Below are 72,089 nucleotides of genomic sequence, written 5' to 3'. Positions count from 1 at the left end.
TGATGGGACACTTTGGGATTCAAAAGACCCTAGAAATTCTGCAAGAGCATTTCTTTTGGCCTCATATGAGGCATGATGTACATAAGTTTTGTGGTCATTGCATTGTGTGTAAACAAGCTAAATCTAAGGTTAAACCTCATGGATTGTATATTCTTTTGCGTGTTCCTGAATATCCTTGGACTGACATATCCATGGACTTTGTTTTGGGGCTGTCCAAAACCAAGAATGGAAAGGATTCTGTGTTTGTTGTTGTTTACAGGTTTTCTAAGATGGCACACTTCATCCCTTGCAAGAAAGTGGATGACAGTTGTCGTGTGGCTAATTTGTTTTTCAAAGAAATAGTGCAGCTTCATGGATTACCGAGGAGCATTGTCAGTGATAGGGATGCAAAATTCCTTAGTCACTTTTGGAGGACCTTGTGGGGTAAGATTGGTACTAAATTGTTATTTTCTACTACTTGTCACCCACAAACTGATGGTCAAACTGAGGTAGTCAATAGGACTTTAGGCACACTGCTTAGGACTGTTTTAAAGAAAAATCTTAAATCTTGGGAAGCATGTTTGCCTCATGTTGAGTTTTCTTATAATTGGGTTGTCCATAGCACAACTAATTGTTCACCATTTGAGATAGTGTATGGATTTAATCCTTTGACTCCTCTTGATTTGTTGCCTATGCCTAACATTGCTATGTTTAAGCATAAGGACGCACAGGCTAAAGCTGAGTATGTGAAGAAGCTGCATGAGCAAGTGAAGGCTCAAATTGAAAAGAAAAATGCGAGCTATGCAAGGCAAGCCAACAAAAGCAGAAAGAAAGTTGTGCTTGAACCAGGTGATTGGGTTTGGGTACACCTGAGGAAGGAGAGGTTCCTAGAACACAGGAAGTCCAAGCTTCAACCTAGAGGAGACAGACCATTCCAAGTGTTGGAGAAGATCAACGACAATGCCTACAAGATTGACTTGCCTAGTGAGTATAATGTAGTGCCACTTTCAATGTGTCTGATCTATCTCTTTTTGATGCAGATGGAGGAGCCTTGGATTTGAGGACAAATCCTTTTCAAGAAGGAGGGAGTGATGAGGACACAACTAAGGGCAAGGACCATGAAGCACTTGAAGGGCCCATGACCAGAGGCGGACTTAAATAGGCCCAACACAGTGATGAGGACACAACTAAGGGCAAGGACCATGAAGCACTTGAAGGGCCCATGACCAGAGGCAGACTTAAACAGGCCCAACACGTCATAGAGACAAGGCTAGTCATTTGTATAGCTGCCATTGATGATGATTGAAGGCCCAAGTGGAGAAAGATGAAGGCCCAGAGACAGAGGCACTACCAAGACTATTAATTGTTGTTGAAGGCCCAAACTAATTTGAAGGCCCAAGTTAAATATGTTTTTTAGTTATAATTTTTATTTATTGTAATTTTGGCCCAAACTGTTTAGAAGGCCCATGTCTATTTTTATCTTTTTGTTCAGATACACTATAAGTATTGGTTTTTGTTTTCAATAAAGGGACTTTTGGCATTTTCATAAAATTTGGTGAGAGCTTCTCTCTGGGTTCCTTGTAGAACCAATCTCAGACTTATCAAGGTAATCTTTGTGGCGTCTACCCTGACTTATCTTCCTTCACCGGAAGTGGCATCATCCAAATCTCCGTAGCCTGTATCAAGTGAACCGCTCCTAGTCACGTTCACATCAGAGGGGGAGACCCTACCCACCTACTCTAGACTTTGTAGGTTGAGGTCTAATCCTTAAGAGATAGAGGCTAGACTGTGTATTCCCCACAAGGGTTTTGTTCTGAACGCTGAAGGCCAACCATGGAAGCACTTCAGAAAGGACTTGACCTCATTGGCCCAAACGTGGAGTGTCTTATCTTACTCCAACCTAGCTCCCACATCCCACACATCAGACTTAAACATGGATAGAGCTAGGTTGGTTTACGGCTTGGTAACTCACATGGATATGAACATTGGCGCCCTTATCTTGGGCCAAATTTCTTCTATTGCTCAATCTAACTCCTCTAGGCTCGGATTTCCAGCCTTGATTACTGCTCTCTATAGAGCTAGAGGAGTTACTTCTGATAGTTTGACCTACGAGAGCCTGAGCTCGGCCATTAATTTGGCCTACATTAAAAAGAACTGTTGGAATTTGGGTGATCTTACAGTTAATTTCAGAGGGGCAAGGAAGGCAAGGGCAAGATTAGCTGATGTTCCTTCTTCTTTTACTCCACCACCTCCATCCACATCTACTACCCCAGCACCAGCACCTCCATGCCCATCTACCCAGGGCTTATAGTGCATAGAGTCCATGCTTCAGAGTTTATATCAAGGGCAGATATTGATAATGCAGACCCAGCAGGATGTGGCTCTACAAAGACCTATTATGACAGTGGAGTAGTTTATGGAAAAGGTGGCTTAGCCAGGAGCCCAGCCTTTTCTTATGAGGGAAGGTGGAGGTCCCACAGCTCAGGTACCTCAACAGGTAGAGGATGCATCCTCTGAGGTCGTAGTCCCCAAGCCATTTGTTTATGAGGCTGATGAGGTAAGTGGAACACAGACGAGACAAGAGGCTGCTACTCCTGAAAGGACACCACAGGTTACAGTAGATCCACCCTCACCAGTGGTGGATCTACCTTATCCTCAACAGGCAGCAGACCCTCCTACCCCAGTGCTAGAGATGCCAGATGACCCTGTCACACCAGTCCTGGCACTAGCACTCCTCTAGTCACTCTTGTGTTACAATTTACAGATGAGGAGGACACTCAGGATCAGGGCACCCACAGCAGAACCAGTCTCAGGAGTTTTAAATTCCTGTTCATGTTTTTGATGAATATTATAATTATTATAATTATGCCTTCAGTACACTTTTTTTTGTGATATTGGTTTATATTTATGTTTACATACTTTTGTTATGGATAAGTAGGATGCATGTCCTGAAGCATACTGAACAGATTGACTTGATTCTCTGAGTATGCAGTGCGAACATAATTATTTTTTTTGAAATTGGTGCTGTGAGTTGATTGCATTAATGGATGAAGCATGTGTTAAATCTGAGTTTTGAATGAGCATGTATGTTAGATGAGAAAGAACAAGAAAGTAGGCTCACAATTAGAAATGTTAGTCAGTGGACAGATTGATTGTGAAAGAAAAGCTTGAACCATAACCCGGTGAGAGTGTGAACTTAATTGTTGAGAGAATGATGAGCATAGAGCTATGATTTTTGTATCAATCTCTAAATTTTAGAATGAAATGCATGAATTTGGATATGATGAAGGCCATTGTTGTATATACAAGCCACTTGACCAAAAGCTTACCTGTTTATCAATGATGATATCATTTGCACCCATCTTTGAGTTGAATTGTGATTGTCAAATTGAACCTTGAGCTTTGAATTGTCATCTCCATTTACCTTGCTTAGGTTTTAGGAGAGCACTTTGGGTTAAGACAATTTTGCCCCAAATTTGGGGGAGTTTGTTGGGTGGTTAATTCTAAATGTAAGAAACAACAACACACACATCAAATTAACAAAATGTTTTATGTGTTCAAAAAAAAAAAAGGAGTTCAAATAAGTGTGTGTGCTGTTAGAACAAAGTCAAGTGAAGGGCTAGTGAGTGAGCTAAGTGGATTAACAAGATAAATTGGGTAAGTCTAGGATTTGTGCTCTCTTAGAATTCAAGCTTTTGCATCCTAGAAAAACCAATATTTTTTGTAGCCCAGCCTCATTACAAGCCAATAAAAGTCCTTCTGATCCAATTTGTGCATTTCCAACTTTATGGCAAGAGATGAAGTACAAAGATTGAACCTCTTGTTAGTTGTTATTGCTAAATAGCTTAAACACATGTGCTTGAGTGAAACAGTGGCCATGAGACTTTGGTTAAGCATTTTTCCTTGAAATCTGTCTCCTGCCTAGCTTCATTTAGTTGTGTTTCTTACTAACATGTTTTTTCCTCTGAAAAACTGCATGCCTTGTGAAAAGCAATTGATAAAGGCATTATGTTTCATTTGTTATCATGTGATTAATATTTTGTGATCCACACACCTTTGTACATAATCACTGCATGTTTTTATCACTTGGGGACTAGTGAGTTGTTCTTTAATTTCTTGAGGACAAGCAAAACTATAAATTTGGGGGAGTTTGTTAGTCGGTTAATACAACTAACTTTTGTGTAAGAAACTGTTGTAAATTGTATACAACTCCTCCCATTTATAGTTCTTTTTGTAGTATTGTAATTACTTTTTGTTAATATAGATAATCAATACTCAATATCCCAATTTTGTGTATTTAATGATCATTCCATTTCAATTTCAGGTAAAATGGGCAAGATTAGTGAAGTGCAGAATTCATTGACTCGCTAAGCCGTTTCACGCCCTGAGCGGGCAATCCGCTAAGCGTGACATCCGCTGGCTGAGCGCATAGAAGACTCTGGAAGAAGGATGAGCTGTACAAAAACGCTGAGCGAGTGTCAACTCGCTAAGTGCAATGCCGGCATCCTCCAGGCTGAGCGAGAAGACTGGTGCTAAGCCAAAAACCACTTATGCACGCTAAGCGAGCCTTCTCGTGAATTAGCTTGCCTATTTAAAGCCACTTAGGCCGCCAACATGATTGCCTATTTAAAGCTAAAATCTTGAATTTGGAGAGGAGGTGAGCTTTTTAGTGAATTAGCTTTTAGTTTTGGCTGTGGATAGACTGAGAGATAGCTGAGCTTGGCAAGGAAGCCATCTTGTGGAGCTTTGGATGAGACTTTGAGTGATTGTGAGGTTTCTAGAGGTGGAGGAGACATCCCCACTACTTGTACTTCTTCAGTCTTTCATTTTCTCTTTTCATTGTTGTAAAAGAAGCTTCCGTGCTATGGAGAGCTAAATCCTCAGTTGGTTCTTCCTATGGGTACTTGATGTAAATACTTTCATATTTATCTAATGATGTATTATGTGTTCACTGTGCTATCAGTACTTCATTCTAGTGTGCCTTTGCCTTGATCACGCAACTACATGCTTAGTTAGGGCCACTCAACATTGGGAAATGGTTTGATCCTTAGAACTTGATAGGACGGGGCTAGCTTATCGTATTTTCACGAGACATCGGGGTACGATAACTTAGTTTTTGGTATGTTATGTCTTAATGTGGTTCTGGTTAAGTTTAGTCCAACAAGAGACATTTGAAGACGATGCTTGATTAGGATTAGGCTAAACATGCGCAAGACATCGGGGTTTAGTAGTCCAGGAAAGAACATAGAACATAGGAACATTGTTAGGTAGAGAGCATACGTAGTAACATCAGTCACCCAGTAAGAAGGCCAACAAGTTGTCTATCTGTCTTCACACACCGCTACTCACCTTTACTTTCTTTTGAATAGGTTAGTTTACATACTTGTCCATACCACTCACCAAAATTTTATCACAAGACACTTATTTGCTGAACCACAACTTTACCAAGTAAAACAAGTTCCCTGAGAGTTCGATACTCAGTATTCACTTACCGTTTTATACTACTTGAGCGATCTGGTGCACTTGCCAGCCGTCGAACAGTCGGACTTGTAGGAAATTTTGGCTTTAGTTGCTTTGGTCTTTCTTTTCTTGATGTGAGTAGGAGAGCAAGCATAAAGATTTGGTTAGTAACCTAAACGAGCGATCACTTCCTATCACCTCATGTCTTGACCAAGTTACTATTGTTTCCCTTCCTTTTTACTCTTTACAATAACTTTGTACATGGTTCAGATATTGTTTGTTCCAAAGAACTTGTTTTTCTTTTCTATTTTCCTTTTAGCTCTTCTCCGTTTTTGATTGATTTTTCCCTTTTTTTCCTTTTTCCTTTTCCTTTCTTTCCTTTTTTGTTTTCCTTTCTTCTCTTTTTTTTTCTTTGATGAACATTTAACTTCCTTCAAAAAATCCATGACTAACCAAGAGATGATAGAAATCTGCCTTGGAAGATACCCCTGCTCTCTCATCCTATGGTAAGGTAGGAAACTTTCATCCTAGGTCAGGGTTCTGGTAAAAATCAAATGTCTGGCTTAAAAGGCTCTCAAATGGCAAAAAATAATGTATATTGGGGTAGTTGTTTGGCCAATGGCTTAGAAAGAAGTAATGCACAGATTGCTTCCATGAATCATATGTTATGACAATTAGAAATTCATGCAAAATCAATCATAGAACATATCCGTGCGGACACTCAATATAAAATTTGTGGTCACGTAATCACTAAAGCTTAGGGTCGGTTACCACATTCAGATCAAATCAGTGTTTCAACAATTGTTCTTTTATCAAGTCCATGCGAAACATCCCAGTCCATTTGGTATTCGGGAAGTCTTTCATTATTTTTATCCTCAATATACACATTTTTCCTTTCTTTTTTTCTTTTTCAAAAACCCTTTTGTTGTGTTCTGATCTTCAAACTCTTCGAAGAGTACTGGTGATTGTTCCCTTTTAAAAGCATGTTAGTTTTAGAAAAAAGTTTGAAACCTAGACAAAGTTGTAATCCGAGACTACACTATCAAAAAATAAAGGGCGCGCGAAAATAGATACAAAACCACGCGTAAGTTTTTTTTTAGTTTAGTTTTTGTTTCAAACAATCATCACAACGAAATAACATAACAAAGTACTAAAAGCGATAAATAAGATAAAGACAAGTTCACAAATTTAGAAGGTCCTGGTCGAGAGGCTCAGTCTCCTCAAAGGAAGAAATCCATCACATTTGCCATATCTCCATCCTCCTTAGCCTCGTCTTCATCTCCTTGGGCCTTTGTGGGACCTGTACCTCCCTGAAAATTAGGCCTGTCCCCAGACCATGCGATAGTGGCTCTAAACTACTCGAGAGTAGGCCACGGGTAAGGGTTGGGGTCCTAGCGCTGCTAGTGTAGTGTATACTGGTAGGTGTATACTGGTAGAAGCTATCGTTCAACTGCACCTGGTCCCTATGGCTTGCTGCCTACTGGTCAGCCAAATGCTGCATGTATGCGTGCATATGGAGCTCCATCCTCTTCATGTGAGTTGAGATGGATTCTAGAGACGGTGGATGATGTAGAGGTGGTGGTGGTGCATCTGCAACCGGCTGCTGCTGCTGGTCTTGCCCCGACTGTGGTGCCTAACTTGGCATGCAATACTTCTCAATGAAAGACCTGTTAATGGAGGCCGGATGAGCTTTGTGGGCGTGACCGATACCCCGCAGAAATGGCAAAGGCCTGTGATCAATGCTAGGAATCCTAGTGCCATGTTGGACTTCTCTAGGTCCACTGGGTGTCTCGGAGGTGTAATACCTACAAACTGGTAGATGGCATCCGAGATAAGCTGTGCTACATGAATACTGATCTGGGTCAAGATAGCGTAGACCAACTAGCATTTAGGCAGCAGGAGATCAAAATTATGGTCATTGGGAAGGATTTTGCTGAGCAGAAGCGTCATCCAGATCTGGGTCAAAGTGGTCATGCTAGTGCGGATGATCCACACCCGTCTCCCTATCATGCTCCATGCAAAATCCTGTCCCGGGGAGCACAGTAGCTGGCCTATGGCCTCTTCATCAAAACCTGAGACCTGGCTTCTTTTTTTCGGCATATCCACAACGTTGTCCCTATTCCAAGACCAACGGATGCCCCAGGAATTGGTTGGTAGCATCTTCATCATAGGGAATCCATTGGCCCCGCACCCAGGAGCGCTTATCCATAACTCCTTCTTCAGTGGGCCAGGCATTTGCGTAGAACTCCATGACTATCTCAGGGTCATACTTAGCCATGGGCTATGTCAGCTGGGTCTAATGCCTCCGAGCAACCTCCGCCTAGAATTCTCCGTACTCTCCTTCTGCTAGCTGGACCCGTCTTTCATTGAGGAAAGACCAAGCCTTAATTGCTTCAAAACGGCGTTGATGCTCCTCCTGATATGAACCTTCATTGCACAAAGGCTGACTTAGGATTGTCTAGGATTAAACCTTGATGGAAAATGCGGAAATTGATTAAGGAAAGGATTGAAAATTCACAAGATTTAAGGGTTGGGCGATGGCTAATTTCGTGGGCCTTAATAAGGTGTTTCTTGGCATAAAATGGAAGAATGAGATGATAAAACGTAGGTTAAGTGGTGGTTGGACAGAAATATAGAAATGGCAATAACTCAAGCTATAGGGCTCCAAATGAGGTGATTCCAAAATGAGGTGAAAGATCTCGTTTTGAAATTCAATTTAGGCTCAAGAATTACTTAATTTGAGCGCGTAAAATGGGAGTTATGGCCACGAGATAATTCTGGGCAGAAGTGGATTTTCTGGAATTGTGGTTTGAAAGAACAAGGTTGAAGATGAAAGGAAGGAAAGAATTACTCTTTCCAGCGAGGGCAACACACAAAGGTTGTGAAAGTCCTTTGATATAGCCAAGGTGTTCTTGAATCACTCAAGAACTTAGAAGAATCACTCTCACTAAGATAAAAGAGATAAACTCTAATTTTTTTAATAAAACTCAACTTGAGTTTATTGATAAAATGGTTCAACTTATATAGAAGCTTTACATCAGATTTTAGTAATGATCCACTAACCTAGAATTAAAAGAACTTAATGGCTGAGTGTAACTAAAATTGTGGCAACCAAAAGTCACCCCCAACAGCCATCAAGCCAGCCACCATTTGGTCTCCCAAAACGCTGATGCTTAGGTTGCCAATTGGGCCCTTATTACAACTTGAACTAAACCAAACTAAAGCCCTTTTAGTTGATTAACCCAAAACATATTTTTGGTCAGCCAACTTTACAAGGATTGGGCCATTATTTAGACAAACTAAACACTCTAAAATTGAGACAAAGTGGTGCCATTTAGTCCTCCTCCATTTGGGCCATGATACAACTCACAACCTTGGACTTTTCTCCTTAAAACTTGGGCTTGTATTCAAATAGTATGGACAACACTTGTTGAAGAGCTTCCTTGGCTTTCCTTGCTCTAGCCCTTGTCATAGGTCCTCCAAGTCCTTCAAGTGGATCCTTGCCCTTGCTCTTGGTCATGTCCTCATCACCTCCCTTCAGAAATAGTGTCTGTCAAACTCAATTTCCACTTGCGGGGCTGCACCGGATCCCTCCCCTACGGTGGCCTTCCTGGCCCTTTTAGTAGAAAGCTTATTCAGAGTCATCCCCTACAAAGACACATCCAACTAAAATTTAGCATAAAAATTATTTTACATGAAATCCATAGCCATATTATTTTAGTTATTCCAAGTATGGCAACCAAGAAGTCAATCAATTTTGCGTGGTTTTTACTAATTGTATGTGTTACCATACAACTAATAAAAATCACAACTCGGTGAGTATTATTTTGAAAGAAAGAATTTTACATTCTACAGCAATTCATGTGCAATGTACCCACTCTAGTGCAGCAAGTTTAACCAAACAATTAGGCCAATTCAATCCACACAACTTTAAACATTCATGTGACTCATGTATGCATCTAAAGCAATGTCTAAAATTTCAAGCTTAGTTTATACTCTTGACATTTAATCTATCAACCTAAGTTGATCATACACCTAAAATGATGGTTTTACATGTGTAAAGATCATTACCCATTCAAACTTCAAAATAACACATAGAACAACCATTGTGACATTTCATCAAGCAGTTGGTGTACGCATGTTAAAACATGTATAAATGAGAGATAAGGAGAAACATGACATGCAAATTCGTAAAAGAAGAAAAGATAGGCCTAGAGCCATCCAATACAGCCATTAATCAAAGTATTTAGACATGGGTTTACACATAACTCATCTCACAAACATTGTAAAGAAGCAACAATCAAAGAACCACATATCACAAGGAAAGGGTAAGATTAGATGGAGATGGCACTTACTTGAATGGGATGAAAGGAATGCAAAAATAAATGACACAAAGGGGCAATAAAACCTTGAAGATGCTGCTGCCAATGGAACTCCCGTGAGCTCTTGTGAAGCTTTTGGTGATTTTTGGGGGAAATGGGGTGAAATCAGATTTCACCCCTCCCCAACCTCTGCTCGCCCGAGTTAAATTTAATTTTTTTTGCAAAATTTTTTTTGCTGAGTTTTTTTTTATTATTATATATATGTTTCCCTTCTAAACCATATAATTATGTGTAAACTTTAGGCAGATTCATGAGATAATTCAAGAAAAAGAACAATATTAACTCGCGACAGAAATCATAAAAACATAAAATTAAATAGCAAAGTTTTAGAGATACTAGGTTACCTCCTAGGAGCGCTTCTTTAACGTCTTTAGTCGGACAAGGGGTTGTGGTTGCGCCTTCGTCATCTCATCCTCCCTACCTTTTTTCCTTGATTGTGAGCAAATCTGATCATGGACCTAGCACTTGTTGGCATTTGCTCTAATGCTTTGACAAAGAAAGTGTTAACATGCAAATGTGGAAAAAATATACTATGAAATGCTCGTATCACCTTTCCATTTGCTCTTAGGCTTACAAGTTGATGTGGTGCTGACCATCACCCAAAGCGACCCTTCATTCATTTCCCCAGTTGCAAAATACTTTGATGATAAGATGCAGATGCATGCATGATTATGATTCCAAAGATAACGGGGTTGACCCAGTAGATGTGTGCACAGAAGTTTTATAACCATGCAGTGCAAAGGGAAGCATCTCGTGCCAATCCTTGTATGATATGATATTTTCTGAACGATCTTCTTGATGTTCTTATTGGCAGCCTCAACTGCCCCGTTCATCTTGGGCCTATAAGGCATGGAATTATGGTGTTGGATTTTGAAGTCCTCACACATTTCCTTCATCATCTTGTTGTTTAAATTGGTGGCATTATCGGTGATGATCTTTCTGAGTAACCCATATCTACAAATTATATCCTTCTTAATGAACCTAATCACCACATTTCTAGTCACGCTAGCATATGAAGCTACTTCCACCCATTTGGTGAAGTAATCAATGGCGACTCAAATGAAGCGATGCCTGTTTGAAGCCTTGGGTTTGATGGTCCTGATCACGTTTATGCCCTACATTAAGAATGGCCATGGTGCTACCAATACGTTCAATGGTACAGGTGAAGCATTAACATTATCAGTGAAGGTCTGACATTTATGGCATTTCCTCACACGAATGCAACAGTCATTCTCCATAGTGAGCCAATAATACCCCGCCCTCAGAATCTTTCAGGCCATGGCATGTCCATTGGCATGTGTACCAAAGGATCCCTCATGTCATTGTCAAAGACCTTGGGTGGGTATTCCTTGTCTTTAATGTATCGTTTGATATCGAAATAACAAGGTTCACCATCCTTCTCCTCTTCTATCAAACAACAATATGCAGGCTCACAACAACATCTGAATTTGATGTATGGAAAATCTTTGTTAGGGCTAACTTTGAACATGGATGGTAAAGTGGCAAGGGCATCGGCCATCTGGTTTTCCTCTCTAGGATTGTGATGAAATGATATGTTATCAAAGAGTTCCATCAATTTCCTGATGTAAGCTTGGTAAGGCACCAATTTGTGGTCTCTAGTCTCCCATTCACCTTTCAACTGATGAATTACCAATGTCGAGTCCCCGTATACCTTGAGTAACTTGACCCTAAAGTCGGCCACTGCTCAGATCCCTAGGGCACATGCCTTATACTCCGCATGTTGTTTGTGCAGTCGAAACACAACATAGCCATGAAAGGTATATATTGCTTATCCGGGGAAACCAATATTGCCCCAATCCCATGGCCTAGTGCATTAGACGCCCTGTCAAACCACACAACCCATTTATCCTTGTCCTCTTCTTCAACCTCCTCCTCATACAAGGCCATAATATCCTCGTCAGGGAATTTTTTATGCATAGGCTGATAATCATTTATGGGTTGTTGGGCTAGATAGTCTGCCAAGGCACTTCCTTTTATTGCCTTCTAAGTGACATAGACAATATCGAATTCTGGCAATAGAACTTGCCACCGAGCTATCCTCCTAGTGAGAGCGGGCTTTATAAGATGTACTTGACGGGATTCCTTTTGGACACCAACCAAGAAGTGTAACTCAGCATATACTACCTCAAACGGTGAGCTGCCCACGCCAAGGCACAACATGTCCTCTCTAGCAACGAGTAGCTCATCTAGCATGCGGTGAACTTCTTGCTCAAGTAATAGATGGCCCATTCCCTTTTTTTGGATTCATCGTGTTGTCCTACCGCACACCCCATCGACTCATCTAAAACTGTCATGTATAGGATAAGATGTCTTTCAGGCACCTCTGGCATGAGTACAGGAGGATTCATCAAACACTATTTAATCCTTTCAAATGCCACTTGCAATCATCGTTCCATTGGACAGACTGATTTTTACGCAATAGTCTGAAAAGAGGCTCGCAAGTGGCGGTTAACTGTGATATGAATCTCGATATGTAGTTCAACCTTCCAAAGAAACCTCAAACCTGCTTCTCGATATGTGGCTCGGGCATCTCGAGGATTGCTTTTACCTTGTCTGGATCCACCTCTATTCCTTTTTGGCTAACGCAAAGCCAAGCAATTTTCCAGATTTTACCCCGAACGAACACTTTGTGGGATTTAGCCTTAACCCGTATTTATGCAGTCGCCTGAACAACTTCCGCAAATTGACTAGGTGTTCCTCCTCCATCCTTGATTTGGCGATTGTGTCATCGACGTAGACCTCGATCACTTTACGCATCATGTCGTGGAATAGTGCCACCATGGCCCGCTGGTATGCTGCCCCAGCGTTCTTCAACCCAAATGACATCACCTTGTAGCAGAAGGTTCCCTATAAAGTGATGAAGGTTGTCTTTTCCATATCCTCCGGTGCCATCTTTATCTAATTGTAACCCGAAAACCCATCCATGAAAGAGAATAGGGCAAAACTGGTCGTGTTATCTACAAGAACATTGATGTGCGGTAAAGGAAAGTTATCCTTTGGACTGGCTTGGTTTAGATCCTGATGGTCCACGCACATTCACAACTTCCCATCCTTTTTCGGAACTGACACGATATCGGCGACCCATTCTAGGTACCGAGCAACGGCCAAGAAACCAACGTCAAATTTCTTCTTCACCTCTTCCTTTATCTTTAAAGGCATCTCGGGTTTTATTATTCTCAATTTTTGCTTTATCGGGGAGCACTTGGGATTCAGAGTTGCATGATTTTCGAACTCAAACCAGGCATATCTTGGTAAGACCAAGCAAAGATGTCTTGAGTTGTCTAGAAGCATAGGCCACTACTTTTCCATTTTGCATCAACACTCCTCCTAAACCCATCTTTGATGCATCACAATACACCTCAAAGGGTTCTCTCAAGTTAGGCAAAACTAGCACTGGAGCGGTCGTCAATTTTTCCTTAAGGGTTTGGAAACTATGCTCACATTGGGTATCCCACACAAAGGTAAAGCTAACTTGGAGAAACCTTCTATGAATCTCTGGTAATATCCTGTTAAGCCCAGAAAACTCCTAATCTCAAAAACAGATTTAGGACTCTCCCACTCAAGAATGACTTCTATCTTAGAGGGATCTACAGCTATACCCCTTTGAGATATCACATGCCCTAGGAAACTAACTTTCGCTAACCAAAACTCACACTTGGATAGCTTAGCATAAAGTTGTCGGTCCCTAAGGGTATGTAGCACAATCCTCAAGTGTTCTTCATGTCCCTCTCTAGTCTTTGAGTATACCAAAATATCATCTATGAATACTACCACAAAACTATCAAGGTAAGGGTGAAAGACTCTATTCATGTAGTCGATAAACACAACTAGAGCATTAGTCACACCAAAGGGCATGACTAGATACTCATAGTGACCATAACAGGTCCTAAAAGTAATCTTTGGTATATCCTCAGACTTCACTCGGATCTGATGGTAACCTGACCTAAGGTCTATTTTGCTAAACACACAAGCTCCTACCAGCTAGTCCATAAGGTCGTCTATTCTAGGCAAAGGGTACTTATTCTTAATCGTCACCTTATTCAACTGGCGGTAGTCTACACACAACCTCATGGTCCCATCTTTCTTCATCACTAACAACACTGGTGCTCCCCATGGAGATACACTGGGTCTTATAAGCTGCTTCTCCAACAACTCCTCTAACTGTTTCTTACGCTCGACTAACTCTTTAGGAGACATCCTATAAAGGGCTATAGATATGGGCCCAGCACTAGGTATCAGGTCTATGGAAAACTCTATCTCTCTCCTGGGTGGTAAATTGGATATATCCTCAGGGAACAATTCAGGAAACTCTCTGACAACAGGGAGGTCACACATGGAAACCTTTGTCTCTACTTCCAGGTTAGACAAGATCATGTACACTTAAGCATCTTCTTTTAAAGATGTCACAACTTGGTTGGCAGAGATAAGCATCATACCACAATTTTATCAAAACATTTTAACAATACATGGTTGGAAGATAACCAGTCTATACCCAGAATAACATCAATTTGGCTCAAAGGCAAACAAATTAGATCAATCAAGAATGTTCTACCAGAAATTTCCACAGGACAATTCAAACACACATTAGAAGTTAACACAGAACCACTAGTTGGGGTCTCTACCACCAAATCCTTATTTAAAGAAGACACAAAAAGCTTAAGTTTCCCTACACACGAACATGATATAAAAGAATGGGTTGCACCTGAATCAAATATCACAAGTAAGGGAATCCCATTTATGAAACATTTACCTTGGATTAGATATTTGGATTTCGAAGCTTCGACACCGTTAAGGATAAAGACTTTTCCCGTGGCCTTCGGATGTCCAGTTTGGTCATTCAGACCCCCACCATTCTGCTCCTTCTTAGGATATTGACAATCTCTGAATATGCCCCTTTTGTCTACAATCAAAACAGGTCATGCCTTTATCACAATTAGAGGAGATGTGTCCTGGCTTACGACATTTGTAACAAGTGATATGAGGGGTCGAGCATAGTTTTCCCTGATGTTGAGGTCCATTCATTTTGTTCTTCAATGGACCCGCACTCCTATAATAGCTTGCCCTATCTCGAGAGTCTTCATCCCAAATCCGGAACATGTTAACCAAGAGTGGATACTGACGAAAACCCTGGCAATTCACAGCTTGCTACACTTTAGGTCGCAAGCCGTTCAGAAACTTCACACATTTGGAACTTTCATGATGAGAATCCTGAAACTGACCAAATACAGGCTAAAGGCCCAAGTGGAGAAGGACAAAGGCCCAAGTGGAGAAGGACAAAGCCCCGAAGTGGAGAAGGATGAAGGCCCAGAGGCAGAGATACTATCATGACTATTAATTGTTGCTGAAGGTCTAGATTAATTTGAAGGCCCATAATAAATATGTTCTATTTTTTATTTATAATTTTTTTGGCCTAAACTGTTTTGAAGGCCCATCTCTATTTTTATCTTTTTATTCAGATACACTATAAGTATTGGTTTTTGTTTTCAATAAAGGAACTTTTGGCATTTTCATAAAATTTGGTGAGAGCTTCTCTCTGGGTTCCTTGTTGAACCAATCTCAGACTTATCAAGGTAATCCTTGTGGCGTCTACCCTGACTTATCTTCCTTCACCGGAAGTGGCGTCATCCAAATCTCCATAGCCTGTATCAAGCGATCCGCTCCTAGGCAGGATCACATCATTTCACCATCTCTCCCTTGATAATAGGGAAAGTACCTCACCAGCTCCTCAAACTTGGTTACATATTCAGCCACAGTCATGTTTCCCTACTTGAGCTCCAAGAACTCCATCTCCTTCTTGTTCCTAACATCCTCACAAAAGTATTTCTCCAAAAATACCCTCTTGAAGACATCCCAGGTGATGAAAATCCTAAAACTGCCCAAATACAGAGACCATTGACTAGGAGTAGGACCAAACAATCAGTGGATACCCTCCAACAAATGGTAGTAGGCTTACTTAGCAAGGCCCAAGTGGAGAAGGATGAAGGCCCAAGTGGGGAAGGATGAAGGCCCAAGGGGAGAAGGACGAAGGCCCAAGGGGAGAAGGACGAAGGCCCAAGGGGAGAAGGATGAAGGCCCCAAGTGGAGAAGGATGAAGGCCCAAGTAGAGAAGGATGAAGGCCTAGAGCCAGAGGCACTACCAAGACTATTAATTGTTACTGAAGGCCCAGACTAATTTGAAGGCCCAAGCCAAATATGTTCTTTTTTATTTATAATTTTTTGTAGTTGTAATTTTGGCCCAAACTATTTAGGAGGTCCGTGTCTATTTCTATTTTTTTGTTCAGATACACTATATGTATTGTTTTCATTTTCAATAGAGAAACTTTTGGCATTTGATAAAATTTTGTGAGAGCTTCTCTCTGGGTTCCTTGTTGAACCAATCTCAGACATACCAAGGTAATCCTAGTGGCATCTATCCTGACTTATCTTCCTTCACTGGAAGTGGTGTCATCCAAACTCTATGGCCTGTATCAAGCGATCCGCTCCTAGTCAGGATCACATCACCAGGTCACATCTTGACCTTCAGCCTCTAGGCATTGGCAAGTATTCTCCCACCAATACTCAGCTTCCTCCACCAGAGTATATGTACCAAAAGAAACTTTTTTCCCCTCCGGACATGCCATCACTTGGAAAATTTTCTCAATTTCCCTTATCCAATTCTGAGCACCATCAGGGTTGTATCCTCCATTGAAAGCAGGAGGATTGTTTCATTGGAAGAGGTCCAACCCTTACTACTCAGCAGCTCCAGTAGCTTCTCCCCTATTTGGATTCCCTATAGCCTGAGCTAAGGCTTGGAGAGCATCAACTATCACACGATCATTCTGTCCATCCATCACTCCCTATACACACTAGGAAGTGAGACATGGAAAGAATACACACAAGAAAAAGAATAGAACAAAATCACACCCATCTCAAGTCCCTACTTGGTTAATTTTAAGATTTGATGCCTCGATAAAGTATTCCTATAAACTAGTCCTCTCTCAAGACATTAACACTCACTTTCCATCATTTGTATTTCCTAATCGCTTGCCATATCATCCCATTCTACTTCACAAATTATACAGATAGCCAGTCTAATAACTCATGACACAACATTGAAACTCATGGTATAGAAGACATCACGGGAACAAACATGTTATAACTACAACAATCAAATCTCTATAACTCATGGAAACACAACAAGGTGAGTAAATTCCAAATGCAAACAACAAACATCAAGCATTCAACAAGGCAACCACAAAATACACAGAAAAACATAGCAGACTCACAACTCACTGGCTGAAAAGGTTCGACTGGCTCTGATACCAATAATGTAATGACCCGCCTCGTCGCTATGATATCACCACTCTAAACCGCGAGAATTTCAATTTTTAAATTAAAACTCCATTAATTTGCTTATGAAAAAAATAAAGTAAATTTTTTCATGATATACATTCCCAAACAACGACGCACCATTACGTAAATGAATTCATATATATATATATATATATATATATATATATATAGTAACTCAGTACACATCATTCACTTATGTAACCAGGTATGGAGGAGTTGATTAGCAAAACACAACTCTCTTCCAAAACAATCCCAACATCATCACATCAGCTCGACGACTCCACAAAAGAATCTCATTTCTCGTACTCTACTGCTGTCATTCTACTCCCACAAACAAAGGTTCGCAATCATCACAGATACCAACCACACGGTACAAAAATTGTGAGGGGTGAGTTTATTATAAAAGAAGTTAATACAAAAATCAAATAATCATAATTATTAAGAAAACATTATCAAATACCATAAAAATACACAAACATCCATTAGTCCAACATACACTCAACAAGTAGTCATCATCCGTCCATAAGTCCAATCAATCATGCTCAGTATGATGTATGCACCTGACCTCAACTCTCAAATGCAATGTGGTACCATCCCCAAGGAAATAGCCTAAGCATGTCCACACGACACTCTCACTTAGGAAAACTAGGCAGTAAGTGTCAAGCTCACCCTGTTGTAACACCTTGATATATTACAAGAAATAAATCAATGGTTAATTGTATTTATTGTGTTATTTCACTATATGTTTGACTTGAATGAGTTGAGGTATGACTTTAATTAGTCATGTGTGAATTTCTTCATGTGGATGTTGAGTTATGTGAAGTTTTGTTGAGCTAAGAATTATGAGATTTCAAATTTTACCTAAACCTATTCCTATAAAATCTCGATCCTGGATTTGTTAACCATTGGATCATCTTCAATTTTTTTCAAAAGGCTTCTAAGACAATTCTCCATATTCTGACCGTTGGGATTTTCAATATAACATCCTTAGTATGAGATATGATTCTTTTAACTTAAGCAGTAAAATTTGAGTTGGATCAGCTCGCCCAGGCGAGCCAAACTCGCCTGCTCGTCTGGGCGAGTGTTGCAGGCTACAAATACGTTCGGCAGCATAAAATAGCCATCTTCTTCCTTCTTCTCTTCCCCTAAACCCTCCCCCAACAACCCAAGCTCCTCCTCCACCACCACTGACCACCGGTGATCGCCACGAGCCGCCTTTGCTTGCCATCGGATCACCGCACGGAGAAAAACAGTTTAATCGGAGTGGAATCTTCAAAACTCAACTCGAGGATTCGGTAGAGAATGAAGCCTCCAATTCTTCCTTCGCAGTTTCTTCTCCTTGTTCGTTTAAGCCTACCTTTGTATCTCTTTTGACTCGGGTACCATTATTGGATGTTTTTACACTTCTTTTGAAAACCCCCTGAAAAAGAGACGTTGTAAAAGTTTCCTTTTATAAAATAGACTTTGTTTTTGTATCATTTGTTGAACGCTGATCACAGTGGCGTGATCAGAATTTCAAAAATGATCTCTCTTTGATATGAATCTCAAAACACCCTTTTATCCCCTTTTTAAATTGAATGGTTATTTGACCCCAAAAGTTAATATTATCCTTGTCTTTGAAATCTATACTAAATTATCTTTGATTTGGTATATAGAGCTCTTCGTTTGGATGAACGGACGTGAACCTAAGAGATCTTAGAACAACGCCGCAAGGAACTAAGAAAGACATATAGATAGGTGAGGGGAGTTTATTGTTTGTTTATAGCTTTTGATACCATAGTTGGGGTCAGGGAACCCAATTATGGGGATGTATGTTTGTCCCTGTGCATGCTGGTTTTCAAGAAAAACTGTGTTTTTAACTAATGGAATGTGATATATTTATTATTGATGTGCATGCTGGTTTAAAAAAAAAACCGTGTTTTTAACTAATGGGATGTGATAGGTTTGTCACTGATGATAGAAATTGTCAATGATGTTATTGTTGTATTGATTGGAATTTTTAGGAAAAGTCTTAAATATAGAGGAGACTTTGCCCAAAATTTTATATTTGTTATTCTATTTACTTCTTTAATAAATTTTAAATGGGCATAAGAGTTTGTTTTGAATACTATAGTTTTCCTCTTTAATTTAGAATTTTCCTTAAAAAAAATATGAGTCTCATGGTATTATAGATTGTTGTTGTATGAGGTTTATGTTGCCTGAAGACCTGAGGAATGTGAATCCCATGCATGAATTTATATGTCTGTATGTGGAATATGATTGCTTGTGATGTTGGTGATGATGTTGAGATGAGATTATATATGTTGTGTATGTACATGGGGGGTGTGGTGACCATGTTGGATATTCCTAGAGGGGGAAATAAGAGTTTTAAGCATTCCTGGAGAAAGAAAGGGGTGGCTTAGAATCTTTAATTATCCATGGTCAGTGCATTGATGATGCTCATGTTTCATACTTCATATTGCATGGAAATAGTATAAACTTTGTCAGTAAGTACTCATAGGTTTTCATGAGGAAAAATACTTGTACTTGGGGGTATGTCACTCGGTTTGGAAGTCCCTTGAGACTCAGGCTGATCATTGTGGGGGGAGGGGGAGTTGTCTGTGCATGATAGGGTGAACTTGACACTTACTGCCTAGTTTTCCTAAGTGAGAGTGTTGTGTGGACACGCTTAGGCTATTTCCTTGAGGATGGTACCATATTGCATTTGAGAGTTGAGGTCAGGTGCATGTAACATACTGAGCATGATTGATTGGACTTATGGACAGATGATGACTACTTGTTGAGTGTATGTTGGACTAATGGATGTTTGTGTATTTTTATGGTATTTGATAATGTTTTCTTAATAATTATAATTATTTGATTTTTGTATTAACTTCTTTTATAATAAACTCACCCCTCGCAATTTTTGTACCGTGTGGTTCGTACCTGTGATGATCACGAACCTTTGTTCGTGGGAGCAGAATGACAGCAGTAGAGTACAAGAAGTAAGATTCTTTTGTGGAGCCGTCGAGCCGACGTGATGACGTTGGGATCATTTTGGGAGAGAGTTGTGTTTTGTTAATCAACTCCTCCGTAGCTGGTTACATAATTATTATTTTTTTAATTGAGGATGTAAATCAGAGAATTAGGTATATGTATGAACAAATTTACTTTCCATTATGTGAATGATGTGTACTGAGTTACTATGTCTATATATATATATGGTGCGTTGTTTGGGAATATATATATATATATATATATATATATATATATATATATATATATATATATATATATATATATATATGATGTGTACTGAGTTACTATGTATTCATTTAAATAATGGTGCGTTGTTTGGGAATGTATATTGTGAAAAAAAATTACTTTAATTTTTCATAAGCAAAGTAACGGAGTTTTCATTTAAAAATTGAAATTCTTACGGTTTAGAGTGGTGATATTGTAGCGATGAGGCGGGTCGTTACACCTGTCGTGCACAGGCAACCCCCTCCCCCCTACGGTGATCAGCTTGAGTCTCAAGGGAGTTCCAAACTAAGTGACATACCCCCAAGTACAAGTATTCCTCCTCATGAGAAACTACAAGTACTTACTGACAAAGTTTATATTATTTTCATGTTATATGAAGTATGAAACATAGGCACCATCAATGCACTGACCGTGGATAATTATAGATTCTAAGTCATCCCCTTCCAAAGATGCTTAAAACTCTTTAACAACTATATTTTCCCCACCAGGGATATCCAACAAGGTCACTGCACCCCCCATGTACATACACAACATACAATGTATGAAACATGGGCACCATCAATGCACTGACCGTGAATAATTAAATATTCTAAGCATTCCCACTCCGGAGATGCTTAAAACTCTTTAACCACTCTTTTTCCCCCACCAGGGATATCCAACAAGGTCATTGCACCCCCCATATACATACACAACATACAACGTATGAAACATGGGCACCATCAATGCATTGACCGTGGATAATTAAAGATTCTAACTCATTCCCCTCTAGAGATACTTAAAACTCTTTAACCACTCTTTTTCCCCCACCAAGGATATCCAACAAGGTCACTGCACCCCCCCTAATGTACATACACAACATACATCATCACAATGACATTTTCAACATCATCAGCATCTCACCTCAATATCATTATCTACATCAACATTGCCTCATCTTATTTCAATGACATTATTAACAGCAACAACATCATATCATATTAACATAATCATCAATAACAGCATCAACTCATATCAACACAATCATCAATGACAACATCATCTCACATCAATTAATATCCCCAATAATAGTATCATTAGTAAGTCGCATTCTGCATATACATACATGTATAGTTCATGCCTGAGATTCACACTCCCCAGGTCTTCAGACCATACAAGTCTAATAGAAACAATAATGTTATTCGTCAATAATAGATATATCGCATCCCATTAGTCAAAAACATTGTTTTCATGAAAACCAGCATGCAACAGGGACAGGCATACATCCCCATAGTTAGGTTCCCTGACCCCCAACTATGGTATTAAAAATTGTAAATGATAATAAATTCCCCTCACCTATCGTGACCTCTATGTCAGTTCCTCTTTGTGTCGCTTAGAGGTCTCTTTCTCGTTCACGCTCGTCAGTCCAAACACAAGATTCTATATACCAAATTGAAGGAAAATTTAGTATAGATTTCAGAAACAAGGTTAATAACAATATTCGAAGTCAAATACCCTTGTCACAATACATAAAGGGCTAAGGGGTGTTTTCAATTCTACTAAAAGGAGACATCATTTTAAAATTCCGCTCACGCCAATGTGACCGGGGTTCAATGAAGGTCACAAAAATAACATCAATGTTATAAAAAGATAACTTTTACAATGTCTCATTTTCAAGGGTTTTTCACAAGAACTGTAAAAACACCCTGTTACAGTACCCAAAACACGAGAGATGCTAAGAGAAACTCAAACTAACTAGGAGAAAGACTTAGAAGTCAATATTACCTTAAAGAAGGTACAAAATGAAGGATTGGGGGAATTTTCTCCACCGAATCCTTAAGGAGGATTCCACTCCGATTACAATGTTCTTCTTGGTTTGGAGGTTTGACGACAAGCAACAGCGGCTTGCGGTGGCCACCGGTGGTCGTGGGTGGTGGAGAAGAAGGTGTTAGGGTTTGGGTGGGCATTTGGAGAGGAGGAGAGGGGAAAATCATGTTTTTCATGCTGAAGAACATATTTATAATCTGCAGATCTCGCTTAGTGAGCTCGTCTCGCTAAGCGGGAGTATACTTTTTGGGCTTAGCGCGACAATTCGCGTTGGGCGCAACTCTCTTAGTGCTAATTCTTGCTCAGTGCAATCCCTCTTGGGTTAGAATTGCGCTTAGCATGCTAATTCTTGCTCAACGCAACTTCCTTTGCACTAATTCTCGCTTAGCGCAATTCCCTCTCAAGTTGGAATTGCGCTTAGCGCGCTCCTCACATTTATAGAGACATCAAAAGTTGTTATTTTCAAAATCCCTATAGTCAGACTGTGGAGAGTTGTCTTAGGAACCTCCAGACACAATTTGAAGACGATCCAACGGTTAACGAATCTGGGATTGCAATTTTACAGAAATAGGTTTAGGTAAAATTTGAAATCTCATAATTTCAACTTTGCTCAACAAAACTCCACATAACTCAACATCCACATCAAGAAATTCACAAATGACTAGTTCAAGCCATACCTCAACTCATTCAAGTCAACCATATAGTCAAATAACATGATAAATATAATTAAACATCAATTTATAATTAGTAATATTTCAGGGTGTTACACTTTGCGTATGCCCCCCATCTTCCGACAGTACATCTTCAGGTGGTTCTTGGGACAAGTAGTCCCCTTATATTTGTCAAAGTCTGTCACCTTGAAATTTAGAGGAATGATGACGTCGGGTACTAGGCACAGTTCCACCATGTCGGCAAAAGGGTAGTCTCTGCCTCCTTTAATGGCCTGCCTTTCTTTTATGTGATCAAACTTTTCTCTTTCCACCATGGTAGGAGGCAGTCTTCCTACCAAAAAATGTTAGGGTTGTAGTTGCATTTGTGGGCGATACTGAGGGTCCCCCAAAGTGTTTGGTTGGGGTATATCACCAAATGCTTTCCCCTCAGTGGCATATCTGGGGTAAGGCTCAAAGTTGGCCAGAGCGTGGTCTCGGGGTACTTCATGTGTCACCCCTATGGGTTGAGCTACATGTGAGTGCCCATACTGAGGTTGTTGGCTTTCAAGGGGTATGGGAGCAAAGTGGTCGACGTTCTCCTCGGGCACATGTACAGCATTGAGTGGTATATAGTTGGGAGGCAAGCCATATGGTGGGAAAGGATGCTTGTTCTAGACCTGCGCAAAATGGGGGCCGCCCGTACTTCCCAATTCGCCCCCCTGACCTACCACATCTGGGACTGGATGACTTACTTGATTCATACCAGATGGGTGAGTCTGGTCTACCTCAGTGGCGGCACTTGTAGTAGCGACTGCAGCCGTGGTGACCTCCATCATTTTCCTTATGTTCATCATGGCCTCCATCATGGTGGTCATCTGGTCTTTCATAGCCTCTATGTCGGCCTTCATCTGTTCCTGAACTTCCTTTATCTCGCTCATGATTCTAGCCTTGGCACGTGTTTGGTAAGGGTGCCACAAAGCGCGTTCGTTCTTTTTGGTTACTATGATTACTTTTTGATGACTGTTAAAAACAGAATGCAATTAGTAATGCAAAAACTAACTAAACGTGAATGCATGAGAATGATAAGTTGCTGCAGTATTGAATTCACATAGGACATTTCATAGATCATGGGGGTCGAATCAATCCAGATTTTCATTAAAACAACATTGTCCATTACATCATAGCCAAAGCATAAATACAACACAGATGCCTCAATGATTCCTAATTATGTAGGTCATTAGTTCGACCATGTGTTGACAGTAATCAAAAAGACCGTGAACTTCATCGGGAGCCAAGTATGTGTCAGCCACTGCCTTAGCTCTAGCTAACAATCTTGGAAGCTCTTGACTCTCATTCAGAGTGCGAGCAAATCTATCCATCCATTTCATAGCTTCCCCGTGCAATAACTCTATCACCCTATCTCTTGCTTCCCTTTCAATCTCCAGAGCCGATACCTTTTCCTGTTCATCTTCCTACATCTGCCTATGACTAGCGGCTAGGTTCACCTTTTCTTTATATTGATCGATGATTACCAACATATTCTCTTTCGTTTGGTTCAACCGCTCTATCAAACTCCTTTTCGACCTCTGATAACTCTTCAATTTATCCTCTAACACCATGCTTTCCATCTTTGATTTTTCCCTCTCAGCCTTTCTAAGTTTGAGCTCATTACTGCTGCCCCACAAAGCCCCTCGGAACTTGTTCCTACTCCACTCTTCCTTTCGGGCCTTTTTCGTTTCCCGCTCTAGCGCTTCAACCATGGCTATGTTGATATCTTTCAGCTCATCACATTCTTTCCTGACCCTAGTGACCGCCACCTTCAGCTTCTCCTTTACCACTCTCGTCCTTTCGAGCTCAGCTTTCAAAGCTTGCACTTCTTCACTCTCCTCAGGAATTTCAACCTCTTTCCCACTCAGACCTTTTATCTTTGGGAGCCAAGTTATCCCTTGTGTTTTAGACTTCAACCATTTGTGATAGTCGCCTATGACGCCATTGCTACTTCCCCTAAGCTCTTTATCTTTTCTTTCCACTCTATTCCATGCTTTACGGACTCTTTGAAGTATCTTCGCACTAGCTTCAATGAAACCTCATGCGATGAAAGGCACGATGATTTCCTTCGATGGTGCACCTCTCATAGGGTATCCTATCTGTCTTATGGCCAGGATGGGATTATAATTAATACCACCCCTCATCCCTATCAAGTGGACATTTGGTATTCCTTCGCTTGAGCATAACACTCCTGCCAAGAGTTCTTCCCAATTCACTTTACCCTTTTCGAAGCACATGCGATGACTTTGTAAGGGACAACCAGATCTACCTTCATGATATAAAAAAATATGGGATGCCAACCATACATAAAGAGCAGGCATACAATAGACAATCCTTGCACTGCTCTTCTCGCACCTCAAGTCGAATGTATCATATGCATATGCCAGAACAGTAATGGCTGGGCTTTCCTTGTTGTGGTGATAAGCAAGAAAGGCATCGATCACCACTAGATCCACCAACCCGTCTACATTCGGGAATAGTACCATCCCAAACACTAGCAGAGCTAATAAGTTGATGAATGTTGCCCATTCTCCTTAGCTGGCTAGAGCTTCTGCCTTCTCCTCCAAGCGCTTCCTTGGTATCCCTGCCACCCCATTCCTATTTTGCTTCACTCGGTCTTGTTCCAAGATCTTGACCATTATTGTTATTCTTGCCATAGAAGGATAGATTCTAGAAAAAAGGTATGGCTTTCTTCCCCTAGCGGGCATCCTAAGATCCCTTCGAACTCCTCTATGGTTGGTGCTAACTGAAAGTCCCCAAAAGTGAAGCATCTGAGTGATTGGTTGTAGTATTGAGTGAGAGATGTGATGGCTTCGACGAACACTTCTATCATCGCCAGATCCTAGATCTTCCCATATGCACGTTGAACTTGATCCATCCGCTACCCCAGTTTTTGCAAGCTGGCTAGCTCTAGATTCTTGACTTTGACATGATAGAACCTCTTTTTAAAAGATGGCGCTTGGTCCAACCCCATGTTTGTGAGAATGAAAATTATGATGACCAATACTTCAACACATATCATAAAGGAAACATGATGATGTATCAGGGCATGGTTATGCTATGCATGACAAACGTATTTATCAACTGACACAAGACGCCTAAAAGACCATCTTTTCTTATCCACAATGCATTGGGCATCATGGTTTGTTTGCAGTTATTACCATGGTACCCAATGCATGCAACTAAGAAAGTGGTGCAGACTTTCACGCTTCTTTGTGACTTTGACGACAAAAAAGAATCAAGGCATGAGTAACGACACGACAAGAGTATGCATGAGTGAATATAATGACTAATGACAACAGAAAGTATGTGGTTGGTAGCACAAAGAAACACGCTAGACGAATGAGCATGATAACATAATGACTTAATGCAAAATGCCATGTGTGAACATAATAAAATGGCAAACACAGGAATGATGTATACTATTACAACGTTATAAAGATATGCATGACTAGATCAAAGAAACAGGACATAGTGAGTTTGTTTCATGTCCCTAGTTTAGGATCCTAATAGAGGGGATCGAAATTTCACTATCTGATGATAACTCCCAAGGGTGGTTGTATGTAACTTTCAAAGGCTTCTAGAGATATCATCCTCTTTGGTAACGACATTGTGGCGGTAGGGACTACCAGCAACAACGCATCATTAAAAGAGGAAAACTCTAGATGAGGTTTCATTGTTATCAAGCGAGTCAAAGACCCAGCATGACAACAGATCGACCTCCACTTCCTATGTCTCACATAGACCCGAGTATAGGTCCTAATACCTCAATGTGTGTGCATAGAACAAACAAATATTTCTAACTATGAATGTAATAAATAGACAGACACACACCAAACACAATAGCATAGCAAAAGGTTATATACAAAGATGGACAAAACAAAATATAAAGAGAAAAAAGGGAACCTAAACAAAGAAAAAAAAGTCACAAAAAAATTGCACATTGATCAAACGACTTAATTCTCTAACGAAGGTCTCCAGTGGAGTCACCATCTGTCGCAACCTACCCTTCGACGAGAAGGCAAGGAGAAAAGCCAAACGTGTGTCTTCCAAAAAGGAGAACACTCGGGAGTCGCCACCAATGTTTATTCGAGGAAAACATTAGAAAAAAAAAACCAAAAAGAGGTCTTCGAATTATGAAAATAAGGGTTCAGGAGTCATCTACGCACGGGGAAGGTATTAGCACCCCACGCACCCGTCACAAGGGATGGCAGCCTTTAATCGAGTGTGCATAAACATGACTTCATTTATTTTCCTTTTATATTTTTATTTTTTTGGGGTCGACAAGGGTGTTGCCCTTGCTCCTACTTATCCTCAGGTGCGATAAGGAATTTAGACCTACATAATTCTTTAAAGTGAGAAAGTTTGTGTGTCAAATTGTTTTTATCCTCTTGAAAGGTTCACTTTCAATTAATAAGAGCAAAAGAGGGTCGTTAAGGCGTTGGACCTTGAACGATCTCAAGTGACTTTGATGGAGAGAAAATCAGTTATGTGTTGGTTTTATTAGCTTTCAATGTCTTTAAAAGACAACTTTACGGCGCTAATGATCAGTAAAGATTAAACTTTACAAAAACAAAGAGATTATCGATGATAGAAAGAGAAGATGAATATGTACAAAACAACAAGGGGGACCCCTAAGGGTGCATAGGTCACATTCAAATCTTAAAAACAACACTAATTGATGGTTGCATAAAGAACACCGAACGAAGAACGATGTAGAGATTGATCACAGACGTGATTCGGTAGCACTTTGGCTTCATTTCCTCTTCTTTCTTCTTCTTCTCTCTTATTTCTATCAATTTCCTTCACTACTCCATGCTGGAACCCCTTCTTAGCCTCCCCCTTCATGCCTATTTATAGAAAAAAAAAGGGCACTTCGGACCAAGGCAGCTCACCATGCGAGCTAAGGCTTACTCTTGAAGTAACTAGCTCACCAGGCGAGCTAGTTCCTTCACCCTGAAGTCATTTGGGGGCCCAGGCGAGCCAAAGGCTAGCCTGGGCGAGCTAGGGTCCAGGAAACTCAATGAAAGACCCTTTTGCCCCTCATTTTTGGTATCTTTTGCATTCTTTATCAAAACATTGAACGTTCTTTTGTCTTGTGTGGTAACTGGTGTCGAACAATGCAGTTCAGCTAGCAAGAGTCAAAACATCAGTTAACGTAGTCCCCGGATAAAATTAGGGTCTGACAGCTTGGAGGGGGTAGCAAGGGATAGATTAGTGTTTGGGATGTTGAAACATGGCCATGTGTCATTTCAAATCTTGACTAGATAATTTTATAACTTGGATTTTGGGACCAAACCTCTGATAAACACGCTCCTTATTGTTTCTTCTTTTTTATTTTGTATCACCCTAATTTTTGCCTAGGTCGCCCTTTTGGGTTTTCAACCTACCGAGTGAGAACTTATGATCTGCCCCTAGGTTCGCTTGAGACTCATGCATGGTGCCTCTCATTGCCTCAGTGTAGGGCTTTGAGGTATCTATTGTTATCTTTTGTCATGACCTTGTAGCAAGGAAAAATGAGAGAAACTATACAGGTTCTCGAAAATGAATTTTCAAGGACAAGAAATATTTGAAAGATTGACAGATTAAGTTAAATGACTCTTGTTCTCGACAACTCACTTTTCTCTCAAAAAGACAACTTTTAATAATGATAAAATGAGGTCACATGAATGTCTGTACTTCTTATTTTTTATTTGAAACACAGTCAATCATACATTTTTTTTGTTTATTTTTTTTTTTGCAGAGGAAAATGCAAGGCATGAGCAACTATGTGTCAGGATCATGTATGAGTGAACATAACATGCAAATGATGAAAATAGAATGTATGCAATTGGTATAACAAAAGCATGCTGAATGAAGAAGTATGATAATGCAATGACTTGTGCAAATGCAATGCATGAATATGATAAATGCAGGAATGACATGTCCATTATGATGCCATGAAGAGATGCATGATGCGATCAAGGAACAAGCCAGAGTGAGTTTGCTCTGTGCCCCTAATTCAGGAACCTAATGGAAAGGATCCAAAAGTCCACTTCTAGTGACAACTCCCAATGGTACTTTCATGTAACCTTAACGGTCTCTAGAGATATCATCCTCTTAGATAATACATTGTGGCAATAGGGACTATCAGCGACAATGCATCACCAAAAGAGGAAAACTCTAGATGAGGCTTCACTGTTATCAAGCGAGTCGGAGACCCAGCATGACCACATATCAACCTCCACTCCCTATGGCTCACACAGACCCGGGTATAGGGCCCAACATCTAAAGGTGTGTGAAAAAAGTGTAGGTGTCATGTGTGAATAGAGCAACCTAAGTATAGCACATGTCACCTATCCTAGGGTTCAATGGCACATTTTATTTTGCAAAAATAAATAAAGAAAAAGTCATGATAAAATTACACACTCGATGAAAATGGCTTAACTCTCTAACACGTCCCTAGTGGAGTCACCATCTGTCGCAACCTACCTCACGACGAGACGGCGAAGGAAAATAAAAGAGGTGTTTTCTAGAAAAGGAAAATGCGTGGAGTCGTCACCAATGTTTATTCAAGAAAAACGTTAGAAATACAAAAAAAAAGGTCTGTGAATTTTGAAAATAAGGGTTCGGGAGTTGTTTACGCATGGGGAAGGTATTAGCACCCCATGCACCCGTCACAAGGGACAGTAGCCTTTAATCAAGTGTGCACAACGTGACTTCAAAACTATTTGTTTTCCCAAGAGCGGTGAATTGCTTTTATTACATTTCATTATTATTATTTTCTTTATTTTTTTCCGAGTCGACAAGGGTGTTGCCATTGCTCCTACGTGAGATGAGGAAATGAGACCTACGTAGTTCTTTAAGTCTAAATGTTTGTGGGTTAAATTGATTTTATGTTTTTTGAAATATTTATTTTAATTGCGAACAAAAAGTCTTTAAGGTGTTGGACCTTGAAACAATGTTTTAAATTTTGAAAATCAGATAGAATCATTTAGGCATTGGACCTTGAAACACTCTCAAGAGATATTTGATAAAAAAAGTTTGGTTGTGAATTGATTTCCTTTATTTGTTTTTAGTTTGTTAGTTTCTAGTCTCTCAAAGGAAAGAAAATGACTTCAACACTGGTGGTCGACTATAATTAAGCCTTACAAATAAATTGGAATTACCACTAGAAGGGGAGAAGATGAATACATACAACATGTCAGAGAGGACCCATAAGGGTACATGGATTATATTCAACTCTTAAGAAAACAAAAGAAAAGAAAGAAGAACTAACTGATTGTTGCACAGGGTACAAGGCTAGCAAGAGAAGCGATGTAGGAAATGGTCCACGGTCGCAATTTGGTGGCGCCTCGGCTTCGCTTTTTCCTTCTTCTCTTCCTCTTCCTATGTTTTTTTCTTCTATCCCAAACTTCTAAACCCCCCAAAACCCTTCCCCTGCATGGCTATTTATAGAAAAAGCCATTTGGGGCAGGGGCAGCCCGCCCAGGCGAGTTGGTTGCATAGGCCTGAAGGCTTTTGGTGGCCCAGGCGAGTCAGATGCTAGCATGGGTAAGCTGGGTTTTAGAAAAAACCACAAAATGACCCTTTTTCCCCTTCCTTTGTAGCCTTTTGTTTTCTTGACCAAAACACTAAGTGATTCCTGGCTTCATGCTGTAACCGGCGCCAAGCAACATAACTAAACTAGCAAGGATCAAAATATCATATCGAACAATATTCCCCGGAAGAAATTAGGGTCTGATAGTAAGTACAAGTATTTTCTCATGAGGGGGAATACTTGTACTTGGAGGCATGTCACTCGGTTCGGAACTCCCTTGAGACTCAGGTTAATCACCATATGGACACGCTTAGGCTATTTCCTTGATGAATGGTACCACATTTCATTTGAGAGTTGAGGTCAAGTGCATGCACCATACTGAGCATGATTGATTGGAATTATGAACGGATGATGACTACTTATTAAGTGTATGTTGGACTAATGGATGTATGTGTATGTTTATGATATTTGTTAATGTTTTCTTACTAATTATGGTTATTTGATTTTTGTATTAATTTCCTTTATAATAAACTCATCCTTGAAATTTTTTGTACCATGTGGTTGGTACCTGTGATGATCGCGAACCTTTGTTCGTGGGAGCAAAAGAACAATAGTAGAGTACATGAAGTAAGATTCTTTTGTGGAGCTGCCAAGTTGACATGATGATGTTGGGATTATTTTGGAAGGGAGTTGTGTTTTGTTAATCAACTCCTCCGTAGATGGTTCTATAATTCTTTTTTTGAATTATGGATATAAATCATAGATTCAATTATATGTATAAGCTAATTTACTTTCATTATGTGAATGATGTGTACTGAGTTACAATATATATATATATATATATATATATATATATATATATATATATATATATATATATATTCATTTAAGTAATTGTGCATTGTTTAGTGAATGTATATCACAAAAAATTTACTTTCATTTTTCATAAGCAAATTAACGGAGTTTTCATTTTAAAATTGAAATTTATGTGATTTAGAGTGATGATATCGTAGTAACGACATTGCTTCAAAAGACAAATGTGTTTCTGATGCAATCCTACCCCAAGGGCATTGGATAGAAGACTCCAGGAAGATTGGGCCAGAGATGCAAGAGAAGGCCCAAGGGTTCTCATGAGCCTTAGGATAGATTTCGAGCCCATGTGCTAAGTATGAGCCCACTTATCTTTGTACATATTAGATTAATATTTCATTATTTATGGGCCTTGTATTTAGGGCTCCATAATGTAGGTAGGGTACCCTAGAAATGTAGGATATTTCAGCCCTTGTATTTTAGGGCACCTAGACTAGTTTTTGTATTAGGGGTAGTTTTGTAACTTCACATGCATTAAGTGAATATTTGATGTGTGTTGGGAAATAAATTTAATTGAATTGGGAGAAGCCTATTCCAATTAAATTTTAGAGGGTGAGGTGAGCATTTGCTTACTACATCCCATTGCCACATTATATAGTCACACTGTGTGCATGTCCTTCATGCTTTACATGTCTCATGACACCTAAGCACACTTAGTGGAGAATCTTGGACTTGATCTTGGATTAGTGGACTGAACCATAGCTAAAATTCACTAATCATAATTAGTGAAACTTTGGCTCCAAAATTTGGCTCCACAAATTCAATTTCAAATTCAAGTGAAATATGAATAAAAATACAAATTTTCCTCCAATTTTGTGTGACACTTAGGCTATAAATAGAGGCCATGTGTGTGCATTTTTCAACTTTGATCATTTGAGAATTACACTTTAAATTTCAGACCTCATTTGAGGCACAAAATTTTGTGCTCTTTCTCTCCCTCTCCCTCTCCCTCTCCCTCCACTCATCTTCTCCTACATTCAAGCTCTTATCCATGACTTCCTATGGTGGTGACTTCTTCTTGACTCATCTTCTACTTGAAGTGGCATCTTCGATCATCTTTCTTCCTTCTCCATTCCACTGCCATTGAACTTCAAGAAGCAAAGGACTTCATTGATGAAGAAGATCCAAGGCCTACAAGCTCCATATGGATGAAGAAGATCCAAGGACTACAAGTTCCTCACCAACTCAATAAGTGGTGCTACAAGTATAGAAAAATATGGGACAAACCTTTTGTAAAATTTTGTTAAGTCATGGAAGCCCCAAATTTTACTTATACTTGGTGGAGTGGGCCACTCAGGAATGACCTTTATTCTCTTAGGGTTCGTGAGAACCCCTTGATCACCATTTAAAAAATTAAGGAAAGTAATGCAATAAAACATACATTTTTCTGTATTTTCATGTTGATTATTCCTACCAAAAAGTAAGACAAACCAAAGGTGTCCCATATGAGCACCTAAGTTTGTATTGAAACTAAAAATAAGAACAAACCTACCTAATGAGTCCCTATGTACACAAATCATGAAGACATTGGGTGCATGAGTGATTTTACAAAAGAGGGTTGCACCACTCAACACATTCATCATACCACCTATTTTAGAGATTTGGTGCCTAATAATACCTATTTTGGGCACCAACAAAGCACAAGAATTTAAGCTCTTTTGAACCAAACCCTCATCCAACAACTCCTTTACTTGAGGAATAAACTCAAGCCCAAGTGTCTTTTTACAAAGGAGAAAATGTGGAGGTTGTCTAAGAGGGGATGTTTCTTTAATGTTTGTCTTTATTGTAAAATGACTTTCCTTCTTAGCTAACCTCTTGGAGGAGACACTTACCTCCTTAGACTCCTCCTTAACCATTAATGGTTGTCCTTCTTCTTGGGAGTAGATTTCTTCACTAAATTCTTCCCCTTTTGCTTCTTCACTTTCACTAGAGGAAGGTGAAGTAGTAGCCTCATCTTGGCTACTATAAATGTCTTGGCCCCTTATAATCATGGTTTTCTTGGTGGGGCATTGAGAAGTATTGTGTCCTCTTCCAAGACATTTAAAGCACTTTATAGAGCTAGTCTTTTCTTGCATACTAGCCTTAGGGGGTTGCTTTTCTATTGTCTTCCCCTTATCATCTTTGGGCTTAGAAGGTGCTGCCCCTAAGATGCCTAGACCCTGGTCTTTCTTTGGATAATAGTGAGAGCCATAAGATTTTAAAGTAGACTTTCTTTTAAGTTTTTGCTCTACCCTTATTTTCCAATCTAAGTAAGCCCCTACATTGTCCTTCCCATGGAAGTATGGGAGGTTAATGTTAGCCTCTTGAGGCTTTCTTTCATTTTCTCTCCTATGGGAGTGAGGTCTAAGATGTGACCTATGCCTTCCTTCATAATAGTCACAAAGTTCTTCACTTAGGCTCTTGCAAGAGTTATGACTACTATAGGAGGCATGTTTTTCTTTTCTTAACTCTTTTAGTATTTTCTTCTTTCTTCTTCCCTTATTTGTTCCCTCTCATCTTGATTTATTTTTACCCTCTCTTCTCCTTTTTCTTTTCTTTCTAGTTTTTCTTTCCATAACTTGAGGAAACTCAACTCATCTAAGAGTCTAGATAAAGGGTCCTTATGACTAGTACCCTCGCCATTAACACTAGATGAATGATGACTCATGTTGGTTCCTAAGTTGTGGTTCTTTCTTGTTGGGGGTTTGAAAAAAAAGGTAAAATATAGGGTTCCAAAAGAACTCAAGATAAGTGTGATAAGCAAGAAGAAAGTATTATGCAATAACAAGATAAGCTAGGTGTGACTAGTAAAGAAAATAAGCTATGAAAGTAAGCAACAAATTAAAGTGAAAGAAATGTAAACTAGGCGGTTCCTAAGAGTGTTTGGATGATCTCATTTAAGGTTCCCAAAAAAACACTCATTATCCTAAGGAAAAATTGCCTAAAACTATTACACACAAATGGAAATAGGGTGACCTATTGGAGGCTCCCAACTTACTTCCAATGAAAGTCCTTTTTGTTATAAAATTTAAAAGCAATGAAGGTAAGTAAATTGTCAATTACAAAATTACAAAAAGGTCCTCAATTTTGGTGGTTGTTCTCTCTTTGGTGATTCACTCAATTTGGAGTGCTTCTTAGTCCAATAGCTCTTAAGGTGGTTGGTCCTTTGCTTCTTGACTCAAATTCTTAAAGGGATGGCATCAATCCTCCTTTGCAATTCCCTATATGGCAACTCACAAACAAGGAAACAAAGAGACATGCAATAACCAAAGACAAAAAAAAATCAAATGAAAGTTAAACCAATAGAGTTTTATCAAGACAAATTTGCAAGGATAATTCAACAATTAAAGCAATAACAAGCACATAAAAGCAAGCTAGGACTCAAAGAGAAATCTAGAATGACTCTAGAGTAGAGTAAAAAAACTAAAAAAATAAGACTCAAGAAACCTCTAGTTTTGACACTTTTTTTCACACTAATTTTCAATTGAAATTTCAGAACTATGATTGGTATAAAATAGGCACAAATTATAGAACAAATTTTGTGCCCAAACAACAAGCACACTTCTCTTTCACTTTTTTTTCTGGATATTGTTTTTTCTGTCAACTTGTGTGATTTTTTGTATTTTTTCCTTTTATCCAAATCACTTGGCTCTATTTTATAATTTTTTTCCAGATGTCTAAAAAATTCAGTAAAAATTTTAGCTCAAAATTCACAGTGACCAATTCCCAGTAATTTTTACAAGCGTATGTTCAAGCTGTCTGCACCAACAATTTCAACCTAGAAATCAAGAATAGTGTTTATGTTTCTTAAGGCTTGGATAATTACAATTTGTGTTTGTTTATGGTCAAATGTCTTAAATAACACAATTCAAGAGAGCTTAATACTTATTTTAATTCACAAATCCAACCACAACTCAATTTCTTCATAGGCATCATATAGGAAACTTAGAAAACAAAAAAAAAAGTTCAACAACAAGACTACTTCTAGGAATTGATTTAGAACATGTTATGAACTAAATAAAATGCATGAATTAGACTGAAAATTCAAATGATAGGCTAAGAATTACAAGAATACATGAACAAATGTATCTAGAATTCAATCAACAAAATCAAAATTGAACACAAACTTAGAACATAATGTGACAATTATTACGACGAAACATGACTCTAAGACAACATGAATGAAGTGATTTACACTTAGATTTTTGTGTTTTCTTTTCTAATCAATATTTTCGAAGAAAATTTAGATCTAAAGGTTTAGTACAAGAAGATTATGACTGAAAAATAATATAACCTAAAATCAACACAAAAACATGATTCAAGAGTAGATCTATAAAATTTGAACCATAGGAATGCAAGAACAAGTGTTGATCTAAGATTTAATCGGTTTATTTTTTTGAATCTACTCTAAATAGTACCAAACCACAAGACAATGGAGGATATACATGGAGAATAAGATGAAGAACAAGGAATTAAAGTGAGTTGACTGAACAAAAAGATAAACGAAGCAAAAGAACATCACCTAGACGAAGATGCTCTGATACCACATGATGTAGCTCCATATAGAACTTGTAGGCCTTGGATCTTCTTCATTAATGGAGTCCTTTGCTTCTTGAAGTTTAATGGCAGCGGAATGGAGAAGGAAGAAAAGATGATTGGAGACGCCACTTCAAGGAGAAGATGAGTCAAGAAGAAGCTCACCATCATAGGAAGCCATGAATAAGAGCTTGAAGGTAGGAGAAGATGAGTGGTGGGAGAGGGAGAGAAGGGGCATAAAATTTTGTGCCTCAAATGAGGTCTGAACTTTGAAGTGTAATTCTTAAATGATCAAAGTTGAAAAAATGCACACACATGGCCTCTATTTATAGCCAAAGTGTCACACAAAATTGGAGGGAAATTTGTATTTCTATTCATATTTCACTTGAATTTGAAATTAAATTTGTGGAGCCAAATTTTGGAGCCAAAATTTCACTAATTATGATTAGTGAATTTTAGCTATGTTTCAGTCCACTAATCCAAGATTAAGTTCAAGATTCTCCACTAAGTGTGCTTAGGTTTCATGAGGCATGTAAAGCATGAAGGACATGCACAAAGTGTAACTATATGATGTGGCAATGAGGTGTAGCAAGCAAATGCTCACCTCCCTCTCTAAAATTTAATTGGATTGGGCTTCTCCCAATTCAATTAAACTTATTTCCCAACACACACATCAAATGTTCACTTAATGCATGTGAAATTACAAAACTACCCCTAATACAAAAACTAATCTAGGTGTCCTAAAATACAAGGGCTGAAAAATTCTATATTTCTAGGGTACCCTACTTATATTATGGAGCCCTAAATACAAGGCCCAAAAATAATGAAACATTAATCTAATACGTACAAAGATAAGTGGGTTCATACTTAGCCCATGGGCTCGAAATCTACCCTAAGGCTCATGAGAACCCTAGGGTCTTCTCTTGCATCTCTGGCTCAATCTTCTTGGAGTCTTCTATCCAATACCTTTGGGGGGTTGGATTGCATCAGTTTCTCTGTTGCTTGTTAGGTTTCTGTCAAAGTTCTCCATAGAAGGTGATTAGGGTTAACTATTTGGTCCGTTGTTGCTATGGTGGAGGGTTTGTTTGGACGACACATGGGTGGGACGTTTGGTCTTCGTCTTTGTCGTTGTGGTCCACATGTTTTCAGGGTTAGGGTTTGGTGCGATTGGAGGAAGATTCTGGTGTTACAGCTTGTGGTCCCAAAAGCGAAGATCGTGGTCAAGAAAGGTACACCATTAAATGTTGTTTATTATGTCTTTTTTGTTCATTTTTTTTGTTAGTATGTGGTGGGGTGCACATGATGCCTTTTTATGGTTTTTATTGATTATAATAATGTTTTTTTTCGGTAATTTTTTTCTATACGGTTTGGCAAATATGCCTTTTTCTGTAAAGGTTAATCATGGGAAAATTTCATTTATAACCCCATTTTGAAGTATGTTGGTGGAGACAAAACATTGTTGCTTGACATAGATGAGGACAAGTTGTCCTTCTTCAAATTGGTTGGCATTTTGAAGGACGACTTGAACTGCACATGTGACTTTAAGTTATGGTGGACAGGGGTTCATGATGTTTGTCTAAAAGAGTTGGCCCTTGATAGTGATGCTATTGAGTTGGTGAATTTTGCATTAAGTAACGACATTGAAGTGTTAGTTCATGTTGAGAAAATCAATGATGGAGGGGTTGTTGTTAGTAAGGGTGATGTTGTAGCACTTGATGATGGGGACGAAGATGTTGGGGTTGAAGTTGTTGGCAGTGAGTCTGATTCTAGTGATACTAAGTCTAATGAAGGTGATTCTGAAAGTGGGTCTGAGAATGATAATAAAGGTGTTGTTTTTGAAGATAGTGAAGAGAAAAAAAAACAATTGGGTTAATGATGATTTTGATAGTGAGGATGAACACTTAGTTAACCTCATTTAAAAAAACAATACAAAAAAGCTTCTCATGTTGGATCTAGTGGTGGTCATCAGAATGTTGAAGAAGAAAATGGTGAATTGAGTTAGGGATATGAAACTAAAGAGATTTACATTGCTGGTTCTAAATCTGATAAAGAAGATAGACATAAGTTTGTCATATATAAGAAAGAGGAGTTAAGTGGAGATTTTGAGTTCAAGATTGGCATGGATTTTGGCAGCCTACAAGAGTTCAAAGAAGCAATTGTTGACTGTTCTATAATGAATGGGAGAGAGGTTGTGTTTCGACCAAATGACAAAGTCAGGGCAAGGGCCAAGTGCAAAGAGAAACATGGGTATTAGATTTTTTGCAGCAAGGTAGGGAGGAGTCACACATACAGGATTAAGACATGCAAACCAAAGCATCACTATGGAAGGGTTTTTAGTAACAAGAATGATAACTCTAAATGGGTGTCAAAAATTGCTACAGAGAAGTTAAAGTCTAGTGATGATGTCAAATTGACACAGATAATGGATGTTGTGAGGTTGAAATATGATATTGGTATAACTTTGGTTATTGCTAGGAAAGCCAAGATGATTGCTAAAGCAATAGTGGATGGGGATGTTGTTAGACAATATTGTTATCTAGAGGCTTATGGTGAAGAGTTGAAGCATGTATGTGCAGGGAACAACTACAAACTTATTTTAGAAAGACCACCAGGCTTGTTGCGCCCTAGGTTTGGGAGCTTTTGTATGTGTCTAGATGCCAGTAAATTGACCTTTAAGCGTGCTTACAGACCCATAATAGGACTTGATGGGTGTCACTTGAAGAATAAGTTTGGAGGGCAATTATCGATTGTTGTTGGTAGGGATCCTAATGATCAATATCTCCCTATAGCATTTGTTATGGTGGAGAATCAAACAAAGGACACATGGAAGTGGTTCTTGAAGTTACTTATAAATGATATTGGAGACATAGAAGTCAACAAATGGATATTCATCAGTGATCAACAAAAGGTTATTAAACTATTCTGGTCATACTAAACACCTCTCCATTAGACTATATTGTTCTGTCATGGGAAATGAATATTTATGAGTCATTTTGTTATTTGTCTATATTTCAAGGATTGGTACAAACTCTACAAGCAATGGGAGCTGGTGAGGAGAACCAATTTTGCTTGAGACATTTGTATCAAAATTTCAAGAAAAAATTTGGAGGAGGCACACTTCTTAGAGATTTGATGATGGGTGCAGCAAAGGCAACATATGAGGAGGCTTGGGAAGACAAGATGGCCCACATTAAGGAGGTTAGTGAAAAAGCAAATGATTGGCTGATAACTACTATTCCAAAAAATGCATAGTGTGAACATGCATTTTCTCATTATCCTAAATGTGATTTGTTGTTTAATAATTTGAGTGTGTCTTTCAATAGCACCATCTTGGTGGCTAGAGACAAACCAATAATTACAATGTTTGAGTGAATTAGGTCATACCTAATAGCTAGGTTTGTCACACAAAAGGAAAAGTTAGAAAGATATAATGGTGAAATTATGCCTAAACCTATGAAGAGGCTGAACTGGGAAATTGATCAAAGTCATAACTGGAGTTCAATATATTCTAGTCATAAGATATTAGAGGTTACCCATGCTTTGAATGGTTAGAAGTTTGTTGTCAATTTTGTTGATATTTCTTGTTTTTGTAACTTTTGGAGCATAGTAGGTATTCCGTGTCATTATGCAGTGGCAACATTCCAGTATGCTAGACACAAATCTAAAAAATTTGGGCATGAGTATTATTCTAGAAAATTTTATGAGGTCTATTATTTGCATGGAGTGTCTACTATGAATGGTCAAAGATTGTAGAAAAATGCTGAGAATCCTAGCTCTGTCTTGCCACCTAAGTATAAGAGGGGTATAGGTAGACTTAAAAAGCTAAGGAGAAGAGAGGTTGATGAAGATTTAAATCCCACTAAATTGAGGGAAAAAACAACTGAGTACCAATGTAGAAGGTGTGAGAAACTTGGCCACAATCAAAGGAAGTGTGATTTGCCTCCTCTAATAGTTGAGGAACCAAAGAATGAAGGCACTGTTATTCAACTAGCGAATGAAGCCAATGCAAAAGGTGGCACATTTGCTATAAAAATGACAACACATTAGCTATTATTCAGTCACAACAAGTTGAGAATAAACCTGTTATTGAGGCACAACAACCCGAGGTAAGTAACTTGTTTACATTAGTTACATATTTTAAAGTCATATATAAATTACTTAAAATGTCAATTATTATTGGATTAGGGAATGACACTAACAGGTGGTCATCTGAATAAAAGGAAAGAAGTACCTCAAAAACACCCTAGTTCAAAGACTATGAAAAAGGCAAAACTATCATCTTCAAGGTTTGTCAAAGGTGCACAAGCAACTTCTGATTCAGATTCTCAACCAACTCTTCCATCAACATCTAAACAAGGTTTTCAACCAGCTTCTGTAGCACAACCATTTGGTATGGCTACTTCACAAGCACAACCAACTTCTCAAGCAACTTCTCAAGCATAACTACCTTCTCAAACAGCTTTTAAAACAGTAACATGGTTATCTTTTAAGAGTATAAAGTCCACAAAGTTGGTGAGATTACAAGTGATGTTGAACTTAAATATGTAGTTGGTCATGATAGAGGTCTTAAATTAATGTATTGTACATCATATTTGTAGGGAACTAGAGCACCTACCAAAAAGGTCAGGAAGTCTAAAAGATCAACACCTATTCAAAATGTATTCTCACACCAGAAACCAAATATGTCAAAAGTAAACTTTTCTTACTTTCCACTTAGCACATCGCCAAAATATCTTGTCAGAATGGTTCTTGGTTTGAGATGTTACTTGAATCGCAGACTTGTTGCACAAACAACGAACAAAATCGGACCCAAATGGCTAACAAGAGCTTCTTATGGATGTCATTCTCTTCTCTAGACCGTGCGAAGCCCTAAACGAAACAACCCAAAAATATACAAAGGTATAGTAGTGTAAATCTCAGACCGTCATACTCATATTCCCTATTGCAATCGAAACCAAGTATGACAAGAAGAAACACCAGACACAACAAATGGCATCGTAGACAACAAGAAACACTAGACCCAAAACTATACATTGTCGTTTTCTTTGTTTTTTTTAAAAAAAAATTCCAACGTGCATAAATAGTAACATCAAAGGTTACACGTGGTACGACACATCACACTCCTATGTATTTAGTTAACGATCACGTAGGCAGTTAATAATTACAGACTAACAACAGGGACATAAGACCAGATTTTTAAAAATATTAGGAACTCAATCCAAAAGAAAAAATTATCAAGAATCAAACAAAAAAATATATAAAAAACACTTGTACTTGACAGTGTTGTAGCAATTTTCATTTTGGAGTGGCACCCTCATATGATCTTTTTCACTCAATCAACTCAAGTCATCATGATTAATTACGAAACCCTTTTCCAACCTTCTTGAAGGTGTTGCATTTTGTAGGTAGCTCTTAGCTCATTATAACGCCATCCATTATCCGTATATCATGCATTTGTTTATTCTTTCTTCTCAAGGGTTGACCGAAACTCCTTTTGCTAATGGAATGAGCTATGTATGCTGCTCCCATTAGTGAGTTTGTAAATGATCACCAACATTAGCACTGTGTTGTATGTTTGTAAATGTGTAGAGTTCCAATTTTGCTATTGTGATAGGTTAACTTATTAACTCTTTGCGGGTAAAATTAAGAAGTTGAACCTCAAAACTCCTAGAAGATTGATATCAAAATTAGAAATGTACATGAAGGCTTTATTATATTAGATTTTAGACGCTTTTAGGACACATGACCCACACTGAAAAATCAAAATCGAAATCAAAATAACGGTGCAACAAAAGGATTTATCTAGGGTGAAGTCTTAAAATCGTGAACCACCCGTGGACACTATATAATAACTGGTGATTAAAAAGGTCTTCAACCGGAAGAATAAAAAAAAATATATAATTTGATTTTTTTTATTATTTATTTTTAAGCGCTCTTTCTCTCTGCTCCCACAACTCTCATTCCCAGGTTTGTAGCTTCCATCATTGTCCACGCCGGTGATGGAGGTTTCATCACGTCCTCCGATCTCTTCTCCATATGAGCCCGTCGGCACCGCCGTAATCCACGGTGTTGTTTAATCAGGGAGGCACTGCCACGGTGGTGCTTCTCCTCTTAGTCGTCGCCACCTCCTACGTGCCTGGAATTCTCCCACCTACAACATTTCATCAACATGACTGACCTCCGTAGCAGCGAAAACCAGATTTGACGCGTAAAACACACTCTCCACTTTCAAATCCATATGAAGGAGAAAAAACCTTCCAATTTCATTCCCTTCCTTTAGCCCCAATTACCAGAGATTTCTATATTGGCCATGGTGGTGAATACGCATGGGGTTTTGCCTAGTTTCAAGGATTTAACAACTATTTAAGCAGACTAGGATTTCCATATTCTTTTTCTATTTATCTTCTCTCTTGTTTGGATTTTTAGATATTAAGAAAGACATTTGTTAATTTACGAGAATGTGTTCCTGTTATTCTATAGTGGAAAGAAACTGATTTAAGAAGTTTTGTTCCCACTTCTCAGTTTCTCTGAACGATTTTATTTGTTTGCGGATTTATGTATGCCACATCGGACTCAGATCTTGCACCGGCGAAGCCCTTCCGACGGTGAAAACAGAGAGCTCCGAGGATTTCAAACCCCTGTTGAAGTGGAAGATCCACTTGAAAGAGGACCAGAAATCTTCCGAAACCGAGTGACGATATAATAAGAAAATAAATTTGTTTATAAAAAAATATTAAAATGTATTTAAAAAATTCCTGCATATCCGGTTGCCCTTCTTTAATCATAGCCGTTAAATATTTCATTAATATATCTAACTGTTGTTATTTACTTTTCACATGTGGATCCCGATTTTAAGACTTCACCCTGCACTAATCCGCAACAAAAGTAAAGAGTAACAATAATTGGGTTTCACTATACGGTTGATTTTTTTTTTTTGAGTTTTGGATATTAAATTGTGCCCATTAACCTATAGTGGCTAACACACCGCCGGCCGACAAAGATGAATACGGCCGTCCTCCCACCATAGAAGCTGTAACTAGCCTTTAGCTTTCAGAGGAACACCATTTTCATAACCTTGTATTATATACGATAAATGTTAACTTATGTTTTAAGGATATTAATAAAAGATTAAAAATACTTTTTGTTCATGTAAAGTTAGATGACAATATAAACAACCTTTACATTGATACATATATTATTTATTATTTTTAATACATTCTAATGAAAATTGTAATAAAAAAATTGTTATTATTTTTTAAACAATAGACGAGACTAAGAAGTTAATATTTTCTGAAAAAGTAAAAAATTAAAAAAAATACTTTAACAAGATTAAAATATGTATTTTAAAATTAAATTTTATTTTTACATAAAATTAGAATATGTATATTTATATAAATTTTATTTTTATTTTATATATTATGTTTATCTTTTAAAACAATGCTTGTGATTTAGTGATGATATATTTTTTTATCTATATTAAGATATTCATGTAATTTATAATTATATAAATAAAAAAATAATGTCAATAAATGACATACATAAATATTTTTAAAAAATAAAAAATACCGTCATTTTATTTAATTATGTAGCATTACTTTATAATTTAATTCTTTAAAAAAATTATGTATCTGATTAAATAAAGTTAAATATAAATAAAAAATACTATTATCATAAATAACAAGAATATCTTAGTATAAATAAAAAAAGATTGTCATTAAATCACATACATAAATATTAAAAATATAATAAAATACTATCATTTTATAAAATTATAATTTATGTAAAAAAAATATGCATTAAAGATAAAATTTATCTTATATATTTATTTTATAAAACAAGTTTTGAATAGTGTGATAAAAATACATAAGATTGTAAAAATGTAATATATAAAATAAAATAAAACTTGTATAAGTATACATATTCTAAATTATATGAAAATATAACTTAATCTTATATATTATATTTTAAAAGATAACATATAAGATTATAAAAATATAATAAATTAAAAAAATTAATTTTAAATTATTTTCACATAAAACTTATATTAATACTATATTTAGTACCAAATATTCAAATGAACACTTGAGTATAATGGTAGAAGAATATGTTTGTTCCTTGAAGGACCATGGTAGAAGAGTATGTTTTAAAATATAGGAGAACTCAAATAGTGAATTAAAAAATAGGAGGCTGATTTAATGTAATAAAGGGGCGAATTTTGTAATTAAGATTTTTTTTTAAAAAATATGTAGTTTAATTCCTCTATTTTAAGATGGAGATATTTAGTCCTTTTATTTGTTAAATTTTGTAATTTTAATCTCCCCATTTTAAAATAAGAACATTTAATCATTCAATTGTAAAATTCACAATTGTGATCATTTCATAAAATTCAAATAGCGTTGATCAATAAGAAATTAAATGATGTGGCCTAAATTTTATAATGTGATATAAGATAATTTGTTTAATTCATATCATAATCAATATTGACCTTTTAACCATCAACCATCAACGCTTTTAGTTTGAATAAAAGATCAAAACGATATATTTAAAATTAAAAAAAAAATAAGCCTAAAATATCTTTATTTAAAAAATTAAAATTAAAAAATTTTAAAAATAAAAAAAATATTTTCATTTTAAAATAAAGATTAAAATTATGAATTTTAAAAAATAGAATCAACAAAATTACATTTAATAATATATCAACCCTGAATTTCACAACTTGTTCAGGTAGTATCTACGACCCCCTTAGCTCCTAGTTAATGATGAGTAAAAAGTTGAAAACGTAGCCAATTTTGAGTTTGAATTAATTATTATAAATGAAAGCAGACTATAAAAAGCAAACAATAGAAAAATGGGAGGTTGCTTGCTTTGCAGGCCAGAACATGCGCATAAAACAAATGATTTCAAATATTTTCGGAAAAAGTACTTGCACCCCCCAAATCTTAAGTTTTCGAAATCTTAAGAGTAGACAGATTGTCAAAAAGAGTATACATTCTAAAGGATGGGACTATAAATATAAGAACTTGAATGGAATATATCCAAATCTGTTAAACTAATTTATGATTTTTCTAAAATTTATTTTAACTTATTTAATTAATTTTATGAAAAAATAATTTCATTCACCACAATTATTTTATTATATTTAATTAATTATCGTTGATATTTCAATTACTAAATCTGAATTCAGTGACGAAAAAATCGATTCTTTATAACTTAGTAACTGTTTACAATCCAATTTAGGTTGACACAAATGAAAGCCTTAACTGTGATTGTTGCAACTCTTGCTGGGTTTGAGTTAATTATGAACAAGGTTGTTTAGAATAACGATGTATTAATTTACTCTCAATTTAATAAATAGGGGAGATTGGTGGTTAATCATAATCCTTGAATACCACTCAGGTTCTTGCGTTTCTTATGAAATGTATTATGTCTTTGACTGCTAATCGCACGAAGCATATCACGTGGAATTGATTTTGACCCTTAGCTTGACTGCTTAAGCAAAAGTGCATTATTCAAAAGCTCAAACCTTCAAAGTTCAAAGGACATAGCTTATGTTGTGTTATGCTTCCGTGCCTTTTGACTCTCTAGTCCTTTTCAAAGCATTAGCACCCCCAATATTCTATTCAGATATCGGAACACGGTTCTTGTTCCTGTTCTTGCTAAGGATGATGCAGAATTGGGATCCAGTTATATATATATATATATATATACATATATATATATATATATACATATAAAATAATTAAACTTAACTTTATCTTTGTAAGCATTGGGAAAACCTACATGACACCGTCCCACTTTTTCTAAAAATTCAATATACATACACAGACGTCTTGTTTGGCAAACTTATCTATACATATTTATAGAAAAAATAATATAAAAGGTAAAAGGTAAAATTAAATAAAAAAATTTCAAAGGTTAAATTTAATTTACATAAATTAAAATTAACTATTGAAAAAGCTAAACAATAAAAATTTCCAATAATTAACTGATGCATAAATTAGTTTTAACTTTCGATAAAAATTTAACTTATTTTATTGGTGTAACTTACAACAAATATTATGCCATCAATAATTTTATATAAAATGAGATTTTTTTCACTAATGTGATGCTTTCTAATTCATTCTCATCTAAAGTTTTTTTAGTATGTTTGGTCTGGCAATGGGTCTCCATAATTACATTAAAAAGAGAAAAAATTAGAATCACTATGACTATTGTTGCTTGTTGCTTCATTTGTAGGAATCAAATAACTCATATATCTTATTTAATCAATTTAAATAGATTCCTTCACTGATTAATAGAATTTAAAATTATGTAATCTTATTAATAAAAGTAAACATGTAACATATTATATTGTAATAAAATTTATTACCTAATAAATAATTTTTTAAAACAAGATGAAAAAATTCTGAGGCCTTAGATTTTTCTAAACCTAAAACATCTCCTTCATTAGTTTTGCAGTTGCCACAACATTGATTGAACTTGAAAACAAATTCGGAGCATTTCATTGTTGCCCTGTCCCAAATCCACAGTAAAAAAAGTGATAGGTGCGTCCCCCATCGTGCAAGTGAGGGTCACTATCTATTCTCTTTTCAAGCAAGTGCTTCAATTAAAGAGATATGATATAAAACTAAGAATACATCCTGTAGACTTTAACCACAAGTACAACTATTGCAAAAGTTTTGATCCAACAATTCATTGCTGCTGAATCCTATAAAAAAAAGTTACAGGGCACTCAAAAACATCACCCTAGACTAAAAAGTCTAATAATTGCATTATGCATAGACGACTCAAAATAACTATATTTACATTACTACTTTGATCTAAACTAAATAAAAAGGGGAACCACAATACTTTGAACATGGAAAACAAACTGAACAAGAAGTAGGTTACAACACATGAAATTATTCTAATAGAATAGACCAAAGGTGGAGGTGCCGTGAGACTCTTGTGCAAAATTTGCAGCAACTAAGGAATCTAACATAGTGACCCAATTCTCATCTTCTTCATCCTCTTCCTCTCCAGCACCAATTTGGCTCCACTGAAGTGTAGTATTCTTGTCAATTTCGTCGTTCCTCGCAAACCGTCCTCTGATGCGTGGCCTGCTGTCTGCCAATGTCTTCCTGCAAGCATACTGATTCCATGCCAGAACAAAATAAGTTAATATTTTCACTGTAATTTTTTCATAATTAATTAGTATAGGGGTGGACCATTAAAGACAATAAACATTGCACTATGAATTGGTGGGTATTATAAAGGGTATATGGTTAATAAATAATTCTAATAGTAACGCGTTTGATTGATCCTGTTCTCCAAGATTAAGATTGCTAATAACCTTCAAGAATAAGACATAATTCGTGGGAAGATTTTCATACTTGACAAAATTCTGGACATGTTGTAATACACTAAAATACAGACACCTAAAATCACAATTAGGTGTAATCTTTTGTATGGCCAGGAGGGGACTTTCAAGCAGAACGTGAGGAGAACAAATTGTCAAATTCTTGTCCTGTTATATTGAAATGTCTCACTTCTTTTTCAAATCAGGATTTTGTCAAATAGATTATCTTTTTTACTGTGTCTCTTAGGTCTTAACTTTTAATTCAACCTTGGACATTATTTCATTTTTAATGATAGATCATGACAGCGGTTTTACTCTTCATAGTGTCGCCCACTATATTCTTAGATTTGTGGTCCTTTTGGAATATATATTTTAGTCTACACAAGTTTAATTGATGCTGCCCAGGACTTTATTCACAACAGTAAAACTTTGAAAGATACTAAAAGTTTGTGTTTTTTTTGGAATATAAATACGTTTATGTTATAAAGTTTAATTGATGTTGGCCAGGTAGGACTTTATTCACTACAGTAAGACATTGAAAGGTACTAAAAGTAAATATAATAAAAATAATGTGTTTCTGTGTGTAAATATATAAATAAATAGTGAAACCTTAATTTTCTTGTTGAAGTTCCTCTGGTTCCTCTTGCTTCTGTATCTCTCAATTCTGACTTTCTTCTCCTCTGGGCTATATCGACAGGCTCTGCTCATTCCTTCTATGATCATACTACTTTCGCTCGATAACGGACTATCCGAGTGATGATTATGTTGCATTCCATTAATCTTCTGTATAAACGTCACACGTTATTAAAAACAAAAAAAAAATATTGTACATAATTAAAGCATATTGCAACAAATAAAAAAAATCCAAGTTTTTCGAAACATAATAAAAATGGAAGTATGCATAACCAAAAAGAAATAAAGAATCTCACTGACCTCGTTGACATAAAAGTCTAAAGCCTAAAGTATCTAATAAAGTGATAGTAAACGTTATAACCTAACCTCAGATCAATTAATTGAACAAGCGAACTGATGCAAGCGTTACACTACTATTGTTTTTTTTCCTCAATAGTTTAAATGAATCCCTTTCATTCTCTGTTATACTTCTTATCTCTGTCTATAAAAACAGACCCCCGCACCCTCAAATTAGATTGTTAGAATGGTTGTGTCGCAAAATTTGACTACTAATCAACAAAACCTTATGATAACAATTTTAAAATGACGGTGAGAAGCATGTGACCATGCTACAAAATGATATCACAATTAGTATAAGTTATTCCAGTTTAACCCGCTATGATTTTGAGTTCTAAGCTCTAATACGGAGTTACATTAAATATTTGAAGAGAAAACTTTATGATGTGATTTAACTCGACTAAAATTAACTCTGATAGAGGATACAAGTTGTTTCGTTGTAAAAAAAAAAAGAGTGAAGGTGTACCTGGAGATCACCAGTACTGCAAACTCTCCTAACGGGAGCATCGACATCGGAGTCGAGCAGCTCAGCAAAGAGAGCAGAAAAGGGATGATGGGTGCCATTGTTGTTGCAGTGGAAGGAATGGGAGCTAACACTCCTCTGCATCAAGTTGGGACTGGGCACAGAAGTAGGTGTAGGTGAGGGTGATCCACCGTAACTGCTATAGCCACTGCTACAATTACTATTGTAGTAGTAACTGGTCTCAGAATTGTTGAGTTGGGAGAGGGTCTCGAATTCAGTGACTTCGGGGAAGAATGAAGAAGGTGAGGGAAGAGGTGATGCAGTGCTTGACTGTGCATACATGGTGAATGAAAAGGGAAGGAGTTGGTAGGAAGTGGAATTAGTGAATTGAATGAAGATAAATGGTACACTACCAATGTCTAGCATTTAAACACCTGTGAATTATGCCCACCGTGACACCCTAAAATGTCCCACAAATTAAAAAATTTTAATATCTTATTAATCAATGTCCTTATAATAATTAAAAAAATTAAAAATAAAAATAAAAATATAATTATAAACAATACAATTTTTTATTTTTAATAAAAATATTTTTATCATAAATTTTTTAACTACATTTCAAGCCCACTTATTACCATTTGTCAAATTCTAATTACTATGGGATGGGATGGGATGGGATGGAAGCTGAGTGACGAGGATGATGACGTAATCATTTCATGGAAGTAGGGAAAGCTTGACCTTCTGGTTGTTTGTTTCTCTACTCAGCCCAGTCATAGGTGGGAGTTAGGTGATGGCAGAGGTAAAAACCTAAAAATATAAAGTTATTAAAGATGCTTACAATTAGTTACAGTCAAGATATTTCATCCATGCAACTTGACCTGTCAATTAGTAGGGTTTTAGGTAAGAAGATATTATTATAATTTTAAATTCCTACCAATTTTTTTTTTTTACAAAATAAAAAGAATTAATAAATATTGTTCCTATTTGTAAAAGTGTTAGAGGTAATTACTTCATATTTTTTCCCGAGGTATAAATGGCATGATACTCGAAATAAAATGTACAGATATTTTAAAATATTTTACATACTTATCAATAAATGATAAAGAAATAATTGTGGACTTTATTAAAAAATCAAAAGTAATTTTAATACAAATTAATACTATACCAACAAGGTCTAACATAATTGGTAGATGATTGATTTTCTTAAATATATTAGCATGAGTTTGATTTTCTGATTATAAATATGAAAAATACATTATTGGAGAGATGGAACCCACATGAAAAAATATTTATTTTTATAAATTAAATTTATAATAAATAAATATACGTGAATATATAAAATTTATATAACATTTTTAATGAATATTTAAAGGTGATATAAGGTTATTTTTTAATATTTATAATTTCTTTAAAAATTATTGAAATTTAATTTAGAGATAAAGGCAAAAGTTGATAGATTGAAAGAGATAAATATGTAAAGAAATATAAATGAAGAAAAAATTAAATGGTTAAGAGATAATTGTTTTTACTAATTGTGAAAATAACGTGTGAAATATTCATACAAATGAGAGAAGGGATAAAATATTAAAAATATATAATTAAGAGAGTAAGAAAAGTGAAGTATTGTAATTTATTATAATAAATGAAGTAATAATAATATTTTTCATTTGCGTGCTATTCTCTAAAATAAGAATAAAAATAGAGAAATTATTAATAACATTTATTAGTAAGAATATTTTTTTTAGGTTTAATTTAACTTTTGGTCTATTATATTTCATTTTGGCACGTTAAATTTAAAACATCTCATTTTGGTCATTTTATGTTCTCAAAATGTTCTGATTTGATATTTTTTTTAGAAACATTAATGTTAAGTTAATTTTTTACTTTTAAAATAATCAAATTTAAAATAAGGATCACTAAAAATCATCTTTGTCTTTATTTTATTCATATTTACCTTCCTCTTTAATATTTTTCAAATTCACATGTCATCTAGGGGTGAAAGCATATGTGAGTCACCCACAATTTCAAATTGACCTAAACAATTGAATTGAGTAATTGTTATATTTAGATCAGATCTAGCATCGTGCAAAAAATTAGACCGGACTGATCCGACCCGAACCAATTGTGGACTCGAATTAAGAAAAAAATTATATAATTTTATAACTGGTTTGATCCAACCCGACCCGTTTCGGGAAAAAAAATTCAGTGACCGAACTGCACTCTTTTGATCTCTCTTGCGTCGTCCCTCATTCTCTCGAATCTCGATCTGTGACTCTCGTTTCTCTTGCGTACATTGAAACTTCCTACGGGATTGGACTCGATCGCCAACTACATTACCAGCAGATTCACTCTCTATCACTCACTCAATCACTCGTAGGGATCATAACACAACCACGTCTCGTGCATTTCGAATTTATCAACCAAATCAGGTATCGGAAAAAAAAGTGTTCGTGATTGTGCTACATGTTTTCTTTAATTTAAGTGCCACTTTCGATCAATAGTTTTCATAGTTTCATGATATTTTTTTCCCTTTTGAGTTGTGCTTTTGATCAATTTTTCTGTTTTGTTTTTAATTTGTGCTTCGACGAAATTGTGACAGGGACTCAGGGTATGATTGAGATCAATGATGTTGTGCTTATTAAGTTTCAGCGAATCAGTTTCTGATTTTTCACTTTTGTGCATGTATGGTATACCTCTTATCTGCCGCAGGATTGGGCCATCTTCTTAAGTGCTTTACCTCTTCTCTACTTTACCTCTGCATTTTGTGTGTGTAGACTCTGTTTCATTCTTAGATTGTGTGATCTGTTGGATTTTGGCTTCTTTAAATTTAATCATAACGTAGGTAGAAATAAATGATACGAGATTGTTTACCACATCACCGATTTATATCAAAACCCAAGCTAGTCATTTTTTGAATCCTGAATCTCAAAACACTTTACTAAACACTTGTATTCACTATCCAACATTATTATTTTTTGTCAGTACTGAAACAACAAATTAGATTCCTACATATATTCTTCAAGAAAAAAATAATTAAACGTGCACCCCAATTGAGCACTTTAGGATGCTTCTCCTTGCATCTTGGTGTTACAACAGCTTTCAATGCAGAGTCATTGCAGCAATGACAGCTATTGAACAAGCTTTTGATCATGGATGACACTTTTCATCAAGCAGTTGCTTCCCATTACTGATCAAAACTGGTGAGACATAATTGGTGTATCCTTTCATTATTATGTGCTTGACTCATTTTTAGATTCTGAGATAACAACCTGCATGTACCACTGTACTCAAATTGAACCACATAAGACCATTGCATTTTTTCGATCATGCAGAATACAAAAATAACAGAACAGAAATTTGGAGCATGATATTAGCTGCAGAGAACAATGCATAGCAGTGGTGGCCAGGGATGTCGCAAAAATATGAATCCTGACTCCTGAGTAATACTTAGGACATCTTGATTTAGTCTTCAATGCTGTTACTGCTTTTGGTGTTTTCATGGGCACGTTCAGAATGTTTATGTTTGTTAAAGAAAATAGTAGTAACTCACAAGATGATAGAAAATTCTCTAATATAACAAACTCATGGTTATTAAAAACTATTAATAATTAATCCCCAACTAAAACAAAACTTGGTGACTTAGCAAATTTGGTTATTGCTTCATGCAGGGCTGTTAAGGTGTGGCAAAAATTGCAGGCTCAGGTGGACAAATTATCTGATGCCAGACTTGAAGAGGCCTTCTATCAGAACACAAAGGCCTTGCAATCATTTCAATGTCTTGATGCTAACACATACAGGTCTGCTACCTCCTTAATTCTGTTTTGGTGGCTTGATTAGTTCTTTCAGGTTTCAATGGTTTGGATGATGCATATTTTGTTACTCATCTAGATTGTGACAAAATAAATTAGAGTCAATTTTAGGACCAGATTACAAGTTATGGTGCTTACTTAATTCTTTTGATATATATTTGGCACTGACAATACAAATGAGCATAACTATCCATGTGTTGAATTTTGCTCAAACAGAAACTACCCAAAATTATTAGGTTTTTTTTTTATACATTCAAAGTATTTCTTGTTTATGAAGAACATGTGTAGATAAACAGGTGATTTGCATGAGTCCACAAGAAAGTGGAGCTGTTTCTTAAATTTAGGTTCTCATACTGTCCTACACTTTGAAATGGTTCAGCTGATGGAATCAGTTATTCTTATTCAAAATAGGTTGAAAATACTATTCATAAACAACCGTAAAAAACACTTGAGTTTTAGACAACAAATACTTCTTTTTCTGAATGTTTTAATGAACTTTGGCAAATATCTTACTGCACTTTGGGTTGTGGCAGAAGAAGTATGATTCTGAAAGCAAATATCTTACTGGCTAAGCTTCAATTTTTAAACTTTAAAGCTGCCCCATTGCTGGATCTGCTGGTTAGCTCAACTTGGTAATAGTTACTGAATTCACTGTTATTGAATTCTATTGGAAATATATATTTTGCTTGTTTTGTCCTTTCCAAGATTCATTTCTTACTTCTCTAGGACTTTCTTTCTAAAGTCAGTTTAAAGAAATGCCTCTTCTGCATTTTATTTTCTGTATTAGCAAACAAAGCACAAATAATATTCAGAATGCATTAGAAGAACTTATCACAAAAAAGTAAAATTTGAAAATCAATTCAAAACTAGTTTGGCTTGGAAAACAATTATAAATTGGTTCAAAACCAGTTCAGAGCTGGTTTTCTAAAACCATTTCGGTTTCAAATCAAATTGCAAACCAATTCGCAAATTCGGGTTAAAAATCAAACTGTTTAAACCAATTTGGAAACTAGTTCGGTTTGGTTTTTTCCCGAACCGGTTTTTGCACAACCTTAGTCAGACCCGAACCAAACTAATCAAACCCGTTGAGTTTTGTGTTGGGTCACAAGTTTTAACATCTGAACCTAGGCATGGCAATTCTCCCCGTAGCTCGGGGATCCCCGCGGGGACTGTCCCATTCGGGACCTGCGGTCGGGGAAAAATTTCCCACGGGGATGGGGATGAAAAACCCCCGCAACTAATTCAGGGACGGGGACGAGGGCTATGCTCCCCGCCCCGCAAGGTCCCCGTATCCCCACGCATATAAAATTTTACTTATGTACTCTCATAACTTATAATATGTATAACATAAATATAAGGGTTAATATTGTATTTTACTAGTAAAAAAAATATAAAATAAAATTATCATATATATAAGTAATACCTCATCATTTTTATGCTTGTGTGATTTTATTACTATTATTATTGATTTATTTTGGTATTTTTAGTCATGTTTTAAACTTATAATTAAATCTTAAATTTATTATTGTTGAGAAATTGAGATAAAACAAAAAAATTGTATTTTTTTTTATAATTTTTGACATTTTTTAATGTAAAACGGGGTCCTCGCAGGTCCCCGCGGGGAGCCGGGGGATGGGGACGGGGCAAAAAATACCCCCACCAAGGGGAGCGGAGACGGGGAGCAAGGTAAGGTTTGGGGACGGGGAGTAGGGGAATACTCCCCGCCCCCGTCCCGTGCGGGTGCCATGCCTATCTGAACCTGCTAACCCGTTGACCCATTAATTTGTATTAAATTATTATTGTTATTGTTGTTGTTGTTGTTATTATTATTATTATTATTATATGTAATATATATATATATATATATATATATATATATATATATAAATTTTAAAAAAATCAAATACTATTGACTATTGATTACATAGACTTATTGATTTGAATTGAGTAAGCATCGATGTATCCTTAACCTTCAGGATTAAAACGGCAAGGGTTTTGTTGATTAAAACCACTTTAGATGAACTTCTAAAAATATTTTGAATCTATTTACAAAGAGTGACATCGTAATGGCTCATACTCATTGGTTTTGGTAGAAAAAAGTGTTTGAAACTCATCTTCATTATGTTTATTGAAACTCCTTATCTCGAATATGGTATGCTTAATTTCTCATCCTCATAGATAGATAGATAGATAGATAGGAATCAATTGAGTAATGTGTGACAACATCACAAAATTTTCTTTTTAATAAAAAATCTAACAAGAAATAGTTGTGTCTGATTCATTTAATAAAAATTTTAGCTTATAAAAAATATTACATGTTAGAAAAAAAAACAAACAAAATTAAATGTTTTGACTCGTTGACTCAATCCAACCCAAACTGTTTACAAACGGGTTGGTTTATGTTCAGTTTCATTTTTTTTTTTAGAAAATCGATCCAAACCAATCCATTCAAATTTGATTGGGTTGGATCATGGGTTTGACCAAACTCAACTCAAACCAATCCACTTAGACCCCTAACCCCAACCCTCTCTTTCTCCATCAAACACCATAGATCCCAATTTAAATTGAACTCAAGCTTTAATAAAGTGCTTCAAATTTCTGCTTGGGAAGAGCTAGCCAATTGCCTAACATGCAGAGGACATCCACATAACACCATCATCCCATTACAACAATTTAAAAAATCATTTTTTATTCTTCAATTTGTGCTTCAAGGAAAATCCACAAGAAGAAACTAAGGTTCTATTAGTAGGTTGCGGTGGGATCAACTTGTGACTAGTAAGTGCAGGAATGGTGAAAGGCCTATTAGTAGATGGGAGGAGATGAAGACTGTCATGAGAAGGAGATTTGTACCTAGCCACTATTATAGGGATTTGCACAGAAAATTGCAAACTCTAACTCAAGGTTCCATGAGTGTAGAGGACTACTACAAGGGATGGAAATAGCCATGATTAGAGTCGATATTGAAGGAGATTGTGAGATAACTATGGTCAAATTCTTTGGAGGTCTAAAGAAGGAGATAGTCGATGTGATAGAATTGAGCATTATGTGGAGATGGAGGACTTGTTGCACAAATCTAAAGAAGGATGTTTCAGAAAAATAAGAAAAGATAAAATTCATTGGAGGACTTGCTGCAACTATGGTCAAATTCATTGGAGGTCTAAAGAAGGATGTTTCAGAAAAATAAGAAAAGATAAATTCTTGTAACAAGGAAACAACCTCACAAGGCAAAGAATAGTTAAGATCTTTAGTAAAATAAACATCATTGTACATGAGTACAAGTAGTTGCTCTCTAGCCACCAAAGCACTATCAACTTCTTTTTTCTTTGCAAATGCACTCACTTTCTTATTTTTTTTCTTCTTTGTCTTCTTTTTTATTCTTTTCTTTCTTTTGCTCACTCTCATTTTTTTTCTCTCTTTTTCTTGAATGCTCAATTGTTCTTCTCTCAACTTACACTCTTTTACAATTCCGATTTGATCGACATAGGCCTCAGCAGGCCGGAGAGGCGCTAACACAATAGTGCAATTGTTCAAAACAAGAGCATATCTATTTTTGCAACCATCTTGTGTAACCTTTCTATCAAGTTGCCATGGACACCCTAGAAGTATATGCCCAACATGCATAGGTACCACATCACAAAAAACTTCATCCTTGTATTTACCAATGGAAAAAGAAACCAACACTTGCTTGGTCACCCTTATGTCTTCACAATCATTCATTCACTGAAGTCTATATGGATTATGGTGCTTTAATGTGGGCAAACCCAATTTCTCAACCAACAAGGTGCTAGCAACATTAGTACAACTTTCACTGTCAATGATCAAATTGCATACCTTGCCTTTTATGTGGCATCTTGTATGAAAAATATGCTCATGTTGTTCCTCATCACCTCCTACCTTAGGTTGCATGTTAAGAGCACGCCTAGGAACAAGCACATCTCCATTTACAGGTTCAACAACATCAGCATAATTGCAATCCTCCAATGGTGGTATTTCATCATCATTTGAGCTCTCACTCTTTATGACTCCATTATCCAGCAATATCATAACTCTTTTATTTGAACATTGAGAAGCAATATGTCCAACTCATTGACACCTAAAACATTTGATATCACGAGATCTAGAAGATGGATTAATTTTCATTTTACCTTTAGGTGCAACAAATGAATTTTTGGACTTAGCTTCGCCTTTTGACTTTGTCACAAATTTGTTGTTTTGCCAATTTCACTTCCGTGAAGAAGTGGAAGCAAATTTGGAAGTACTCTTAGCTTTCAATTGCCTCTCTACTTGAATAGATTTGTGCAGCAAGTCCTCCATCTTCACATAATGCTGTAATTCTACCACATTGGCTATCTCCTTTAGACCTCCATGAATCTGGCCATAGTTACCTCACGGTCTTCTTCAACATTGGCTTTAATCATGACTTCCCACCAAATACTAGTATAATTGATGAATTCAACAACAACTAGTTTAACCTTTCTCTCCCACTCCAAATACAATTCATGATCATTTTTACCTTGAAACGTAGGGATTGTCATCTTAATGCTCCCCAAATGATTATCTCTTCTTGGTTTGCCTCTTCGCCTTCTTCTATGACTTATTGCATCTAAATACTCATCCTCCTTCTCTTCTTCTGAAGTTGATTATCTACAACTTCTAGATCGGAATGGAGATTGCAAACTATCCAATCTCAAGTTTAAAGCTTGAAATTGTTCATTAACAACTTTAACAAACAACTTGAGATTTACTCCTTCTCCACTCATAATTAAAATTGATGCAAGAATTGTGTTAGAAGTGATCGTAAATGGACAAATAAATATCCTCACACAAATAAATTACTCTTTCACGTGTTTACCCTCAATATTTTTTTTCACTCATGTTTCACTCTTTTTGGTTTTCCCCCTCTAATAGTCTCACCACTCTTGTCTTTTATCACTCAACTTCTCCTTATGAGCTCTTAAGTAAAAACCTTTGGGGTTGATTATACACAACAAGACACAACAAGTGTTCAATGAGAACTTAGTGAATAAGAACAAATAGAGGACAAGGAACAAGATATTTAAGAAAAGTGTTTGTTTTTTCTTGTTTTTTTTCTTTTTTTTTTCTCAGCACTTTTTTTGCACGAAATTCAAATTTGAATGCAAATATGTGATTGGACAAATCCAAATCTAGTATGTAACAAAATTTTGGTTCCAAATTTGAAAATCAAATTCAGATCCTAACAATTTCAATTATCAAAATCTAGATTGTAGCAAAATTTTGACTCCAAATTTGAAAAATGAATTTAGATCCTAACAACTTTATTTATCGAAATATGAATTGTAACAGAATTTTGGCTCCAAATTTGAAAATTGGATTTCTTTTTTTTTACACAGATTTTTGATAATATGTATGAAAAAAGAAAATAAAAAGATATTGATATTTGATAGAGTTCAAAAAAGAAAGATAGACCTTAAAGAAATAAAACAAAGGAAGATGAAATAATAATATAGAATTAAACAAATGGCTAAGAACAAACAAATGAATAAACACACAAGAAGAAAGAAAATACAAATGATTAGATAACACCTGATTTCAAGAGCCAAAATTCTAATACCAAATGATAAGATAACACTTATGATCGTCTTGAAAACAAGTACAAAAAGGAAGAAACTTGACCCTAACTGCGACATGCTGGTAGAACTTGGCTAACATGCAAAGGACATCCACATAACACCATCATCCCATTACAACAATTTTAAAAATCAAATTTTTTATTCCTCAATTTGTGCTTCAAGGAAAATCCACAAGAAGGAACTAAGGCATGCGTAAAGTATAGTAGTTAGTGTTTCTCGGGAAAAATGTTCAGGCTTTGTGACTCTTTGCCATCTCATCAACATCAAGTTCCACTTCCAACACTGGTGTATACTTTCACTTGCTAAAATAATTGGTAAAGAGAAAGTAAAATACATCAATAATCAATGACTGATAAAAAAAATTTAGTTCACTTGTTTTGGACATGACCATGTTCTACAACACTTCACAAGCAATATATGACTCTACCTACAATGTCTGTCATTTGAACTAAACCAAATGTTTGGATGAGTGGCAAAAGACCTCACTACAGTGGCGTTGATGGGGAGAGGGGCCTTGGCGAGATTGGTTTTAACACCCTTATTCTATAAAAGAATTACTATGATTTGTTTATTTAAAATATGCGAAAATATTAAATAATTCTCTTAAATACAATATTCAATTATAAGTAAACATCTTTGACATAATAAACACTAATAAGATAATTCATAAGAGATAATAATACTCTGAAATAGAATTTCTAGCATGTTGGTGGCGTATTACTTACATAAAGTAGTAGAGTAAAGTTGTTTGACAGGGATAACTTAGGTAATGACAAACCACCATAATAAAAGTATTAACCGAAAGGTAGTAAAAGGTGCTACATTCAAATAATTGTACTAGATCTATCTGCCCATGTATACATCAAAAAGTAAAAATCTAGTCATAAAGGATGAATCTTACTTACTATCCATCACCAACTAAATCACAGGCTCCAAGCTTCTTGGGCTCTAAGCCCCCTAAGCTCTAAGCTCCACAAGCTCTAAGCTCCCGTTGGAGGTTTCCCTTCCGACTTTAATATCATAAAGACCATCATCACATCATCCTTGTATGGCACATTCCAATGTGACACAAGTAATTTAGACTGCACCTCTACACACAAAAAGTTGTGCTATCTCCATGCATCGTTGTGCACCATTGTCCTTTGTCTCATGTCGAAACTCGAATCCTTTCATTGTCGGTGTCCAAATGTGCTTTACATCTCACTTGTGTCGTAATGGGATAAGTTCCATAAGTTGTTACAAGGTTCATCACAAAAGTACCAAATCATTACTTGTCTCATCACACACAATTTCACTTCAAGTACACAATCATTGTTCAAAGAATAACATGGAGTAATGAATCTTTATGTGCTTCCTACCATACAATTATCACATCAACAAGTTATTAAAATCTTATGACATTATTCACTCCTTTCCAAGTTCTTCATTCTCACAATATTACTATCAATAAACTATGGAATCTTATACTATTGCTATTATGCATTTACATTCATACATATTCGAAATTGTTTCCCTATTGCTTCCACTTCGAGTCTTTTGTAATTGTTTTGCTTGTCTCAAGTTTGGATTCCACTTCTATTCATAACGCCCGCACTCCATGGTGTTGTAAGCTTGTCTGTATAATCTCACTTGAAGTCCAAGCTAAGTTATTATGTCTCCATTGTTCTTTATTTGCTCGCTTCTAATTAATTGAGGATATTTCACTATAACAAAATAACACTACCATTTTCCTTTAACATAATTTCTTTCAATCAAACTCATCTTTTAAATTAACATTTAGGGTTTGGCCCACAACCCTCAAATTTCATTATGCAAAACACACAATATGGAAACCAGCAAATGCATATAGAAATTTAAAACAATAGTGTCATATATAGAAATCTTTGGCCTTACCCCAAGCACTAACATAGAATATATCATAGTATCACAATAATAGAATTATAAAATTAATCACAATACCATCAATGGGACATATGGCTTCCTTCAAAAGGACTTCTACTTCCCCAGTGAATGTCTTGGTAGAAGATATGATTTCTTTGAATTGATGTTTATTCTTCTTTAAGTAAGCATGTAACTCAACAAGAAATTTCCTTACCTATCCAATTTCTAATGAATCAAGATAACCATTCGTTCCGGTATAAATAGTTATTATTTGTTCTTCCATAGTTAGAGGAGTTGATTGGGATTGTTTAAGCAATTTGTGCAATCATTTACCTCTTACTAATTGATTTTGAGTAGCTTTATCGAGATCAGAAGTGAATTAGGAAAAAGCTTCTAATTCTATGAATTGTGCAAATTCCAATTTTAATTTACCAGTTACTTGTTTCATGGCTTTAATTTGAGCCGCCGATCCAACTCTGGAAACGGAAATACCTACATTAATAGCGGGTCTGATTCCAGAATTGAATAGATCGACAAATAAGAATATTTGGCCATCTGTAATGGAAATTACATTAGTAGGAATATAAGCTGAAATATCTTGCGATTGAGTTTCAACTATTGGTAAACATCATATTTCCACAAGCATAAGACCATAAGATTCATACATTAATTCATAGCTTCACTTCAAATCACATGTCATAGAAACTATTACTTCATTTAATAATCATCATTCACTAACTCTTCATAACTTATCACTTCCCTTGCCCTTAATAAATTTCATATCAACTTAGCTTCATAATTTAACTAGCAGCAAAGGTCACAATAGGACATTCAACACAAGGGCCATTTTGTCCAATTTATAGTGATTTCATTTCTTACTCAAAATTTATGTTTTATACATGAAATCATAAGCCCCAAATGTCTATTTTTTTTAATATAATTATAGCTTCATCACACAAAGTCCCAATAATTTCCAGTACCAATTTTCATGTAACATGTCATTGCAGCCTATTATAAAACAACTAGTATGCATCATTTATGACACTTAACCACTTAGCCAATCAATTTTCTAAAACCCTAAATCATTATTTACAACTCAATATTGGATTCAAAACCATTAACAAACAATAAGCATGAGAAAGAGAAGAAACCCCCAATACCTTGAAGTAGGATTTGAAAATTACAAAGAGAAAGAGCATTAGCACCTTCTATCCAATGAGTTTATGCGCACGAGACATATTTAAGAGAAGAGAATGAAAAAATTAACTTAGAAATTGAAAAAACAACTGAAATTACAAACTTTCCCCTAAGAAATTACCTCTAAGCTTCACAAAATCTCCTTCAACCCACACAACCCAACCTCCAATGCAAGAGAGAAAATGAGAGCACTTGCTCCATTCCCTCTCCATAATGGTGCACACCCCTAGATACTCTAGGGTTGTGTTGCCTTATGTAGTGGGTCTTAATCCCATTTGAATTGAGCCAAATTAAGTTAGGTGTCCTACCTGAATCCTAAATCCCTTATTAAAACTTCATGACACATAATTCAAGTCTTTTGTCACTCTAAACCATAGTTATTAAAATCAAATCGGTCGGGCCAGTTGGATCATTTTGACCAAGACCCGATGTCCAGGATAGTCCGGTTAAGGTGTAAGATCGTAAATGCAAACAACTCGGTTTGACACGATTGACCTTAGTGAAACTCGGTGACCCAGACCAAGTTATTTGACCCAGTTGAGATTTTTGTTTTCAGTTCCAATAATGTTAAATTGTGAATAGCTAATTATCGAATGACATATATTATGCTCCTATAATATATTTTTATCTTGATAACAATATATAATAACTAATTATTATCATATTTATCAATATATGATGTAATATTTATAATGTTTTATACATTTTCACCCGACTTATTTATGGTTATCTTATAACTTTTGTTTTTAATCCTGAAAAATAAGAGTTTGCTTAGTTATTTAATGATAATACCCACAAAGTAATTTATTGTAATAAATGGTTATATAATATTTATAATTTGATCAATGTAATGAATTTAAATTTGAAGTATAAAAATATGAATTGATCATATTTTGTTATATATATATATATATATATATATATATATATATATATATATATATATATATATATATATATATATATATATATATATACCCGGTCAATCGGGTCAATGGGATCACATTTTGTAAGTGGCCACTTGGCCTTCAAACCCACCGACCGAGTGTCTTGATGAGGTCAATGATTGTGTTAGTTTTCATAACATTGTAAACTATCGTAAATGCCAATATCACAAGAATGAGAGGGGTTGCATTGTGATTTAACGTAATTGTAAAAACTTTTTCAAACCAACAAAGTTTTTCGTCTATAATGATAACTTTGTAAGAACAGATAACAAACTTTATTACAAGAACACTTTGGATGATGAAAAAAATGAGTCCGTGAAAATGCAGAATATCCGCAAACGATTGAAAAACAATTCAGACCCAGGGTCACTAAGTTTCACTAACTTTCACAATTTACATGTATTATATCACAACACTTCTGGCTCTTACAAATCAAACTCTACCCCAAGTTTCATCAACACCTAGTATTCTTTGTTTTACCAAGTCATTGTTGACTCTAAACAAATCAAAAGAATTTATGGTTAAGGATTGCTGAGAGACTAAAACCAAGTCTTATAGACACATAAACAAAAACAACACTTAGTTCTTTTCTCTGAGGGTGTTCTAGGTGTTTTGATAGTTTTTTCTAATTTTACAAGAGTATACAAAGAGTCTTGTTGAAGGAGAATAGTAAGAATTAATTGCGCGAGATCAACTACTTTGGTCTTCAAAGCTTCTGGTTTATAGGCCTCATCTTCAAGTATATGTTGTCTCACAATGGTAAATCTTCATTTGATTTTCGTCTAATAAAAAATGGTCGTTGGTACATTTAATGTGCATCATTTCCTCATGCAGAGAAATATTTGTTTAAGGCTTGCATGTATGAGAAATTGCAACAAAAAGTAACATCTTTGTGTCAGAGTAGGTTCTACATAGCAGAGCTTTCCTTTTGATAGTGAAGATGACATATTAGATCTTGACTTCATTTATTCTTCATAAGATTCAAAAGATCCTAGAAGAATATTTCTACAAACAGAATCTCAGACACAACGTAATAAATGAAGTTTTAAAAGTTATATTACATACGACGACAGATCATGACTTTATCTGCCTATTATCTGAAAATATCATACACAAATGTTATAAGGATATCAAATGTTAGATTTGGATGACCACTTTTCACATCTACATTGGATTTTGATGATTAACAATAAATATAAATTATTGAAATTTTAATAAGTTTATGACAAGTGAACATGATTGATGTTATTAAAGGACTTAATCATAATCTACATGTATCATCCACACTCAAAGAGGTTAATGCTCGGTTAAATGTTAACTGGCGTCCAATGCGCTAAAACCAAGAGTGTTCATTTGTGATATTAACCAGTGCTATACACTACATATTATTACCACTTAGGTCTAGTTAGTATGAGATTTGTACACTCTCACAAAGCAATCAACATAATTTGAAAATATTGTGATAGTCGAAAAAAGAAAGTACATGAATTCTCTTTCGTGAATTCTTATTTTGTTTCTCTTTATTTGAATTGCTAAAATTTGAATTTAAGGAAATGATAAAATGAAAGAGAATAGAAGGTTTACAAGAATATTCTTATTGGATTGTTTTCATTAAGTACAAGGAGCATATGCAACTGTTTGTACTTTTACGCAAATCCTCGCAAATCAGCGAATGCCATGCAACCTTATCTCTCAGTGTGAGACAATGGTCTTTTCAAGGAATCAACATTGATCTTGTAATGGATCTTTTATTGAAGTCTATAAAAGACAATCTCTACTCAAAAAAAGGATAATGAAAAATTATTACGAATATATCTCTGAAGAAAAACTCTGCTGAAATCATTGGACGAATGATTTAAGCTTTCATTTGTTTATCCTTTGCTAAGCAAAGTTATCTTGTATTTGATCTTTATTGTCTATCCACTTGTTGAGCATTATTGAATACTTGTATTCATTCAAACTACTGTTTGCAAAAGACAAGAATGACTTAATGTTAAACAATACTTGGGTTTCATAGATTCAGGGGAACTCTAAGACAATGTCAGAAGTGATATTAAGAATACTTGTATAACCAGGAGTAACATGACAAAATACTTGTTTGGCAATCAAGTTTTGATTAGTGGAACCCTTTACTGTTGTGTAAAGAAGTGGAAATAGCTCAGTTTGAGTGAGCAAGTATAAATCAAGTATTTCTACTTCTCTCCTCAATGATTTATTAAGTATTCTCTTGGCACTTTGTGTCATTTTTTTCATACCAAGTATTTGCTTGAAAAATTATTCTAAAGACTCTACCTTATTTAGTCATTAGACGATCAAACTTGGTTTTATTAAAACCTATTTTCTTTTCAATGGACGACTTATCATACACACACATATATATGATAAAAGTTTTAAAAATCTATTATCTTTGATTAATACACTATTCAACCGCACTTCTAGTGTGATTGTTGTTATTTCATCATATGCAAGCCACATAACATTTTACCTTTGTATTTGTTTACATTTAATCAAAATAATTAAATGTCTTGATTTGTCTCTAAGATGTAAATGTTATTTTGACTCAACAACTATTATTTCTAACTTTAAATAAATCTTTCTAATTAACTAAATTCTCTTTTTAATGAGTTTTGGTCATATTTACCAATTTTCCATTAATGAGTTGACAAAGTCAATCTCTTCTCATTGATGCTAGTAGTCTATGGTTAACCTTGTTGATTTTTCTCTAATTTCTACCAAAAATGATTTTTTTTCTCATTTTTCTAATCTTTCCTCTAACCCTAATCTATTATAACTCTAATAATTTAATTACTTCCATACTAAGTTATTATTACTATTATTTCTAATAGTAATATTTTTAAATTCCCATAATTAAATTTTTGGGATGTTACACTGGCAAGTTTGATCGGGGAGGAGTGGTCGAAGATGGTCGGGGATCCACATCATTGTATGCTAGTCGAAAACCCAAATGTGCTTCACAAACCCAAATGAAACAACACCGTTTTTGTGCTTGTCGACGACAAGGGGGGCGAATACCACTGTGGCTGTCAATAGTGAAGGGGGGTGAATTGTGAATAGGGAGGTCATGTACACAACGACAAAGAAACTCCGACATAGTGACTTGGGGTTTTCATGCCTGTTTCTTTTATTTGTCATATTTTTCTTGAATTTTGTTTGTACCTCTCTCTGATTGGATCATGAGGATGAAAGGGGGAAGGTGAAATCCATGTGGGGTGGTTGGGATCTAATAAAACTTTGATGCTTTGAGGGTTTGGGATGAATGGGTATCTTGTTAATGTCGCTATCAGAGAGTTGTTGCGGTGGAGGTGTTGTTGGGTTCAAGTCTGCATGGCAGGGAAGAAGGTCGGCAAAGATGAATTTTTTAGTGGTTTTTAATTTTTATAATAAAATAAAAATAATAATATTTTTAGTCATTGCTATTTTAAATTAATTATTTTAAAATTAAAAAATTAATAGAATATTTACGTTTCTAATGAAAATCTAAACAAAGAATCAAATCAAAACATTTTGAGAACATAAAAGATCAAAATAAGATATTTTAAATTCAATGTACCAAAACAAAATAATAGTAAAATTTAATGGACCAAAAATAATATTATTTTTTTTCATGTGTGCTAGAGTTAAGTGAGTTGGGTCAATCTATTTTGATAACTTTAAGAATTTATGATAGAATTTACATATCATTTATTAATAAAAAAATTTAATAATTAAGCTTAAGTCATCGCTGGTGTGAGCGAAAAATACTACCATATGTTTATAACATTATTTAATTGAAGTTATTTATTATTGAAGGATAATATTTACGTGTCACCATTTGAATAAAGAATTTCTAAATAATCCTTGGCTTCTAATTTTATTCTAAAGTAATTAATAATTACAATTTTTATTATTCATATTATAATTATTAATACTTTTACATTTTACTTTAAGATTTTATATCCATTTATAAATAAGTTATTTTCTCATTATAATATATTTTAATTTTATTTTTTTATAAGCACACATTCTTTTAACTTTTATATATTATTATATATAATTTAACATATTTCAATTTAATTTTAACAATTAAGATACAGGTGATATACTAGTGATCCCACAGTAACTTACACCCTGTCTCTGGTGGTGGTACACATGACCTTTGTCAAACAAGCTTTTCTCTCTGCATGACCCATTAACTGATTTTTGTAGGTACTCACAAGCATCCACTCATCAGACCAAAGGATTCTCAAGACTAAATCTACACAAAAAAAGAAGTCATTCGCCATTACTTAGCTGGACTTGAATAACATCCATCTTGTACAAGAATCAACTTGTACACCTCTAATGAAGTTGAGGAAAGTTCACGAAATACATGGTACTTTATTTTCCCTTTTATTTCAATTTAAATGTGAAAAGTATCAGAAGGTCTACTCTGAAAATAATTCTCAGCAACTTGGGGTTCCTGATGTTATTAATTGATGTCTCATTAAATGGCTAGACTACTGCTTTCTTATTTTATTTTATAGACAAATATTAGTCGGTAAAATATTAGTTTTGTTAGCCGTAGGAATTGAATTTGTGATCTTTCCGTCCTTTCCTTGTTCTTTAACCATTACCTTTCTTATGATTTGCATACGGAAACAGTTTCTTCAATAAACTCAAGTGGGAACATAAATGGTCATGGACCAGGCCAACAAGCATGAAATTTATATCAAGGTAGGTCCAATAGAATCATCCATAATCTACATCCCCTAAAAAAGTAGCATCTACTTTTCTTTGAACAAAATCAGAAAATTAATTGCCACTTGGACTTGAATACACACAGTTGCATGAAGTTGAATTGTTACCAAAAGTGACTAATAACTGAGTGTAAAATTTATAGTCAGTTGGTCAATAACCAGATCGATCTCAAACTTTGAGACAATTGGCAAACTAGAATTTGGACGGGTAGTCCGGGAACAATGATCAGAATATTGCACCTTAAGTGCAATTGATTGTATTTCGAGGGTTCCATCCATGTTACACTAACCTCGATACATCTTTAGTCCCCACAACACGTTCTGCATCTGCATATAACCCTTTTTTCTATGAGTCACTTCCGTAGAGCTCATATAACTTGAATTGACAACTTGGTTTTGCACATTTACCTCATTTCATGTGCTGATCTAAAATTAACGTACTTGTGGCTCTGTTTTACTAGAGGAAATTGATGAATAGACACTGCCATTATTGAAGTCCTTGTTGCTGATATATCTTTTCTTCCCTTCTTTGTGCTTCAAATCCTGCATTTTGATATAAGTCAACCCTAATAATAGCAATTGAAGCATGGTGAGATTGGATATCCTTTAGCAACTGTTTTTTTTCTTCTTTTTTTTTTTTAAAGGAAAGTGAATTTTTATTAATAAGAATAAAGGTTATATCATAGCAGCACAAGGAGTGCATACAATATATCTTCTAGAATGCATAAAACCACACTTAGTCATACCCTGTGCTTTTAATTCACACAAAATAACAGCTTTAAGCCTCATCCCACAGCACAAGATAATAGTTTCAACTTTCAATCTGTGCCAAGTTAATTCCAAACCAGGAACAGCAAAGTACAGTATCGCATTGTTGATTCTTCATCTAAGTCCAAACCTTTCTTGCCCACACATTAATTATCTCTATCTCCTTTAGCAACTGTTTACCGAAAAACTTTGATATGAATGACTTATTAATTTTTATTAGATTTACGGTTAAATAAGTTGAAATATACGTAAGTTGACCTATGAACTGCTGCATTAATTGCAATAAGAAAAAATAAGTCATCAGTGCAAATGTTCACGATCATTAATTACCATAAACATTTGTGCTTAGCAATTATTGTCGTTTGATTCTTAAATCTTAACCTTTGATTAGACAACCTCAAAAGTTACTTCATAAACAATAGTCAATAATTTCATTATATATAAAGCCTTTTTACTGGATTAAAAATCATAGAATTTACTCTTCTCTTTGGTATCTCCCGAAATCTTCTTAGTACATGTCTAAACCACTTTAATTTGCCTCCTGTATCTTTTCCTCAATAACATGACATTTGATAATTCTCATTGAATAACAATATAAACATTTGTTTGAAAAAGCTTTAGGCAAAGTGTGTTTAGGACCTTATGTCGGTTGACTTTTCATCAATGTTACATCAAAAGGTCAAATAATATTCTTGATTCATAAAAGCAAATCAATTGCATGTGATTTTTTTTTTCAATTTGATTTTTAAGAAATCAGGCCTACATGAATTCATTTACTTAATTATAGTATTTGACCATTATTGAATTTTAACATATTTGGATACCCTTTGAAATTATGGTGACTACTTCAAAATCACAGTATGATCATAATTTTTTCAAAGCAACTATATGCTATTTCACATTCACGGTGATTTCATAATTGAGTTTGGCTCACCTTACCGCCCCAAACATGCTATTTGTGAAATCAGTGATTCTCAATACGAATGAAATAACAAGGCGTTGAAGAGAAGAAAAGAAAAGAATCTTGGAGGAGCACCGGCCTAAATCCTACTACTATCTAATGATGTGGTGTTTCATTTCATATATCAAATGGAACACGGGACAATTGGAGTGGGGCTTCTGCTTAGATGGAAAGCTGAACCTTCCCAATGAATAGTGGACAACGAAACTAGGTATGGCCTAACAAGGTCCTTTTGTAGAGGTTTGTGGGCTCTTTTCAACACCACAAACAGTTTCTCCACTCACTTCACTCATTCATTTTGACTTTGTTTCCACTGTGCTAATATATATGTTCTTTTTTTTTCTTTATTTAAATTTCAGAAGATTCTGATTTAGCTGACGATGATATTTACTACTATAAGCTGATGAGAAGTAAATATAATAATCGCTTGATAACGTTACTAATTTTCAAAGAAGACTTCTCTGTAGATGGAAAGAAACGAAAAAAAGTTAACTACAGATGTCCATATCCTCGCTGATAACTTCAATTCCAGTCCACTTTTTTTTAAAAAAAAAAAGAAAAGAAAAAGAAAACTTGTTTTTAATAGATATCATGAATTAAAAAATATTCATAATTGAAAAACTTTAAAAGAAAATTGAGTGATGTATCGTGCGTCTTAGATTTGCATAAACGGAAGTCTGAGAAATAAATAATGGATTTTATAGTGGAACAACAACATAATTTTCCGATGGAGAAAGACAGGAAGAATAACACCCATACCGTAACATCAATCAGACACCCTCCACAAAGTAACACGAAATTCTTGAATAATAGTAATGCCAATGCAAAATTTAAAACTGAATTCTGTGCCAGTTGCTAGAGGATATTTTTATAGATGGGTGCATTTGTCACTAACAAGAGGCTTACTTCAATGTCTTTTCCAATTACGGAGATTGAGGCACCGAGAATTTTTTAAAAGGGAGCTAACAGAGATAGAATGCGACGGATCGAAGAAAATGGGAAATGGATAGAAATCAAATCATTACATTTAAGTTTAACCAGTCATATCTACTAGGCCCTAGCTATCTCTTTGTCACTTGTGACATTAGCTAACTTTAATAATGGGTCACATTTTCTTCGCAACATAATTTCTATTAGAAACTATCCTCATTGGGCTTTGGATGTACAATTTGCAATGCTCAAGCTGATATGTCATTTCAAATTGAACCTCACTTGGGGCTTCAACTCTTGGCCCCTTTGAGCTGCATGCTCCATGTTGATGGTCATTTTCGGTTGGGCCATCATCTAGGACTAGGTCGCTATATCAAATTGGTGGAAGGTTGACTGCTCTGATTACAATATATAAAGATGTGCACAAATGCTCTATATATGATAGTGAGTTACTTAATTTCATACTTGAATTTCATATTAATTTTTTATACCTGAATTTTATACTTCCTCTGTTAGGGAAAAGAGAAAAACTATTCACTAAAAAATATTGTGTGTAGAAATCAGAGAAGTCAAGTGTCCTCACATTTAAATGTAAATGCCTACTCATATAAACAAGAAAAAGGAGGACCTAACTAGATTAAAAGCAGGATATAGTTGGGTATGTGCAGAGGTCAACTCAAATCTCAGTTCCCTAAAAGATAGTTAGACTTCAATTAATCAATCATAAGACACCATTGTGGAATGTTGAGTCAAAAGGACCTTGGCTGGCGGGTAATGTTTGGATGATAATTCACAATCACAAACACAAACACATTTTGCAGTAACAGCCAGCTGCTGGTGCTCAGTGATTTTAAAATTCTATATATGTGCTGTTGGTGCTGTCATTGAGACAAATACCGGCCTTACACTATGCTCAGTGATTTTAAAATTCTATAAATAATCATTGATATATCTTAATTTCAACATTTGATTTCACATATTTTCTTTACTGTTGGATGCCAAATTTATCTAGCAGTAATACTTTCCTTATTTCAATCATTCTACCGAAGCAGGGCATACCTAGCTAGGGAAGCCGTACATGTCATATAGGTAGATGATAGAAAAAAGGATGTTCATAGTACATTCAGTGAAGTGTTCAAAATAGAACATATTACAGTATTAAATCTGTAGAATAATTAAAATTTTCTTGTGAAGACGCTAAACATTTTTATATTAAAGACAAATCTTTGCTATTTGCTAAGTGAAGTAAGAAAAATAAAAGTACCATGTTAACTATTTTTAAAGAAAAAATATTTGCCACTAGAAGAAAAAGAGTGGGGACACTGGGATAGTATTGCATCCTTCTTTGAGTTGCAAAGTGCCTTTAATTAAAATTAAAAAAAAAAAAAGAAGCTAGATAGCATTCATATCAAATAGTCATGGCTAAGCATACTAATCTGAAAATCAATTCTGATTCAGTCTTATCCACCTTTACTTTCAAAACTCGTTGTCGAGTTAGAAATAATCTCAGTTAATCTTGATTATCCTTTTGCTCCCAAAGTGTCTTTCTCTTTCATGTCATTTGAGTTTATTTGACCAAGTCACGCCTCATGAGGCTCATACCAAACCTAAATTGCAACCTAATAATGAATTCCTACTCGTTTTGTATTCTGAATAGCATGTCTTCTTTTTATAATTACTTTTACTTATATATTTTAGTATTATGTAAAATACAATAATATTCCACTTAGAAAGGATATTTTTTTAATTAAATTAAATCCATTGATTCAATTATCGATTAATGATTTTTTCTTTGAAAAAAACATTAAATTAATTAAAAAACTCATTTTCTTATTCATTCAATAGTCTTGCTTGCTCAAAAACTTTATCATATCATAAAACTCAAACTCATTATAAAAAGATGATAAATTTTATATAATTAATCATTAATTATATCCAAGATTCATTCGGTTAGTACCTTAATTAATGCATTAAGTGTCTAAAATCAAAGTAGAATAAATACCTTGTTAATTATCAAAATAATTATTACATTCCATAAGAATTTTCTATTGACAATTTAACCATAATATTAACCATTGAAAATATTATTTCATTTCAATAATTCTATTATTACATGCATGATTTACATATGTAATTTGATAACGAGATAATATATTCTGATAAATAAGATATATTATTTTTTATTCAATAAAAAACCATCAAATACACATGCATCATTTATTCAATAAATAAGGTTATGCTTGGCTAATAAGTTTGCTGTGCACAACATACAGGGTATACTTGGTTGGCCTCACCGTTATCTTTTGTTTCTCATGAGCTCCTTAGGTACATGAATGAGCTTCCTTCTTATAGGTTCCTATAATTTGTTTTACTTGTGTATGATTCTTGGGCTCTCCCAATTGCTTTGTTATCTTTATATTTGGATGAATATATTTGAGGGTAAGTTTTAAGTGCAACAAGGATAGAGGTGACAATATATAATTGAGATGTTTATTCTTGTTGGTTTTGTCAAATCTCACTTTCTTTTGCCTAAAAAAATATTAATTTGATAACCGTTAAATTGAATCTTGAACATAAATATTTGTCTCGACAAAAAAATTACTTAAGTTATCTTTTCTCGATCTCAACCACAGAATGAATTATTGTCAGAAACTCA

The 72,089-nt window shown here is 35.6% G+C and overlaps 3 protein-coding genes across 15 annotated transcripts; 1 reads left to right on the top strand and 2 right to left on the bottom strand.

Annotated features, from left to right (window-relative positions):
- Window positions 1-13,823: 13,823 nt before the first annotated feature.
- Window positions 13,824-15,599, bottom strand: LOC114386126. Its single transcript, XM_028346128.1, has 4 exons — window positions 15,527-15,599; window positions 14,593-14,742; window positions 14,335-14,508; window positions 13,824-14,191 (listed from the first exon to the last, which is right to left on the bottom strand). Exons 1-4 carry the CDS (start codon window positions 15,597-15,599, stop codon window positions 13,824-13,826), a joined length of 765 nt encoding a protein of 254 aa, XP_028201929.1.
- A 30,891-nt stretch (window positions 15,600-46,490) lies between these two features.
- LOC114387547 (zinc finger protein CONSTANS-LIKE 1-like) lies at window positions 46,491-48,983 on the bottom strand. Its single transcript, XM_028347747.1, has 3 exons — window positions 48,596-48,983; window positions 47,770-47,943; window positions 46,491-46,953 (listed from the first exon to the last, which is right to left on the bottom strand). Exons 1-3 carry the CDS (start codon window positions 48,932-48,934, stop codon window positions 46,729-46,731), a joined length of 738 nt encoding a protein of 245 aa, XP_028203548.1. The 5' UTR covers window positions 48,935-48,983; the 3' UTR covers window positions 46,491-46,728.
- Window positions 48,984-50,780: 1,797 nt separating this feature from the next.
- LOC114388693 lies at window positions 50,781-68,825 on the top strand. 13 transcript variants are annotated; one of them, XR_003661521.1, is made up of 6 exons: window positions 50,781-51,792; window positions 51,925-52,389; window positions 52,935-53,033; window positions 66,245-66,410; window positions 66,680-66,751; window positions 68,511-68,825. XR_003661521.1 is itself a non-coding variant. In XM_028349327.1 (6 exons), the coding sequence occupies exons 3-6, from the start codon at window positions 51,746-51,748 to the stop codon at window positions 66,336-66,338; spliced, it is 369 nt and encodes a 122-aa protein (XP_028205128.1). In that variant the 5' UTR covers window positions 50,781-51,021; window positions 51,192-51,274; window positions 51,701-51,745; the 3' UTR covers window positions 66,339-66,581. The 13 variants fall into 13 exon arrangements, 5 of the variants coding, with proteins under 5 accessions (XP_028205128.1, XP_028205129.1, XP_028205126.1 ...); XR_003661526.1 differs by lacking the exons at window positions 66,680-66,751; window positions 68,511-68,825 and having other exon boundaries at window positions 50,781-51,021; window positions 51,192-51,274; window positions 51,701-51,792; window positions 66,245-66,581; XM_028349327.1 differs by lacking the exons at window positions 66,680-66,751; window positions 68,511-68,825 and having other exon boundaries at window positions 50,781-51,021; window positions 51,192-51,274; window positions 51,701-51,792; window positions 52,261-52,389; window positions 66,245-66,581.
- Window positions 68,826-72,089: the final 3,264 nt, after the last annotated feature.

This window comes from Glycine soja, chromosome 15, assembly GCF_004193775.1.
Source record: "Glycine soja cultivar W05 chromosome 15, ASM419377v2, whole genome shotgun sequence".
Classification (NCBI taxonomy): domain Eukaryota; kingdom Viridiplantae; phylum Streptophyta; class Magnoliopsida; order Fabales; family Fabaceae; genus Glycine; species Glycine soja.
The sequence above is the reverse complement of the archived record's forward strand: the minus strand, read 5'-3'. Positions and strand labels throughout refer to the sequence as shown.

Coding starts and splice junctions, on each gene's coding strand:
- LOC114386126 (XM_028346128.1), bottom strand. CDS start 15,599: ATGACTGTGGCTGAATATGTAACCAAGTTTGAGGAGCTGGTGAGGTAC. Junction 14,743..15,526: donor CTATTATCAAGGGAGAGATG/GTGAAATGATGT, acceptor TTTTGATTGTAG/ACAAAAGGGGCATATTCAGA. Junction 14,509..14,592: donor ATCCAAATATCTAATCCAAG/GTAAATGTTTCA, acceptor GTTCGTGTGTAG/GGAAACTTAAGCTTTTTGTG.
- LOC114387547 (XM_028347747.1), bottom strand. CDS start 48,934: ATGTATGCACAGTCAAGCACTGCATCACCTCTTCCCTCACCTTCTTCA. Junction 47,944..48,595: donor GCAGTACTGGTGATCTCCAG/GTACACCTTCAC, acceptor ACGTTTATACAG/AAGATTAATGGAATGCAACA. Junction 46,954..47,769: donor ACTTCAACAAGAAAATTAAG/GTTTCACTATTT, acceptor GCATGGAATCAG/TATGCTTGCAGGAAGACATT.
- LOC114388693 (XM_028349325.1), top strand. CDS start 51,216: ATGATGTTGTGCTTATTAAGTTTCAGCGAATCAGTTTCTGATTTTTCA. Junction 51,275..52,260: donor GATTTTTCACTTTTGTGCAT/GTATGGTATACC, acceptor TGCTTCATGCAG/GGCTGTTAAGGTGTGGCAAA. Junction 52,390..52,934: donor CTTGATGCTAACACATACAG/GTCTGCTACCTC, acceptor GGGTTGTGGCAG/AAGAAGTATGATTCTGAAAG.